General features: G+C 43.7%; 4 annotated features.

Annotated features, from left to right (window-relative positions):
* Positions 11,140-12,339: an enhancer, noted in NCBI's record as "BRD4-independent group 4 enhancer chr13:44805723-44806922 (GRCh37/hg19 assembly coordinates)". NCBI's record gives its function as "activates an origin of replication core promoter dependent on BRD2, P300/CBP, MED14 and CDK7 cofactors, and independent of BRD4, by STARR-seq in HCT116 cells {active_cell/tissue: HCT116}" and the evidence as "EXISTENCE:reporter gene assay evidence [ECO:0000049][PMID:35650434]".
* Positions 29,633-29,809: a silencer, noted in NCBI's record as "fragment chr13:44824216-44824392 (GRCh37/hg19 assembly coordinates)". NCBI's record gives its function as "represses an EF-1alpha promoter that drives an FKBP-Casp9 reporter gene in an ReSE screen in phorbol 12-myristate 13-acetate-treated (for megakaryocytic differentiation) K562 erythroleukemia cells {active_cell/tissue: K562(+PMA)}" and the evidence as "EXISTENCE:reporter gene assay evidence [ECO:0000049][PMID:32094911]".
* Positions 43,193-44,392: an enhancer, noted in NCBI's record as "BRD4-independent group 4 enhancer chr13:44837776-44838975 (GRCh37/hg19 assembly coordinates)". NCBI's record gives its function as "activates an origin of replication core promoter dependent on BRD2, P300/CBP, MED14 and CDK7 cofactors, and independent of BRD4, by STARR-seq in HCT116 cells {active_cell/tissue: HCT116}" and the evidence as "EXISTENCE:reporter gene assay evidence [ECO:0000049][PMID:35650434]".
* Positions 54,015-54,194: an enhancer, noted in NCBI's record as "active region_7672". NCBI's record gives its function as "activates an Ori minimal core promoter by ATAC-STARR-seq in GM12878 lymphoblastoid cells {active_cell/tissue: GM12878}" and the evidence as "EXISTENCE:reporter gene assay evidence [ECO:0000049][PMID:35858748]".

Below are 64,114 nucleotides of genomic sequence, written 5' to 3' on the forward strand. Positions count from 1 at the left end.
AATGTATAAATATGAGCAAGTCATTCCCCTTCTTAAGACTTTATGCATTGCCGGTTTCCTTTGGGTCACATCTGCTCTCCTGGGCTCAGCATTCGAGGCCCTCTGTTGCTGCCGCTGCCCTCCTCCTGTCCCTCGGCCTCTCTTCTTATGCCTACCCTGAGTAGGTGCACCCCTGTGCCTTTCCAAGAGAACTTCCCCTGCTTGTGGCCACCGGAGAGTTCAGGTTCCTCCTTTGGGATCGCTGGCATCCTACTTTTCTCCCTGAGACCTTTCCTGACTTCACCCATTGCAGTGAGTCTCCCATACCCACGGTGAGGCAAACTTGGCAGCTTGTCCTTCAACCAATTGCACTCACTACACCCCTCCTTAATCATTCATTTCTTTCATTCTCAAAGGAGTTGATATCCTCAAGGGAGCCAGAAGTGGTTCTTGGTCAAGGGAGGCTGGAAAAATTTTGTTCTTTTTATTATAAATCACAGATATGCATATAGTACACAAATACAGTATATCTGTGATATTAAAATTTCACAGGATAGAGAAGGGAAGATTATGAAAAAATGTCTACCAAGGCTCCTTAGAGGCCAATAATGAAAAAAAGATTGAGAAATACTAAACCGGTTTGTTTGTATGTCTTCCTCACCAACTGGACCGTGAGTCCTCTGTGAATCCCCAGAGCCAGTGGAGTGCCTGACACATGGAGTGCTTTTGAAGAAATGTTGGCTGTTGAAAGCTGAATGCATGCATGCATGCATGAATGAATCCTCCCAATACTCCCGAGGGGTGGCATTGCTGCCCCATTGGGAAAGATAAGAGAACAGATGCTAAATGCCCTCCTCCAACACCATCAAAGTCCCAGAGTTAGTAAGTGCTGCAGTAGAAACTTTAAATTCAGAACTTCTAGACTCTAAACCCAATACTTTCACACCTTACTTTGGTGTAATTGATAGAATTTACACAAAAATAGGATAATACATTTACCAACTTGCCTTTAACCTTCAAGAATGCTCTGGTTGGAATATCCTAAGCCAATTTGCATATCCAAGAAGAACCTTAGGAAATCATGCCTATGGTCATATAGACTCCAGCAAAAATGCCTCAGCACCACAATGAGTTTTGGTGGGAATGGTGGCCTAATGAGGTGAAGCTGTAGCCACCCACCTAACTTGTAACTGAGCCTTACAGTTAATCCAACTAAATTAAATTTTATAAAACTTCAGGCTTGAGCCTCTTCTATGTAGACAACTGAGCAGCAGAGGGCCACTTTGCCCTCAGGAGGTGGGGGTGGTAGAATAAGAAAAGAATATACGCAATTATAATGCAGGATTCAACAAGATCACAGTCATGAGACATGAAATTCTAAGCCAGGAGATGAGCCACAGTCGGGAGATAATGAGGACGGGAATGTTCTAATAAAGATACTCTCCCTGTTGAAAGCCAACAAAGTGACATCTATAAAATGGTTTTATGAGTAAATTTGTTGAAGCAGGAGGAGTTGAGTAGCTCAAACCAGTGTTTTATCCTTTCCAGGGTCATGACGAGGTTTAAAAACTGATTTATGAGTCTGTTTGTTTAATCAAACTTTCCTTATTTCCCACTCCTGAGCTTATGAGCAGAAGCGAAGCAGTGAGAAGAATCCCTGCTGAGCAGGAGTTCATCCTCCTAGGACACAGCCTTTTGCTTTTAAGCATAAACACTTCATATAAAGAAAAAGTGCACTAATCATAAGTGACCAATTCAATGCATTTTCACTAAAAGAACAAACCCTGTAACCACCACCCAGATGCAGAAATAAAATAGTACCATATCCACAAACTCTCCTGGTTATTCAATCTCTACCTCCCCTCACAGGTTACCTTAGACTTTTTGTGTTTCTTTTCTAACTTTAAAGAAATGGAACGATACACTAGATACTCTGACTCTAACCTCTTTTGCTCAGTAAATGTCTGTGAGATCCATCAAGGCTTACATGTAGCCATATTTTGTTCATTTTTGTTGCTGAAAGAAGTTCACTGTATGGACATACCACACTTATTTGTCCATTCTGCCGTCGAAATTTGGGTTGTTTCTGCTTTTTTATTATTATGCATAGTGCTGCTATGAATGTTCTTCCTCCGTGTCTTTTGATATGCATACGTACTCATGTATATCTAGGAGTGAAAGTGCTAGGTCATGTGGCACATGTATGTTCAGCCCTAAAGCTGAAGATCCTGCTGCGTAGATTTGAAAAGTGGTTGTAACAACTATATACTAACACCATATACTAACTGTGTGTAAGTGTTTAAGAGTTCCAAATACTACAAATCCTTGCCAACACTTGGTATTGAGTGTCTTTTTCTTTTTAGCCATTCTGGTGGGTGTGTTTTTGAAGTTCATGATTTTAATTGGCATTTTTCTGATGAGTAATGAAGTCAGAGGCAGCTTTTTATGCATTTATTGACCATTTAGAGTTCATCTTTTGTAAACTCTACAAGTCTTTTGTACATTTTTTCTGTTGGGATATCTTTCTTTTTCTTATTAATTTGTAGGAGAGCTTTATATATTTGGATACAAGGTTTTGTTTTTTTTCAGATATGTGATTCACAAATATCTTCTCCCAATCCATGGCCTTGTTTTCACTCTCTTAATGGTGTCTTCTGATAAACAAAGATTCTTATTTTTAATGCAGTCTAATTTATTTTATGTCTAATCAACTTTATGTTTAGTACATTTTATGTGCTACTTACGAAAGCTTTGTCTTTCCCACTATTGCGAAGATGTTCTTCTGCATCGTAACACTGAGTCCCATCCAAGAGCCCAATTTATACTTTTATTAACTTAAGCTTTTTTTTTTCTTTAGGAGGTATAATTGACAAATAAAAGTTGTACATATTCAAGGTGTACAATGTGATGTTTTGACATGTGTATACATTGTAAAATAATTGCCACAATCAAGCTAATTAACATATCCACTGCCTCACACAGTTACCTTTTTTGTGGGTGTGATGAAAATGCTTAAGATCTGCTCAGGCCTTCTTCAATTTATCTCAGTAACGTTCTCTAGATTTTAGTATAAAGATTTTGCACATCTTTTGTTGGATGTACATGAAACTTCGAGCAAATACCTATCTTTCAAAATTGCAAGAGATATAAAAAGAAATTTTGAAATACGTGCCCTGACTTCAAGATGCTTTGGTCCAATAGTAGAACTCAGTTGCAGAAAAATAGAAGCCTGAATATTAATGAAGCCATCATTGTGTGATAGTAGGCAATGAGAAAAGAAAGAAGCAAGCAATTGAAATGAGCTGAAATTGTTGACAGGGATGCCTCACAGAGGATCTTGAAGATTTGAGATGAGCTTGAGGGAGGAATAGAAGTTAGACAGTGGAATGGAGGGAAGCATTCCAAGAGGGGAAACTGGAATGAGTAAAATTTTGAGATTAGAATGAACTCAGCATGTTAAGGGATTAAGAAGACACTGGTTGACTAAAATGTACACTCTGATTCATGAGTTGGGGGAGATAAGCTAACATCTTGTGCTTAGAGGCACATAAACAAAAGAAGGAAGAGTTTCAAGTCCAGCTTGCTGGTGAAGGTTGGTATTCTGGCCCCTGGAAGGTAACTCAGCAGGTATTTACGTATCCTTGCTTGACACTAACTGGCAATCATATGGCTGCTTTTAACAACTTCCAGATAGGAGCTGATAAGGACTCTTACACTCACACTTGAACGAGAGTACCTATCCAAGAAGGCCTCTAATCTGAAAATGAAATATGTCTTATAGACTGTATAATCCAGAGAGCCTTTCATAGTAAGCCAGCATTCAAGGACCAGCCAAAAGGCTTAGATCCAGCAGCTACCACCAAGTGCTTCTGAGAGGGCTACAGTTGTAAAACCAAGTGGTGATAAATACTCAATGTCCCATCAGCAACAACTGGACTTCCTAGAAGCAATGGAGCTGGAGGATGGCCTTCAAATCTTAGATCACTTAATAGGTTTTTGTTGCCCTATTTCCATCCCAACTGGGACATAGTCTTGCCAATAGCAAAAAAGAAATCAGCAGTCCTGGGGCAGATCTGAAACACATGGAGGCAGGTCCTCAGGCCTCCTAGGAGCTACTGGAATGAGTAAGGAGTGGAATAGTCAGAACTGAGTTCAAATGATAAGATTCCTAATGGGACATGAGCATGCATTTTGCCAAGATTTTGTCTAATTTTGGAACTCAACTGGAAACTTCTGAACGTCATGTTCCATTTGGCTCTGGCAAAACACAGTTCTGCATTGCTTTGTGTTTATTTTATCCCTCAAGATCAGAGCATAATTTACTTGTAGCTAGAATTTTGTATTGAGTACAAACCTCCATTTAGAAAAACAAGCTGATATATATTTTTTCCTTGTGGGTCCCTAGGGGGGAAAATGATGTACACAATGGAGAAAGGTTCCACTAGAAAAAAACATGCATACCCAATATAGAAATTTTACGCAAACAGAAGCACCCAGAGGAGAAATATTTTATAAAGCCTAAAGTATGATGAGTCCTCAAACTTGGCATAAAGTAGTAGAGATTAGATCCAGAAAATCCTCAGGACTCTCCTACATTTAGCCAGAACAACATCTTCTCTAGCACCTCCTCCTTGTGAAAATTTCTTACCATATTTAAACAAATACTTTGAGAAGATATATTATAACTTCCCTTGGAACTATGTCCTCCAACACTTACAATAAGGATGCTTCCGTATAGGTACCATTCCCATTTTTATCTCATGTTTGGTTGACTCTCAAATGAACATCTTGGTCTTTATTGGTACAAAACCAAATTCTCCTATAGCTAAAGTACACTGGGGCCTACAATAAGACAAAACCTGAAAAGAACTGGGGATAAAATTGTATTTATCGGGACTCTTTCAGAACTCCAGATTAAAATAAGCAAAACAAAACCAAAAAAAGATGGTTTATTGACTCATGTAGCTAAACAGTCTTCTCTACCGCCTCCAGTTGGAAAGACCTCAGGGAATGACTCTGATTGGCCCAGCTGAACCATGTGCTAAAGTGTGGCCCAACCACTGTGGCTGGGCCCAGGTCACATGCCCACATGGCATGTGATCAGGCAAGTGGATATATTTCCAGAAGAAAATGGGATTGTAGATGGCCACCTAGGGAAACTTGAAAGAAGCAAAAAGAAATGCTCTTACAAAGCCTTGAAGCTAACATGTTAGGATTTCAGAGAAAGCATTATTTCTTTGAAAAAGACAAGGTGTCAACAAAAGAGGATACCATCATCATCAGTGGTGCACTAGCACTGACTATCCATGATATCTGTTCTAGAATGCCACAGCTACTTCCACTGTGGACATCTTAGGGGAACGAAAAAGGCAGCATACCATAATGACTAAGGGCACAAACTCGGATTCTAGCAGACTCAAGTTCATATCCTAGCAGTGTCACTTGTTGGCTTTGGTATATGGGCAAGTTACTAACCCTGTGTAAGCATCAGTATTCTTACTTCATCATCACCATCATTATCATCATCATCATCAAGAGTGCCTAGGAAATTCAAGGCGAGACAGTTTTGTGATGAATGATAGTGATGATGTTCCATTCTACCATCTTTATGGAATAAGAAACATTTCATTATATATCCTCTCCACTGATATGCAACCCTATCCCTTGAGTTAAATATGTTTCAAACCTCCCTCTTCCACTTTCCATAATTTCTCTTCTTATCCACTGAGGCATAAAATACTAATATATCTAGGTAGGAAAAGGAAGATAATGGTACCCTTGATACTTGATGTAGCCTTTCCAAAAGCGATTTCACAGGCAATTGAGGTCCAGGAAATTGCAGTCTTAGGAGGTGTCTATGCTATGAGCAACAAAGGATAACTCCTCAGAGGGTTATTAAAACAGTTGACCAACTTCTGGAACCAATTGGCAAAGTAATGTATAACCCCACCAGACTATGTTGCAAAGGATGCAACTGCAAGGACATATAGGAAAAGTTGGAGTCTTCAAAAAATGTGCTTCTACCTCATTAACTCTATTATATCTTACTTTTCATGAAACTTTCCAGTGAAGCCTCCAGAAAGGGGAACGTCTCAACCAAGACTGATTCCTTCACTTCCACTGTAGCTGTCAGGAATCCTGTAGCCTGTAGATTTCAGATGTAGAATTTTTTCAATTAAGAAAAAGAGTTGGGGACAGGAAAATAGGTTACTCTTTGAGTTTGTCCTCCATGCTGTAATCAATGTCTATGATACCAATGACTCAGGGTTCAAAGTCTTATGTTTTAAAAGAAAAATTTTCCTATTTTTTTTCTTTTAATTGTGAAAGGCAGATAGAATAACATCTTGTATCTATATAGAATAGGTCCTTGGAAAGTGCTACAAATAATGCCACTCTCTCCCCCCCCTCAAGAATTCCTAATGGAAGCAACATATTTTCCTCACACCACTTTTATAGATTATATAGTCTGTCAGAAGTGTTGTAGAAGCCAGAATCTGGGTTTTCTTTGGATTCAAAATGTAGTGTTAGGTTTCCTTTCTATTAGAAAAACAACATTTCTAAGCAAAAATGGGCTTTCATGCATGGTGTTCAACGTAATTGCCATGAGAAGGAACTCAGTTAAGACGTCTTGCTTTTCAAAACTGTAAAATCAACATTTTCCCATTTTCTTAAGCACTCTTTACACCCATAACTGTAATGGTGGTTTAGTATTCTGTCCATATCAAAGTTATGTGCTCACAGTAAGCATTGCTCTGTGAAACTCATGTGTATCTTCAGTCACAATCCATTTCTTCCTGTGTGTTGCAGTCTTTAATGCATGGAAGCCACATATTGAGTCCAACATTATCTTATCTTCAGATGAGAAATAAGCTAAGGCTCAGAGAAGCTAATGAAGTCAGTGATTTATATAGAGTTACACAGGTAATTAGTGGCATTTAAGTGACAAGAAGGTTCTAGTTTCTAGGTTTTTTTTTTTTTTGTCTTTGTTTATGGCATTATTACAGTGCTGGACTTCTCAGAGTAAAATAGCTGCTGTAACAAATGAGGCCCTTGATGCTTAATTGCTTAACACAATAAATGTTTATTTATCACGGATGTGACAATACAATGTGGGTTTTCAGCAGGTGATGGCTCTCCTCCATACAGTGTCTCAGGGACCCAAGTCCTTCCAGTTTGTGGCATCACCATCTGAGGGTAGTGGTTCCCAGCCAGGGGTGACTTTGCCCCCTGGGGCACATTTGGCAATGTCTGGAGGTATTTTGATTGTCGCTACTCAGCGAGATTCTCTTGGCATCTAATGGGTAGGGAGCAGGGATGCTGCTAAACATCCTATAGTACACAGGATGGCCCCTACGACAAAGTATTTTTTTGGTCCAAAATGTCATTGGTGCTAAGGTTGAGAAACGCTGCCCAAGGGATGTGTCATCTTCTGTACGTAGCCAGCTAAACTATAAGAGAGGGAATTGATAAGACTGAGCCACTTTGTAAATGTCTTGACCTGGATCAATATAGTCATGAAACTCCTGCCCAAATGCAAGAGGGGTTGAGAAATTAGTCTGAGGGGGCAGCTGTTTCCAGCAACAACTCTTCTTTAGGGAGCAAGAACTTCTGGTGAACATCTAGTCAGTCATCCTGTCATGGTGGCACTGGTAAAATTTGAACCATATATTTGCCTGCTTGCTCACGACATTGCTGAAGCATCAATGGGGCTAATAAAACTGAGAAAAAATAAACACAGCCCTAACCTCCTCCTTAGGCTCCAGATTCTTCTGTCCAGTGTCCTATTAAATACACCGTTAAGTGTCAAAAACAACACAGCCAAATAGAACTTTTTATCTTCCCACCAAAATTCTATTCCTCTCATCTTTCCTCTCTCAGCAAATGACAACATTAGTCTAATCTATTCCCTACTTTCCTACACCCTCATTCAGTTGTTTAGCAAGACTTCCTAGCTCTACCTGCAACATATGTCCCTGCAAGTATGACCATAGACCACCATCTCTGGCCTGAACTATTGCCATAACCTTCTAATTGGCCTCACTGCTACCTCTCTTATCCTACTTGTCTATTCATCCACAGGAACCAGGGAAGTCTTTATAACTGTAAAGAAGATTATTTCTTCATAGTTGGTGCCAGCCCACTGTCTTGGGTGGCTTGGCACATGCCCGAATAAGATTATGTGAGACCCATTCACTTCATCCATTCTTTCTTTAGGGATGGCAGACTCCCTCCATCATGCTTATAAGTCCCTAGACCTGCTTCTGGAACTGTTTTGGTGGTCTTTACATTCACCATGGTCACTTTCTGCGTACCTTTCTGGGTATGTGGAATGCATTGTGAAAGCAGAGAGTTAATTTGGCTAAACAGATAGGCTAATTTGTACAAATCTATCATCCTCACTATAATCTATGAAGCCCATCTCCTTCCAGCCTCTTTTACTTCACGGCAGACACACTGGCATGCTCTCTGTCCCTCTGCCGTGCCAGCTCCTCTTGGTCTCTGGCCTCCATGTCTGGTGTTGCTTTTCCTTTTGGAAAGGGACACTCCTGCCCAGATGCCCACACAGCTGCCTCCTTCTCACCACTCCAGCCCCAAGTGGCAGCTCCTTGAAAGGGAGGACACTCCTGAAGATGCACCTCCACAAACCCCCATCCCAGCCCTGTTTCATTGTCTCCATGGCATTTAACACCCTCTGGAACTGGAGTGCATTATTTGTTTGTTAATGCACTATTTCTTCCCTGACTAATAGAAGCTCCATGAGGGCAGGGCTTTGCTGGTCCTGTCCCCTGCTGTATCTCTGGCTCCAAAGGAGTGCCTGGCATGTAGTCGCTAACAATACACAGTCAATACACAGTTGTTGAATCAATGAATGAACAAGAGAATATCAGTGCCCTAGCGGACAAGGATATGGAGAATATGAGGTTTTGCCCTAGCTCTGCAACAGATCTCCTGAAGTTCACAAATCAGTCACACAGAACACACTCCATTCCTGCCCCCTACCAACGTGTTTTCTCATTCAGAAAAAGAGCTAACCATAGAAACGTCCTAGGAACACATAGACGAATCCTCAGATTATGCAATGAATTCTCCCTAGAGCCAGCAGATGGCTGTCACTGGTGGGTCACTTCAGAAACCTTTTGTGTTTTACGTGCCCACAAGTGACCTGTGACATGCTCTCCTAGGACCTGTGCATGGAATTGCCATTGCTTGGGGGAGAACTGATGGCTTCATTTGGAAGAAAAGTTGTTTTGATCCTTCCTGCCCCACTCCCTACCTAACCTCTCATTCTCTTTTTCTCTATCATATTCGGGCTGCCCTCTCATCTTCACTATCAGCCAAGATAATCTGTACTTCTAAAAACTGTCATAATCTGAAAAACAGGTCTCCCTGGAGGGCTTTGTGGCTGGCCAACCGGCTTCGTCCCTGGGGCCCCACTGGGGTGGAGATGCCGTCGGCACACACGCATGGCCGGCAGCAGCCTTGCCTTTGATGTGTCCATCCATCCATCTGCATTGTCTTTTACAGATTAATTTCTCCATTCCTTCAATTAACAATTATTGATTGAGAGCCAAACTAGGTTTGCAAATGGATACAAGCAGAGGAAAATTCACCTTGAAGTTAATGAAGTCTAAGCTCCAGAGCCCATGGTCACATGAGTTTTATGAACTTTGCAAAAGTTCGTAATATTTTAACTGTAATCAGCTAAGGCTGAAATATTTTAACTGTAATCAGCTAAGGCTATCTCTTCCACTGTGACGTCCTCTCCACACACTGGCAAGTCCCTTGCGTAGGGTTGCTTTGGAGTCGCCACTACAGCATTTTTGGAATTCTGCTGAGGCCAAGTTGAGATGGAGATATGTTTAGTTTGGGCTTAGAGGATAAACAGTGTTTACACGGTTCACAGTCACCTCTGTATATAGTTAAGTTATTGCTAACATGGTGGTGTAGGAATTGCTTCTAAAAATACTCCTATAACTCGTGTCAACTTAACCAGCATCACGATTTGGAGGCACATGGACAGAAGTCATATCATGATATAAATGTGTTGCTGTGCAGAATCTGGCCCTGAAAATATGTGGGAAATGGAGGATCAAGGTTCAAGATTTTGGAGGCAGGTACTGGTCTGTGGGAATTTCTCCAGTCATCAAAATTACAAGCAGAGATTTGAATTTTCAGGAACATGTATTCAAAAGGATAATTCTCTCTGTCTCTTCAGGGCACAAAAATATAGTGGCACTAGCGATAGCAGATTGGCCTTATGTCAGTCACATGTTTATGTATTGAATTTAAAATGTAAAAGAATTTCTTTGGATCAGCCATGTTAGACGGGCTGATCAGAGAAGACTGCATTATCTTTCTATCATTTCTTCTTTAAAATTGTCGTCCTATGAAGAGGCCATTAAAGAGTGTGTAGCCAAAACGGTGTGAAGAGAACAATGGAAGCATGTCATACAGAGGTATGTCAGGAAGTTAATAAAAACAGTATGCTATGTTTCCAGATTTTTGTGATGTTTGTGGTATTTGTCAGCATTTTAAAATCTGTAATTTATTTTGGTTTCTTTCCTTATTCTGAATAAATATTTACTTTTCTTAAGCGAGGTCCCCACAGTTGATCAGCCGCATGCCCCAGGAGACCGGGCTGGCTCCTGAATATAGATACAAATGATGTGCTTCTGGTCATTAAAGAGCTTGCAATAAACATTCAACAAGTCCCACATAGAAAAAGCATAGAAAAAAGCAAGAAAAGATTAGAGCGCATTTGACTTCCTATCTTCCAATCCCCCATTCCCTTCATCCCTCCTAAAAAATTCTCCAACAAATTGGACTTTTTGTTTGTTTGTTTGTTTGAGACAGAGTCTCGCTCTGCAGCCCAGGCTGGAGTGCCGTGACAAGATCTTGGCTCACTGCAAGCTCTGCCTCCCTGGTTCATGCCATTCTCCTGCCTCAGCCTCCCAAGTAGCTGGAACTACAGGCGCCCACCACCACGCCCGGCTAATTTTTTATATTTTTAGTAGAGACTGGGTTTCACTGTGTTAGCCAGGATGGTCTCGATCTCTGGATCTCATGAACCGCTCGCCTTGGCCTCCCATAAATTGGACTTTTAACATTTATCCTCAAGAGGAAAATGAATGGGCTAAATTATAATGTCGAAGTATAGGTCAAATTTGGCAACTCTCCTCTTCCCTCTTAGCCATGACCATAATGAAAAAAGCCAGCAAGTGTGACCAGGCTGAGAGACGCTTGACCAAGGTGTCTTCTCGGGGCGCATGCTGACAGGTCGTAAGGGGGCTCCCAGCTGATCTCCCCGGGTCAGTCACTCTGAAGGCTGACAACAAGTTGGAAGCTGGAAGACACTGAATGCAGTTGCGGCATGGCGCACGTGGATCTCTCTAGAAGCCGAGTGTCCAGGACCTTTCTTCCTTCCCTGCTCAGACCACAGTAATTTTTCTCCTGGTTTCCAATCACTCTGTGAGCCTTCAACTTGGGAAACTCGAACTGCACATTGAGGGCCACACTGCCTACCCCACCCTTTAAGCTGCCACCGAGTTGTTTGCATACCATCGAATGTAGCCAGCTCGCCAACTGACCGCCGACTGTGGCTACCACCCTGGGAAACAAAATGAAGCATGTCATAGTTTTCCGATGAAAGACAATCAAAGATGCAAAAGGATCACAATTGCAACAGTGTGAGAAGCAGCCAGCAAATAACCATTCACTATGGAGTGGGTGACCTTTTCATTGAAAGCAACAGCTATGACTAAACAGCCTCTTACAAGAGGGTGTTGCAACTGAAATTCTCTAGGCCTGACTCATGGCTTTTCAACCTTGGTCCAGGCTCCTCTCCACCTGGTGGGAGAGCAGGTTGTCTCTCACAACAAACTCTGGGAAAGCCCCGCCCCAGGCCTGCCTCAGAACACAGGAACATGCTGCCAGTGTTTTCCTTTATCATTTAAAGTTTGTTTGTGTGCTGGGCAAGGAGACGCTTGCAAGCAGGTTCTTGAACTGGGTGTAATGAAAGCTGTAGGGATCGCATGGCGCCCTAGACCCACTGCCAAGGCCAAGGGGAGGGACAAAGGCTTAATGGAAGAAAGTGGCTGCAGCTGCTCTCCAAAGCTGTCATTACTTTCTTGCTGGAAACTTTGAAATATTATTTGTTTCCTGTTTCAAACTTCTGGAGATATACCATCCCAGTACCATGATTAAGGGCAATAGTGTCACAGGGAGGTGGGCTGGCCTCTGCGTTTTTCATGTGGGCTTTTCCATCTTTAATACTATATTGCTTTATAAATGTCTTTTTGTCTGTAGATATCTTCTGATCCCTGCCCCCGCCACTCCCAACTCCTGGCTTCTGATGTGAAATGAGAGACTTAAAGTTGATCAAGTTCATGCCGATGTTTAATTCAGACTCAATGTTTTTCTGAAGTCTAAAATCCTTTGAATCCGATGGGAGAGAAGAAGGAAGTGAAACTGGATAGTGTAAATAATTTGTAGTTAGAGCTGAGATTTATGAGGGGAATTGCCGCACAGAGCTTGGTGTTGAATGTCTCTTTGGGCCCTGGGAGACAAATTCTCCACTTGACTGCACGTAGGTCTCCCACCCTTCTGCTGGCACCAGGAGGCGGAGGGGTCTCTACCCTTCCAGGGTGTGGGAACATGTATGAGGGCCCCAAGAGCCTGGACCCTGGAGAGCTAGAGGAGGATGGGGTGTTGCTGTATAAAGTAATTGGCATGTGGCTCTTCACGATGAAAAAAAGAGATTTTGTGGCAGGAAGAAAGCAAAAGAGGAGGGAGGAGAGAAGGAACCATAGATTCTGAGAAACACACCAGGATGACTAGGCCTGGAGGAGTCCAGGGTGGGCCTCAGACCCTCACTTCTTGTCTGGCACCTCCCATTGCCAAAAATGCAGACTTCAGAGTAGGACCATTTTTGGAGCCATGTATAAGAAACAGATTTCTATATAGGTCAGGCCTTGCTAAAATTCATTTTGAGAAGTTCAGAGATGGAATGGAGCAAGACAAAATTGAAATTCTAGCATCCTTTTCCTCATACAATTCACCCCTTGTTTTATGAAGATGTGGGACAAACTGAATGAATGTAACTTGCTTAAAAGAGCACCTGACACACATGGATGCTATGGAAGCACCATTCGATTCCATGCTTTAACTATAAATGATTATTGTTATTATTACTATTATTGTATCTTGACTCTGCTTTCAAAGAGCTGATTTGAACATAACAAGTAGGTAAGGAAATTGCAACCCATCTTCTTGCTTTTCACAGTTATTGCACATAAATAGCCAAAACAATAAGCTAAATGAGACTGTGTTGCTGAGATTAGACCTTTCAGGGAAGTAGGAGGCCCACTGAAAACAAGGACAAACCTTGTTGGGTGCTTGCGGGTGAGAGTTGCTGTTTGCCTAGACTCCCTGCCACACACACTGTAGGGGTCTGAACCCCAGATCTGAACTCTGCACCCATGAATTATCTAGCTGTAGAAATTACTGAGGACCTCTGAGCCACCATTTCCCCTTTTACAAATGGATATGATTAAACCACCACCTCCCAGGAAAGAGGAGAAGACTGAGTGACCAGCTAACTCCCACCTCTCACAGGATCGTATGAGGTTCTAGCAACCCGAGTTTATAATGGAACAAAAAAGAATAGGAAAGGCAAAATACACACCAAGGAATGACATACAACCAATTTACTCACAGTTAACTTCAGCATAAATGTATACACATAATCAGTTACAATTAATATCCACATCGAACTAGGGAGTACATGATTCTGGTGTTCTTTCCAATTCCTTCTCAGTGAGGGATCTCAGGAGAGCTTGGTCTATGTGTGCCTAATCCTACAGGAACACCTCTGCCCTGGCCCTTTTAAAACCCTCTTTCTTCTACATTCATCACGTGGTTCTCTGTGGCCTCTGGTCCTCCCTATATCCCCCACTAGTATCTGGCTCATGATGGGCCACTTGGGACCATCTAGGACCAGTTTTCTATTGCAGCCAATTCTTAATGCTTGAAGTTCAGAGTTTAAGAATCATCACCATTTTCTCTCACCATTGCTGGCCCCAAATCCGTTTTCTCTCAGTACAATGAGAATAGTCTCATAGGGTTGTTAAAAAATAATATTTAATCCAGTTAGCACAATGCCTGCCACCTATATAGTAAGCATTTTTTATGTCAGCGATCATCATCCTCCTCTTCCTTATTCAGCTACTTGTTAAGGTGGTTCCCAAAGATGCCCTTCAAAACAACCTCCAGCAATTTCTCTTCACATTAAGAGAAGATGGTTTTATGAATCACCCTGAATTTGGCAGGAAAAAGACAACTTTCAAGTGGAGAGTTACAAACAAAGCAAAAAATCAATTCCCTGATGATGCAAAAGTCATCTACTTTTTGTCTACTTTTTCAGTCCCACTTTAAACCCATCCAAGTGTAGTTTTGTTGTTTGATTACTTAATGCCACACAAGCAGGTGCTTCTGAGGAGTTAATTTACCTTCAAAGGGCCAGCCTAGCATCTTTATCCTAAATTTGTAAGGGAACGAACATAATCTCATTTTAACACATTAACATTCTGCTCATCAGAGCTACTTAAATGCTAAGTTTAGGGAGCACATGGTGGCCCAGATTCAGTTCACACTTTGAAGTGGAAACCAGAAGAAAACGACAGGTTTTCTATGGATGTGGCATCCTCAGAGTTGGTTTGTAAACCAGCTACTGCTGGGATCATGATGTTTGGGATCACACCCCAGACCAGAGCACAGCAACATTAAGAAGGGGGCAGCATATTCAGTTGTGCTGTAACTGACTTGACATGAGGTGGTGGGGATGACTCCTGCAAAGGAGAACTAAACACCATGCATGAATTAAGACCCTGTATTTAGCAGACAAGAGTACTTCATCCACCAGGAAGAAAAGTATTAAGCACAGGGATGATTTCTCAGACTCTATCTGTTTGGTCAGCATCTCCCCTGAGATTTTGCAATTCGCTTTGTTTTGATTCTGTGATCACTGAGCAAGCTTCTGACTGTTACTTCAGTCACCCCAGGCACCTTAATACTCAAAAGGGGTATCTTGGGTCATAGAAATAAATATCTCAGTTACTGGGACGGTAGTGCCTCTCATTTTATAGGAATAAATTTGTTTTGTTGCATATACATCAATTTTCTGTGAGTTTAGCATGATTCAGTCCCTCATGGTCTAGTAAGCTCCAAGTTCACTTCAACAATAGAGGGTTTCTATTAGAAAGTTGAGAACCAAACTTTAAATCAGCATTTCATTTAACTCTATTGTGCCTCGGTTTCCTTACCTATAAAAGCATAGAAAAACAACAGCACCCACTTTAAATGGTTGTTGTGAGGATTCACGATTTAATAGATACACATTATTCATGTGTATGTATGTATATGAAATGATTTAACATATGGAAAGTACTTTGGATGGCGCCTGTTTTTCATAGTGACCCACAGGTGCTACCCACTTACAAAGAATGTCCTGCTAAAAGCAGCCAGCTGTCATCTCTCCTTCCTAAACTTTCTTGCACAACCCTCAAAGAACTTACCTCTTTTAGCCACTCCACTGTGAAAACTAGAGGCTTCAAATAAAAGCTATGCTGAGAATGGCTTTGGCTTCATAAGCACATGACTTGTATGATTGTATAGGGCCTGAGTTTGGTTTGATGCTCACCTGTTGCCATTTAGAAATTATTAATAATTTTTCAACAGAGGCCTGACATTTTTATTTTGCACTGCACCCTACATATTACGCAGCCAATCCTAGCTACACAGGACCAAAAGACTAGCCTAGTGACCTTGGATAAACTACAGTACCCATGCTTCCTTCTGGGTGACTCTGTCCTAGTTCCACGGTATGAGGACAATGATGAGAAAGGTGGATTGATATAGCCATAGATGTAGCCTTGCCAATGAGCAGAGTGGCAGCTTCTTGGATACACAGCAACATTTCCAAGCTACAGGCAGTAAGTTTTCTTTCAGGGGTCTCAGTAGACTCAGGGAAAACTAAAAGAAACTCTGAAAGTGCTTCCCATCCCTCCTCCTCCGCACTGCAATAACAAACTCACTTGCTAATTCATTGTAAAATGATCTGAATTACTCAGAGATGTGGAGAAATCAGCTTGGCTTTCAGCACAGGGAGTGACACCAGAACATCAGCCATTGAAGGGAAATAGAGCACAAGGTCACTCTGGCTGAGGTCTCACAATGGAGACTACTGCAGGGGAATGGGGAGGGTGCAGTGGCTTCAGAAAAGCAGCTGGTACCAGCAACCCTTACAGGTGACAGCCATGGAAGCAAGAGCTTTGGCTCTGGAAAATCTTTCACCAGTGAATGAGGAGGCTGTCCTGTCTAAGTGTCCCTCTGAGACACTCACAAGGAACTGTCTGTTTGGGTGGGAGGAACTGTGGTTGGACTTCCACTAAATTCAGTACTGGGAGTTAGAGGTAGAGTGTGTGGAACACTACTGTAAAGTGTTCCTCCTTTGAGTTTCCAAGATGGAGTGGCCCAAGGAGGAACGGACTTTACCAATGTTCAGTCCCATGGTTCTCATATGTGTGAATGTCTGTGTTTATACAGTGGGTCTGACTTTGACACTGGCAGCCATAACATCACTTCTCCATTCCCAAGTGAGTTCCTGTCATCTTCTGATTCTCCTCTCTGTGGCCCTAAAGTCACCATGTAATTTCCCAATGGTTACTCGCCGTCAGGATGTGTGGATGAAACTTTGGAAAGACTGCTGCAAAGCCGCTTGTCGAGAAACCCATCTATGTGTCCTGGCTCTCAAAATTTCAGTTCCTTTGAACATGCTGGTTCACTTTGTTCTGATTTTAGAATCTGGAAATGCAGAGCAAGACATTTCTAAGCTGGGAATTTGCCATCCTGTTGCAGGAGCACAGCAGCAGCCCCAGAAAAATATTTTTCAAGGCTGCAGAGAAAACAAGGGCTGGAAAAATGTTTGTTTATTGCCAGCTCTCCCCACAGCCGCTTATATAACAGCCTGTGCTGAGACAGGCTGTCCTGCCCAGGCTCAGAATCAAGAGTCACACTCCTTGGGATGATGACAGAGACAATGTGGGAACTACAGGGCTATGGCCTATGACGTCCAGGAAGGAAAACCAAGTGGTGTGTGGTGATTAGTCATTTCACAATGAGGGGATGGCTTCCTGGGGTGTTTTCAAGCTTTTGGGTGGCGGCACAGTCTGCAAGAGGGGGAAAGGCTCTGAGAACAAGATATGACTAAAGAATAGTTTCTCATTTACCATTTTTAAAAATAAAACAATGCACAGCCAATCACGTGTGAGCTGAAGGGTAGAGTCAAATGTTTAGGTATTTTCTGACCTTTCAGATCCATTCAGACTTTCTAAAAGCCACAGACATAAACACCATATCCAAATCTGGAAGCTTAAAAAGTTTGGACAAAATAGTATACATTTTGTTCAACACTTTATTGCAAAGGAAAAAAAAGGAAAGAAGTATACAAAGTTTTTCTTCACAAAACAAACACGAAAAACTAACTCTGCCAGGAAAAAATGTGAAACCCATAGACAGATCATGCTAAGGGTCTAAGGGGACAGCTTGCCTCCCCTACGGCATTACTGAAAAGCAGATGTGATGGGCAGCGTCACAGAGGCCTGTAATCCAGTTAGGTGCAGCAGCCACAGGCAGCCTACACTCTTCCTAAAAGCCTCCCTCTCAGGGAAACCCAGGGCCTCTTGGACTGTTCCAGGCTTTAAGTGCATATCAGAAAAACATTTGCCATATGTTTTAACTTAATTTCTAAGTCAGCGTGGGCCCATTCATTCTCATTCCTTCCATAACAGCCTTCCTGAGTAATTGCCTATTGACTTTGCTGCTTGCTGGTCATACCTGGGTGTGCATCTGTCTTACACCAGACACACCTAACTCTCAGCCTCTGTAGTCACAAATAAGGGTTCTATTTGTTGATTTAGAATGGCAAGTTGAAACTAGCACAGTCTTACACGTAGAAGATACTCAATCAGTATTTTGTTGATGGAGTCACATCTCTATCTCTCTCCTTATTCTTCTAGCTTACTTCCCCCACCCCTACTTTTATTTCTTTCTTCCCCCTCTTTTGTCAAAAGGTTGGGCTTACCAGCAAATCCACTGAATACTTGCTAACCCTCTGATTTACACCACACAAGTAGCACCAGTTTCACAAGACAGAAAAAAACTCACCTTGGGGCCCCAAGGTTGGCCTGGATCTTTGAAAGTGTAGGGTCATGATTTATTTTAGGCAAGTGGAGATCTAAAAAGGAGCAAAGATAACAGGACCCTGCAATTCACCAACTGGATCCTGTATATAAGAACCTTTGTGATTTCTCACCTTGCTAATTTCCTGCCCTCTCTTTCTGCAGGTTCTTCCCCAAACCATCATGGACCAGTTGGACTCTGAGAAGAAAAGTTTCTGATCTTTAGTTCATTCTTCCAACTCTCTAGAAAGCAGGAAAACTGAGAATGAAAAATTCTAAATTACTCAGGACTCATGGGTTGCCAATAGAAGAAATACATCTTAAACTAGCTTAAGCCTGAAAGGGAAATGTATTTGTTCATGTAACTGAACCATAACGAAGGATGGTGGACTGAGGGACCTGAAAACACCCTCAGGACTCCCTCCCTCTCCTTTGTGCTCCTGTCTGATGCCGTCTTCCCAGACCTGCTCACTCTCCATAAGGTGGGGATGTGGCCATCAGCAACGTGTACTTCCCCGAAGCTTGTGACCTGAGTAGATAGGCATCTCCCAACCCACAAGGATTGAAAAGTTCCTCTAGGAATTATGTGGATTGGCCCATTCACTATGACATGTTCCCCCTAAGCAGCTAAAGGAACTGGGTCTGTTACCAGAAGAGGTGGGAGAGGGGTGCTAGGCAGATTGAACAACAGCCACTACAACATCTGAGGAGGAGACCTCCGTGAAGGCCACCAAGTCTGCTAGCAGATATTTCCTCCCTCGGATCTCTCTCCCTGTCCTCACAGTCTCATAAGTGAGGATTAAATACTACATGTGGCCTAGGAGATCTTAGACCCTCCACACGAAGATATAGTAACAATCAACATCCTAGTGTTCTGGCAGAGAAAAAATCAGAAAGAATCGTTTGCCTGATTTTTCCATCAATACCAATAATTAATTAGAGATGAAATTTGTGATGGACTCAGAGAATTAGAGAAGATCTAAGGGAATCTAGATGATTTCCTACCCCTAACCAGAGCCTCACAAAAAAGGGTGAAGATCTATGGCCGTCTTGCGTTTGGTGTGAGGCTGGACAAGGAAGTTCCTAAGGTCCTTTAGACTCTGTGAGATCATGAGTCCGTAAAACCCTTCCAACTTGAAATTAGTTGATTCCTTCCTTAAATTTTCTGGGACATTCCCCCACTCCCTCCACTCTTATTAGCTGATTTTACTGACCAATAGGCCTTGAAGTTGGGCGTTCCATCTAGATGTCTCACATCAACTCACCTTTTGCAAATTAAGCCCATACCCTTAAAGAGGGGAATTCTCAAGCCATTAGAAACTAGAGAGTCAGCTGGGCATGGTGGCTCACGCCTGTAATCCCAGAACTTTGGGAGGCCAAGGTGGGTGGATCACTTGAGGTCAGGAGTTCGAGTCCAGCCTGACCAACATGGCGAAACCCCGTCTCTACTAAAAATACAAAAATTAGCCAGGGGTGATGGCATGCACCTGTAATCCCAGCTACTCAGGAGGCTGAGGCAGGAGAATTGCTTGAACCTGGGAGGCGGAGGTTGCAGTGAGCCAAGTTTGCACCACAGCACTCCAGCCTGGGCAACAGAGTGAGACTCAGTTTCAAAAAACAAAAGAACAAACAAACAAAAACTAGAGGGTCTCCTCTTAGTTCTTAAACCCTCTTAGTCAACATTTGTGAGCCTCTTTTCTGTATGTTTTGGCATCTTTATTCCTTTCCTTCGTGTCTTGACCAAATTCACCAGATCATGACTCAGAACAAAATCCTGAGGTTGAATATAGAGGTCTAGAACATCTTCAAATTAACTGTTTCTCCTCATAGAGAATTAAAGAAATTGAGAAAGCAAGAGAGAGTGTGTGGAGTTTTTGTCCTCATTTTCCTCTTTCCTGTAGTAGGTAGAATAATGGCTGCCCAGAGATACTCACATCCTAATCCCTGGAACCCATGAATATGTAATGTTGTATGGCCAAAGGGGAATTGAGATTGCTATTACAATGACTTAAAATGGGAGATTATCCTGGATTATCCAGATGGGCCCAATGTAATCACAAGGGTCTTTAAAAATAGAAGGAGGAGGCAGAAGATTAGGTCAGTCCATGAGACAATGTGAGAAAAGCTCAGCCTGACATTGCTGGCCTGGGAGATGGAAGAAGGAGCCACAAGGGGTACCAGCAGCCTGTAGAAAGTAGAGAAGGTAGAAACACAGATTCTTCCCTGGGGCCCCCAGAAAGGAACACAGCACTGTCAACACTTTGAATTCAGCCTGGTAAGACCCATGTTAGACTTCTGACCTACAGACTGCAAGATAATAAATCTGTCTTGTGTAAGCCACTAAATCTATGGTTATCTGTCACAAGCACAATAGGAAATTAATACACTTTCTATTTGTTTTACGTGTGTCCTGAAATGTTAGGTTCCTTAGGATTCCAACTGCTGAACTATATGGAGACAGGATAGTTTAGTTAAAAGAAAAATCTTAGACAAATTAAATTTAACAGAGTTTACTTGAGCAAAGAATAATTCATGACTTGGTAGCCCCAGAACCAGAATAGGTTCAGAGGGACTCTGTTGCTGCCACGGTGACAAAGAAGATTTATGGACAGAAAAAGGAAAGTGATGCACAGAAAACAGAATTGAGGTACAGAAACAGCCAGATTGATCACAGCTCAGTGTTTACCTTATTGAACACCATTTAAACAGTTGGACGGCCTTGACTGGCCAAAACTTGATGATTGGCACAACAGCAAGTTACAGTCTGTTCACACATCCATTAGGTTACAGCTCACTATGTATGAAGAAACCTTTAGGATGAACTTAAAATATATAAGGAGGGAGCTTTAGGCTAAACTTAACAGTGGACAAGATTTGACTCTGCTACTACGTCACCTTGTGGTTTTGGGTAAATCAGTTTCTCTGGTTCTCAGTTTCCATATCTGCAAAACAAGGTCGTTTTATTAAATGATCCCCAAAGCCTCTCCCCCTTTAAGTTTAGACATTCAGTATACTCTCCGTCTTCTTAATGGTGTCAAATGCTCTGGAAGCCCCAGCAAACACCTGAGCTGCCCCTGTCATCATCCACAGCAGAGCACGGACAGGGAAAGAATGTCCACAGGTTCCAGCTCTCTCAGGACTTGTCCACGGCGAGTGAGGCCACAGGAGGTCAGGGCAGGCACAGCAGCTGCCAGTTCTCTCCACTCAGGAAGAACATACCCAGTGCTAAGGAAGAAACACTGTGGGGACAGAGGTGCTAGAGAATTCTAAAACCCAAGCGGCCATGGAAATCCTCCTAAAGGCAAGGAGACTTGTGTTAGCTTCACAGGAGAGATGGGCTCCGAATAAGGATAGTCTATCCAGAAGTTGGGGTGACAAGAAAGACACCAGGTGGGTTATCATGGTGAATGGGCTAGGCTGGAAGAAAAGGTTTTGTGTGGGCAAAAGGTCAGAAAGATCTGTTAAAAGCAGATGATGAGGCCTTAAAAGGTTCCAGGACAAGGACAGGAAGGCTGAGTGAATGCCTTGATGAGGCCCTACTACACTTTGTGCCATGTTGTATGCCCGGGAGTAAGCAGCAGGCACATAATCGGTGCTCAAGACAATAGGTGCTCAGTATTTGTTGGATGAATAAATAAATAGGCATCAACATATTTTTAGCAGGACATTGCCATTATCCAAGATGAATTTAAGGAAGATAAGTGGGACCTCCATAGGCAGAGTGGACTGAAGGAGGCAGAGATGGAACATCTGTATACTAGTCAAGAGGCTGCTAAACTGATTCAGACATAAGGGTCAAGCTGGGATGTTGGGCAGTGCAAACTGAAGGGAAGAAACATATGTGTCGTGAAGACTTTCCCTAAACCATTCCATCTGGGAGGATGTCATTTCCATTCATGCAAATCTCCAAGGAAGGAGACCCACCACCTCATGAATAAGAATAATGCAATAACCCAGACAGGCCAGCACACTGGAGCAAAATCCTCGGGCAGCCATGGAAGCAAGAATCCAACCCACACCATATTTTCAGTAGAAATGACCACTAATTTATGCACAGTTTTTCTGCCTATAATCAAAGCTAATTCTTAGTTCACTCTTGCCTCCTCTAGACTCAACAACTCAAATTCTCCTAACTGCTTTCAGAGATCCATTCACTGAGTCTTCTCATTATTTCCGTTTTTCTTCCCTGATCCCGCTCCAAGTCCCCTCTGCCTTATGTCATTTAGCTGAATCGGAAGACCAGGTTTGCTCCAGTCACACTCATCTGACAGGCCTGCTCTTTTCCTCTAAGTAGCTGGCAGGAGCATAGCTCTGTTCCAGGAGGGGGACCTGTCCTCATGGGAACATGGCAGTTATGGTCCAAGTCCAGCTGGCCAAGAACTCAGACTGTCCTCTCCTGAAGGTTCCCCCACAGAAATCAATAAGAGCCCACCTCCAGACAGTGGCTGGCCTCAGATCTCAGAGGAACTCACCATCCTCTTCCTCTCCATCATCCTCTCTAAGCTTCCCTGTCTTTGCCTCAGCCAAAGTCCAACCCATCAGGGACAGAAGAGTAATTGATGAAGGCCTTAAGGGATATCAAAGCGCTATTGAGCAAAACCACAACTCAACAGCCGTGCAGGTGCTTCCTGCGGCAGGGAGGGAAAGAAGTGTCTTTAGAAAGCCCTAAATAACTCTAGGCAGGGATGTCAGCTTGACAAATGACTGGTGAGAAATAGCCCTGTTGTTCTCTGGTGTGTGATTCATCCAAGGCTGTGCTGGGGTGGGGGGACAAGGCCCAGCCGTGAGTCCCACCGTTGGTCACTTGGGGCCGCTCTTCAGCTTGGCTCCAAGATGGATAAGAAGGCACTTTTGTTGGTGCTCTTGGCCTCTGTCACTTTGACCTTGTTTTCCAGTGGTTTTATTTAGCGGATTTGTGCTGATTTGGTTTGAGCCGCATTCAGAGGAGGATAGCAACTGTGGGGAGACTCTTTCTAAGCATCCGAAGGCCTCTCTCCCTTTGATGTTAGCTCCCAGTGCTTCTTGCCATCATAACATCAAAGACCAGGGGCTGCTCAGGGCAGAGGCCCATTTCATCTCCCTGTTCCCAGCTCCTCAAAGAGCTGGCTTATTGAAATGCTTGTCACGTGTTGAATGGATAAGTGAAAATATCCCGAGACCAAGGGATATGACATGACAGCTAGTTTCTAGACTTAGCGCTGGGACCTTGACAAGGTGCACAGAGTCTCTGGGCCTCTGTATCCCCATCTGTAAAATAAGAAGGCAAGCTCTTGGGTCCCCTCAAACTCAGACCATGAGGTTCAGAGAGGCCTGCAGAGGCTGATTGGGGCCTACACCCAACTCGCAAGGAGGGGAACAAAGGTAAGGAGAACATGAGGGATCAGCAGTTGTTTTGAATGCCCAGCAGCAGGAGTAAACACCAGCACGTTGAACACTTGCGTGAAAGGTCTATGATGTTTTCAGTTAGGAGGTCGGCCTGGAGGCCCCCTGAAGTAACACTAGATGAATGTATTGTGAACAGCCAGTGGGCTGGTGTGGGCCACATGAGACACAAACAGCACCACTAGCCTCCCTGAGTTTACTGGGTCCTCTTCACCAAGGTGTCCCAGCCACCAGCTGGACATTAAGTCTTTGGTTTATGGTGTGTTTTTTGTTGTTGTTGTTGTTGTTTTCCATGAAACAGCACAGCAAATCCATCGTTAGAGGCCGGCCATCCCACCAGCAGGGATGATTTTGTGAGTGAGTCATGCTGAGGAGGCGCTGTGTGAGGTGGGGCTGCGGTTTATAATGAAGTCCTGCCTGGGACTGTACTGAGGAGACAGCCCAGTGTGTCCCAGCACAGAGCCCATTTCTCAAAGCGGTCATCGTCTGATTCATTTTCTCATGCTGGGGGATGTGCTCTGGGTTTTAATGCCTTTAGTTTCCATCAATGGTAGCTTTGTTAGTGTTAACTGAAAGGAAGACAAATTTGTTTGAAATCAAGGTCTTGTGGATGCCTCAGTGTGTACCCTTCTCTGTGCAGAAAATGGCTGTAATCTTGAGATTGAAGAGTTGAATGAAGTTGTCTTCTTTATGGAAAGGCATTTCAGCAACTGTAATTAATGGTCACAAAAGTCATCAAAAGTTTTAACAATCCCAACAATCCCAGTTTCCCCTTTGCGAATCATTTTAGGTTTTTATATAAAGATCGCTGATGCCCCTATTAAGGCTCTTACTGCTGTAAAAGTCAGGTAGGTGAGACTCCAGCTTGGCCTTCATTTGTCCTTTTGTTTACGTAAAGCATCCAGTTACTCTTACACCTTGACATGGCTTAAGCAGGTCTGACGGGAAACAGCCTTGTTTCAGCTGATAATCTCCATGGAATGGACAGACTTCCCACTGCAGAATTGAGGCAGATAAAAGGAAAAAGAAGTGCTCTCACAGCAAGACAGCAATACCTTCATATACCTGCACACACACACACACACACACACACACACACACACACACACACGCCATTTGGGTGCAGAGTAAATACCTATTTGACATATCTTTTCTGAAATACAGATTTTGAAACCACACAAACCTGGTTTTGATCCCTCTCTACCACTTGTTAGCATGTGAGCCTGGATAAGTTGATTAACCTTTCTGACCTTTGGTTTACTTGTTTATAAAATGAGGAAAATTAAAGTACCAAACCACAGTATTGTTGAAACATCAAAGGAAATAATATACATAAAGCATTTAGCACAGTGCCTGGAATATTCCAAGTTGTCCAATAAATGATTGATAATCATAACAATAACAATAATAGAATTTTCCTCTTTCCTGACAGAGAGACCTCTCAGCTCCTTGGCGCTCTATAGGAAGTCAGGGTTGATTCTGTTTGTGGTTTACCATTTAGGATTCACTATGAGGCAGAAGTACAATGTAAGTTACAAGCTATTATTATTACAAATAAGAATTCCTGGAGCAGAGACAATATGCAGTGGTCTGAGTTTGAAGGGACCTGCGATTTTACTTTCTCATCTCAAAAACAAGGATATGGAGGCCCAGAAACCCTGAGTGCTGACCAAGTTTCCAGCTACTTATTCTTAGAGTTAAGACCAGAAACTAGTTATCATGAGTCTTGGTCTTGGGATGTTTTCACTTATCCATTCTACATTTGGCAAGCCTTTAAGTAAGCCAGTTATTTCAGAAGTTGGGCATAAGAAAAGGTGCCCATGGACCGGGTGCGGTGGCTCACGCCTGTAATCCCAGCACTTTGGGAGGCCAAGGCAGCAGATCACTTAAAGTCGGGAGTTTGAGACCAGCCTGGCCAACATGGTGAAACCCCATCTCTACTAAACACACAAAAATTAGCTAGATGTGGTAGTGGGCACGTGTAATTCTAGCTACTTGGGAGGCTGAGGCAGGAGAATCGCTTGAACCCAGGAGACAGAGGTTGTGGTGAGCCGAGATCGTGCCACGGCACTCCATCCAGGCAACAGAGGGAGACTCCGCCTCAAAAAAAAAAAAAAGAAAGAAAGAAAGAAAAGAAAAGGAGCCCATGGTCTTTGCTGCTATGATGGCAAGAAGTGCTGGGAGCTAACATCAAAGGGGGAGAGGTGTTTGGATGCTTAGAGAGCCAGCCTCCGCACGTTTCTCATCCTCCATTGAATGCAGCTCATACCTAAGCAGCACAAATCCAAGAGAAGCAAAGCAGCCTGCAGTGTGGACAGAAGGACTGAACCAAAAAGTCCACACTGAGAGCTCAGCTTCCGGCTTTCTTCCTTGCTGAGACCCTCCCCTGCCCCAAATGAAATACAGTTTTTGCCCCATTAGGCAAAACGTCTTAATTAGCAAGGGACCGATCGTTTCATAATCTTTAAAAAGAACCCACAGTTCTCAAACACCCCCTCACATGGATGCACGTGAGGTATAAGACAGCAACCCAATGTCTGTTACTATGGAACTCAATGGTGTAAAATTAACTCACTAAAGCACACACCCACTGCAAAAAAAAAAAAAAAAAAACAACAAAAAACAGCCTTTGCCAGCTAGGTGCTTCAGAAGGTGATATAGTTTAGATGTGTGTCTCCCTCCAAGTTTCATACTGAAATGTAATTCCAAATGTTGGAGGTGGGGCCTAGTAGGAGGTGTTCGGGTCATGGGGGCAGATCCATCATGAATGGCTTGGTGCCATCCCCTTGGTGATAAGTGAGTTCTCTATTAGTTCATGTCAGAGTTGGTTGTTTAAAGTGCTTGACATCTCCTCCTCTTCTCTCTTGCTCCCTCCTTCGCCATGTGACATGCCCGCTCCCCCTTCACCTTCTGCCATGAGTAAAAGCTCCCTGAGACCTCACCAGAAGCCAAGCAGATTGGGGTGCCATGCTTGTACAGCCTGCAGAACCATAAGCCAAATAAGCCTCTTTTCTTTATAAATTGCCCAGTCTCAGGTATTTCTTTATAGTAATGCAAAAGGGACTGATAGAGAAGGCATTGATGTCACGCTACATATAAAATTTGCATTCTGAGAGTCGCCTCCCACTCAAACGTAAGCTCCATGTGTTCAGGGATTTGCCATAGGTCTGTTCACTGCTGCACAGCCAGTGCCTAGAACAGCACCTAGACAGAGCAGCCAATAAATATTTATTGAACCAATAAATGAATCATACATGAACCAAGTATGAACAGTGGAGGCTGTGAACTGTCTCATGTGTGAGTTATTTACCATCTCTTTGCTGAGTTTCCTCATCCTGAAAAGGCTATATTAATAGGATTGTCGTAAGAATTGTTGGTTTGTGTAAATGTCTTTAAAGCAGTGCTAGTTAATGTTACCTATTTTGGGCTCCATAGAGATTGTGCTTTTTCTATGTCCTCACAGAGGATTGGCAGATAGATATTCAGCGATGTAACATATATACCTGAAAATTATTTCACTCAAATAATCATGTTAGAAAAGTCCTGAAAGAGGCCAGGCACGGTGGCTCATGCCTGTAATCCCAGCACTTTGGGAGGCCAAGGTGGGTGGATTGCCTGAGGTCAGGAGTTCGAGGCCAGCCTTGGCAACATGGTGAAACCCCATCTCTACTAAAATACAAAAAATTAGCCATGCATGGCAGCATGCGCCTATAGTCCCAGCTACTTGGGAGGCTGAGGCAGGAGAATTCCTTGAACCTGGGAGGCAGAGGTTGCAGTGAGCCGAGATCACGCCACTGCTCTCCAGCCAGAGCGTGATTCCATCTCCAAAAAAAAAAAAAAAAAAAGTCCTGAAAGGATTTTTGGTGGTTGGTTGTTGCTTGGTTTGACTTGTTTTCTTAAAAGGCCAGATGTGTATAAGGTGCTTGGTTTTATTATCACGGTTTTATATGAAGTGTTCAGACTCATCCGTGATACCAAAAGAGCCACATTATATTTGGACACTTTCCCTGGTTGATCTCCTTCCTACAAGAATGGAACATGTAACGTCCTAGACACCCTGATGATTCTGTAGTATCAAGCCCCTTCTTGGAAGAAGGCCTCCAAGAGGTTTCCAGGTGGTGAGCCAGGCCAACCTCTTCAGGCGGTGAATCACACCATCCCTAAAGCTCATACCGGCTCACAGATAAGGCCTCTCACCTAGACCCCTCCAAAAGCTTCAGCTCAATGAAAAACAAAGTACATATGGTCTAGCTTTAATCAAAAACTGAGCAAACAATCAAAACAACAACTAGCAAAATGTGTGAATACCTGTTTCTAAGGTATCAGAAACAACTTACAGACATGGATTCACCAAGTCTTATAAAATAGGATGTAAGGGCACATAGCCTCATATTTATTTTACCAAAGAGAACAGAAAAAGTCATTAAGAACCAGCAATGGAATCCATTCTCTCTCTCCTGGATGCACTGTTTAAGTAACTGCACACCCACCTAAAGTTCTCTATTAAAAACCAATACATTGAGAAAACAGTCATTCTCATATTCTACTGCTGAATCTGGCTTGGGACATTGCATTTGTAATAAAAAATATTTGCATATAGAGAAGAGCTGCAGAAATAGCATGGATTTTGGAATCTGAAAGATGAAGTCAAATTCCAGCCGCATGACCTTCAACAAGTTACTTATGTAATCTGAACACAACTTTGTTCTGTAAAATGTGGGCAAGGATAGCAACCCAGCAATGCTGGTATAAAAATTATGGATACTATCTGTAAGCTTCCAGTAGATTGCCTCATTTATAAATGATACTTAGTAAAGGATGATGATGATAATGCTGGCCTTCCCTATTCAAAAAGCACATTCTCAGCTGGCCACAGTGGCTCACACCTGTAATCCCAGAACTTTGAGAGGCCTAGGTAGAAGAATTGCTTGAGCCCAGCAGTTCAAGACCAGCCTGGGTAACACAGTGAGATCCCTTCTCTACAAAAAGAAATTATTTTTAAATTAGCTGGACGTGGTGATGCAAGCCTGCAGTCCCAGCTACTCAGGAGGCTGAGACAGAAGGATCACTTGAGCCCAGGAGGTCGAGACTGCAGTGGGCCATGATCATGCCACTGCACTCCAGCCTGGGTGACAGAGCAAGAACTTGTTTCAATAAATAAATAAATGTAAACAAAACAAAACAAAACAAAAATTCTCAGGATGAACGAACACTTTGTCTTTCCCCCCAGTAATGTTATACTTACGAAAACATCAGGTGCTAAGATTTAATAGCTTATTAGGTCAATTTTTTCGGGGGATCCATTTGCAGAAATTAGATTTGCTGTATTGATTTGACAACTTTGCATAATCCCAACTGAACATTCCCAGCTAAAACAGGGTTTTTCTTTCCGGTTAACTTTAAGACTCTCTCTCTTTCTTACTCCAGAAATTCATTTCTCATTTGGTTTGGGACAGAGCCAGCTGGTAAAAGGTTTCAGCATGTGTTTATTGCCTCTTTGTTCTCAAGCATTTTCTGGGGCCTCCTGGCAGCTCTGGTCTGGAGAAAGCAGCAAAACCCTCTGGGGTTGCAAAGCCCAGACAAATCCCAGGCTCTGACCATGGCCTAGGGGTGGTGAAGAACAGCTAGAAGCCTCCCCTCCCACCCCAAACTCCTGCTCAGAACTCTCAGTAAACACAGGGCAGGAGCCCAGCATTTGGCCCCAGGGGCTTCCTCCTACTGGTGTTGTTTTGGAGTCAGCTGTGCTGCCTCTTGTCAGGCCCTACCCAGGACCTTTCCCCTTGATACTTGCCTGGTCTCCAACAAGCAATTGTTTGGGGAAATGTGTGTGTGTGTGTATGTGTGTGTGTGTGTGTGTGTAGCCCATCAAAACTGTCTTCAACAATGACACTGCTGCTTGTAGACATTACAGATACCCTTGTCCTGGGAGGTCCTTGGGTGTCTTTCCAAATAGATTGCCTGAACACTCAACCCCGGTCCATGCCTCCAAGCCTGAACCCATTTAGGAGTCTTACTCTAAGCCTGGAGGTGAAAACAAGGCTTAGCCCCAGCAGAGTCACCACTGCCCAGCCTTCTCCACCTGCCATCTCCATACCACTTATGGTGTGCCATGGTGGATGCATTAAAGGGCAGTACAACTCAACAGTCAATAGCACCACTGTAGCCTTCAGTTGACCAAGAGCCATATCTAGCTTTGCCATTTTGGGGAGCCTGTGTACAAATATTTATTACTATAAATATGGCCGGGCGCGGTGGCTCATGCCTGTAATCCCAGCACTTTGGGAGGCCGAGGTGGGTGGATCAGAAGGTCAGGAGATCGAGACCATCCTGGCTAACACGGTGAAACCCCATCTCCACTAAAAAATACAAAAAATAAATAAATAAATACGATGTCCCAGGCCAGATCCATATTCAGCAGTAGGATTCAGGAGCTCTATGACATACCTGAGCCAAGTTCATTATCTCACTTTCCCTCAGTTCCTCAAATGTAAAGGAAGGAGAGTAGCACCTATTTCACAGTGCTGTTGTGACAGTTCAATGAGATGGTGGCTGGGAAGGGCTGGTACATGTTGATAGTCAATACAGTACAATCTGAACATAAAATTCCAGCCACCTGAGCTCTCCTCAAGCACACTCAGCAGCTTCGGGTTTGCTTGAGTGAACTCCTTGCAACCCTCTCAAGAGGCTAAGCATGAGAGTGAATTGATCCAGGTTTCTCTGGGAGTTGTTATGCCACTGGTGCTTTTTCCCAGCTTTGGGAATGGCGGGATTGAGTGATGGAATAATGAATCCAACAAACATTTTTGGTGTCAGGCACTTTTGAGGCACAAGTCTACAGAGAGGAAAAGGCCCAGGTCACTATCCTCAGGCTGTGCACATAGGACAGGGAGAGATGGAGACACCCGATCAGATATTGGCAATTCTCAGGGTGGTGAACTCTGTGGGGCTATGATGAAGACATTGGGAAGTGGCTAAGGCATCAACAAAGGCTCCCTACATGGGGTGTCCTCTGACAAGGGTCTCGAATAGGGGCTTACCCAGAGGAGAAAATGAGGAAGGGAATTGCAGGCAGAGAGAATAAGCAAAGGCACAAAAACAGCAAAGAAAATGCCCTATTTGGAGAATGATATAATAAATAGTTCATGTGGTTGGAATGGGAAGAAATTCATCTGGAAAAATTGGACTGTTAGGGACATCTATTCTGCTACAGTGACAGTTTGGCCTAGGCCACTCACTGAGACACCAAAATGAGACAATCAGCCTGGCTCTGTCACCCACCCTCAAGGTCCCCCCACCCCCAGCCACTGAGGGAGGAGAACAATAATTGTCTTAACATGATTTAAGTGGTTCTCTCAGCTCTTGTTCTGTTGTATAAACAAATGTCTTCTTTTTTATATTTTTTATTTTTTCAAGATGGAGTCTCGCCCTGTCATGGAGGCTGGAGCACAGTAGTGAGATCATAGCTGACTGCAACCTCTGCTTCCTGGGTTCAAGTGATCCTTCCACCTCAGCCTCTCAAGTAGCTGGGACTACAGGTGCATACCACCATGCCCAGCATGTGTGTGTGTATCTGTGTGTGTGTGTGTGTATGTGTGTGTGTGTGTAGAGAGAGAGATGGAGTCTCACCATGTTGCCAAGGCCGGTCTTGAGCTCCAGTCCTCAAGCAATCCTCTGCCTTGGCCTCCCAAACTGCTGGGATTACTTGTGTGAGCCACCATGCTCAACACAAATGTCTTCTTAAACTTCAGTTTCTTCATCAGAAAATAGGTTTGGGGTAGGTTCTTTCTTTAGAGGAAGAATGTCATGCAAAGCTCAGTTTCTCATCACCCACTGATGGAAATTATTTGGGGGCATTATTTGAATAAAGCAGTTGTTTAACATACCCTTCAAGAAGATCATGCAAAGCAACTTTCTGGAAATCAGTTCCACACATGGTAATAAACATCTTGAATAAATCTCTTCTCATCTCCTCATGGCCCAACTTGATTTCTCCCTGTCGCCTCTGCTCCCACCTGCAGAGTGATGAGCTATCAAACCTAACTATTGCTTCCACTTCTGATTCCTCCAAGGAGGGGGTCTTACATTTCAGCACAGAAGGAGGAAACATTAACACAGGTGAAAGTACTTAAGCTCCTCCCAGCCATCCTCCCTCATCCTTTGCCCTGACAAAGAAATACAGCTAAAATCTATGAGGGCCTTCAGTGATGAGCTGATAGATCTATTAAATAATCTGACCCATCACCTAGAGTGGTCTGACACAAGTTCCTTTCCCATTCTGGTCCTAGAAAGATATTTTCTCTATTCCATCAGCAGTGAAATTATCTCCGTGTTCGATCTGATCACAGCATCTTTGGAAATCACAGCCAGGCTTCCTGAGGCCATTGCCAGGCCATGTTTCCTACACAAACTGCCTGAAAATTGACCATCAGAGAGTCTTCAGGGCATTAAGCCATCGGAATATTGACAATTCCACTCTTCACCGAAGGAAACTGAGCCACAGTAAGGATATGGGGACGCTCTGGACCCAGAGAAATTCCTCACTGGAAAAGAAAAAAACATTCAATGTCCTTACTTATGGCCTAAGATCCTGGAACTGCTTTCTCCAAGGCAAACTCAGGAATGCAGCACAAAGAGCCTGCGAAGAATACTGGTAGGTGGCTGGGGTGGTAGGAAGAGATAAGTTACAGGCAAACGTTTAAATACATATATATATGTATATATATGCACACAGAGAGCAAAATCCCACTGACCCATGGGAGGTGACTAGAGTTCCACAGTGAAAACTATTCCCTTCACCAAGATAACAATAAGAAACATTTTCACATGAGAAAGTGAAAGCTTCAAGAAGAAAATGCCATTTTAAACCCTGGTTTACCAAAAGAGGTTGTTCTTCGTATTCCCCAAACTTTCTCAAAAGGTCTCAAATATTTGAGTGGTTGCTTCCAGACTGAAGAGCGTCCTCCTTGTTCTTACCTAATTTATTAAACACCCACTCTGCTCTGAGAACTCAGCATCACACAATGACACAGAGTCTTTGTAAAATGGAGTCAGCCTGCCCAGAAAGGGAAAATACAATTAAAAGATCTAACTACACTATCGAAAGAACAATGGTGCATCCGGTTTGCTTTCCTCCATTGAATTTACCTTGACTTTGATGTCAGCTGGCCCAGCCCTAGACTCATTTCTTAGTAAAATGCACATACCCAGAACTTGGAGAGAGGTTGGTGGAAATTTAAAAAAAACAACCCTGAGATCCATGTCTGGGCCAACTGGGGGAAAACAGGGACTGAACTCACAGGCAGCCCAAATGGAACTGCATGCTGGAGTGGCTATGAGAACACAAACCTCCTTCTTCTATGAAGACATTCTGGAGACAGCTTTAAGAGCACCAAGAAATAAAGACTTGAGCTCATTTTATCTGGTTCTTAAGGAGTAGGAAACCCCCGGGGTGATATTTGGGTGGTAGTAGAAAATTTTGTATTTCAGGAAAGTTTTTATATTTCAATAACCATGACCTCATTTTCTCTTCCCCAAAGCCTTAACTTGCTCCCAGAGAAAGACTATTACTGTTATTCCACAGGTGGTCCTGGGAAATGAAGACAGAATGGTCAGGTGGAAGGAAGAATCCCGTCAGGCTTTTAGGAACTCAATCCTGCGCCTCTCACTACCATCCCGCCTCTCTGGATTACCTTTTCCAACATATAGGGCTAAGCTATGGACTACAGCCCATCCTCCTACTTCCTGAAGTTCAGAGCGTGATCTGAGGCAGACACTTGGCTGACCCCTATACGATGGGTTCCAACTCCTTCTACTCCATTGCTGCCTACTACAGAGGCCTGAGTTTAATGGTGCATTTTCCCTTGCAGCTAAGCAAGGTGTAGTCACCTAACAGCAATAATTTAAGCACATTCTTGGAATGACCCCATTTGGCAGATGCATCTGAATGTGTGTTTTGTGCTAGGGAATCTGGGAGTGGCCAACCCAGAGATTCATTCCTTGTCTATGATAAACTTCTGAGCCCTCGGCCTGTCCCGTGGAACATGGGCCATGCAGGTGATTGAGGTCCTGCATTTTGGGCTAAGTGAAGGTTACCAGGTGGAGGTCATTGGTGGGAGGGTGTTAACTGAAAATGCCATGTGAACCATATGCTGTTTGCAAGTGGTTGCAGTTTTCCTGCCCAGACTGCCACCACTGGGCTGTGCAGTTATGCTGTCCAGTCCACTGCCACTGGACTCTTCCAATACGGAAGGTGGTTCTCCCCTCCAGCCTGCTGCCACTGGATTCCCTCCCCTGTATGTGAGCCCTTAATCAAACCCTATGTCTCGTCTGCTGGCTCTAGGTCTCTTCTTCGGCCTTCTTGAAACTGGTGCCTTCCCTATTGAGGTTAACAGGGGTTCAGCACAACGCAAGGGCAGTGTACCCCATTCTGGAATATAAGCAGAAGACTCCTGTGTGCAGCTTCCAGAATGAATTTTCCCTTCTTGAGGAAAAAGGACAGTGTTGGCTGGCCTGACTCTACCACTCCCGCTTCTTCCTGCCTTCAACATGCCACTTGGTCCACAGCGATTGTACAACTGAGACAGAATGCAAATTTGGGTCTTGCCTACTCCAAAGGCCATGCTCCTAACCACCATGTCCTATTGCCTCCTTTCAATCATTTCATTGGCCCACAAATGACAGCCAGCAGAAAGAAACCAATACATGAGGCAGTGAGGAATAGAGAAAAGTGCCCTGGACCAGGCACCTGAAGATTTATCTGAGCTCAGCTCAGGTGCTCGCTCTATACTAGCTGTGTGGCCTTGGGTCAGTCAATTAACCTCTGAGTCTCATTTCCTGCCTTTGTGATAGCTAGCCTGGGAAACGTCTGAAGTTCCTTCCAGTTTTCAAATTCTATGGCTATGATTCTAGAATATGAACCTACTCCAACCCTCCTAATAAGCTACCATATTCCCAAACCCCAGTGAATCTAAGGGCAACCCGGACCCTATGGAGGCAGCAAGTTTGTGACTCAAACCATTCACGTCTCCATCCTTGTTCCTGCTGGACAACACCTTCCTGATACATTGGGAATGCACACGTCCCTACATCTTTGACAGGCTGAAGGAGAGTTTCCAATCATGAATAGAAATGCACTGTGGTCTGGTAGGATTTGCATTCCAGAGACAGGAGGCAGAATCCTACCCCTACCACAAGTCATTTAGTTGTTCTGAGCCCAGGTTTTTCCTGTAAAATTGGGATAACAATGAAGTCTTCCTTACCCTAGTTCCATCCAAAGTTATTGTGAAGTCATGCAAGATAAATCACTTTTAAAATGGAAAACTTGCCATTAACTAGAGTTCAGCAATGCTCAGATAGGCCTAAGTAAGCACCTGATTCAATGCCTGGCATATAAAAATTCCACATGCCGTTCATATATGCAATGCAGAGCCTATATTTCGAGGCAGGCCGATGGCCACTGAGCTGTCTAAACTTTCTGGTCTGTTTTTGCGGGTGCGCATCTTTAACTCAATGAGGGAGAAAGTCTTCTTGTAGTACCCAATTTTATGTTATTGACAAAATCCAGAGGCAGCAAAACAACAAAAGGGGTGAGGGAGTGTGCCGAGGAGTTTCTCCCTTCCAAGTACCGTTGTTAAATTACCTGCACCATCCCACCATCCCCCATCCTACCTCATGGGTTCTGGCGTAATCCCATTAAAGAATTTAAAAATTTAAAGAATGTTAAATGCTCATACAATACCTTTCCAGCCTGGTTGTGATTGATTTGTCTCTTTTCACAGCATGTATATTAATGTAGGCGCTGGTGTTCGGAATGCATGGTTTCTTTAGGAAAGAAATAGCACCATCCAAAATCCAAACTGAAATTCCTGAAACTTAGGACAGCCAGCAAAGCAGGGAATTCATTTTCCATCCTGTTACTTCCTCTCACTGGCTTTCTGGGATGTCAGAGCAAAAGGTGCTTCAGCCTACGAGCTCCATGGGGCACCACAGTTTTGAAACTGCTGCCTGTGTCCTTTGGTTGGAATCAGTGAATATGCCCTGTGTAGGCTTTTCAGAAGCAAGAGGAAGAGTGGCCTAAGCTCCATGAAATACCATTTTGTCTCATATCCATCAGAAAAACTGTACTCCAGGGAGAATATCAAATGATGTCATGCTGCTGCAGTCTAACACTGATGATTTTGATATGTCAGTGGTTCCCACTGGAAAATAATGTACTTCTCAGGATCTTTGTTGGGAGCCGGAGGCTTCTGATTGCTGATTCTCTGAAGCCAGCAGCCTCCTTGCATAAGGAGCCCGATACTCTAAGGCACCATGAGAGTGGCCAACCTCACAGTGGGTGGTTAGCCCTGCAGTGGGGCTAACTAGCCCCACAGAAGGAAGTCCTGCCATGGGGTAAAGACTGGGGTGCTGAGCACTGCTGCCCCTTATTCCCCGCGGGACCCTGTTCTCCTGCTGGGTCCCCTTCTCAGACAGGACACAGCCCTCACCCCCTTGAGGAGCTTACCCTTCTCCACGTCCACACAGCTTGTGGTTCATTCAGGCTGCCTGCTGTCTAATGTCTACTGCCCAATGGGAAGCTTTGTCCTAGCTGGGCATGTGCCCATTTCCAGGGGGGGAAATATCACGTGTGGGAGGAAGTATCACACCGTGGTTAAGTGCCAGGCTTTGAACCACCAGCCTGGATTCTATCTTAATTCTGCTTCTGACACTCTCTGGAATCTTGGAGAAATTTACTTTTCATTCCTTCAGCTGTGAAGGGCCTCACTGAGTTGTTTTGAAGATTAAATGAGTTACTTTGTATGAAACACCTAGTGTTGTGCCAGGCATATAATAAGTGCTCAACAAATATCAGCTACAAGAGAAAACTGCCATTCATTGAGCACCCCTCTGGGTCAGGCACAGTGCTAAGCAGTTTACATTCATTATTTAATCCTCACAATAACTCAATGAGATCCAAACTATTATGTGCATTTTTACTGCCTGAGCAGGTAAGTAGCTTGCCCAAGGCCACAGTGCTAATGAGTGGTAAGTCTGGGGCAAGACTGGAACCCAGGTCTGTCTAATCTGAAATCTTACGTGGAGGCTTGTGTGGAGGAAGCAATACTGTGTCAAGGGACCTGCCGTTGAAGGATTCTCGTGGTGACCCACTGCAAAGCCAGTGGCTGTGAAGGGCACTTATGAGAGGAGCATCTGCTGGGGGTGGGGGTGGAGAGTGTAGACCAGCAGCTGATGGGAGACAAATACCCGCTTTCTCAAACATGCTCGTGGAAGTGTGACAGGCGCCATTGGTTGGCCAACTCAACTGCCATTCCCAGTCTCCTTCCCCCTTTCTCACAGAATCTCAATTTTTTTTTACTTTTGTTCGTTTATTTGTCCCACCACCCATCTCTAGAACTCAATTTGAGTCTCACAAAACTGAAACCTTGTGTTCATTAAACAATAACTCCTCATTTCCCCTATATCTCCAGCCCCTGGAATGCACCATTTTACTTTCTGTCTCTATGAGTGTGACTATGTACCTCATGTAAGCGGAATCGTACAGCATTTTTCTTTTTGTAACAGACTGATTTCACTTAGTATAATGTCCTTAAAATTTATTCATGTTGTAGCATGTGTCAGAATTCCCTCCCTTTCTAAGGTTTAATAATGTTTCATTGTATGTATAGACCATATTTTGCTTATCTGCTCCTTCCTTTATGGGCACCTGGCTTGCTTCCACTTTTTGGCTATTGTGAATAATGCTTCTATGAGCATGGGTATACAGTAGTCTCCCTTTATTCTTGCATGTTAGTTACCCATGGTCAACTATGGTCCAAATATATTAAATGAAAAATTCCAGAAATAAATAACTCATAAGTTTTAAATCGCATGACACTCTGAGTGTCGTGATGAAATCTCACACCATCCTGCTCCATCCCCCCAGGAACGTGAATCACTATTTTGTCCAGGGTGTATCCACACTATGTATGCTGCCCACCCATTAGTCACTCAGTTATCAGATCCAATGTCACATCACCGTGCTTGTATTCAAGTAACTTTTATTTTACTTAATAATGGCCCCAAAGTACAAGAATAGTGAGGCTGGCATATTGTTGTAACTGTTCTATTTTATTATTAGTTGTTGTTAATCTCTTCCTGTGTCTAATTTATAAACTAAACTATATTCTAGGTATATATGTATGTATAGGACAAAACATGATATATATGGGAGAATCTTAATTTTAATAGGGTGACAATGCAACCATCCCTAAGAAAGGAATCATGGCTCTCTTTCATTCCCCTTTGCTAGATACTTACTGCTATGAACTGAAAGTTTTTGTCCAAACCAAAATTCATATGTTGAAATCTTATCACCAAGGTGGTGGTATTAGAAGGTGAGGCCTTTGGGAGGTGATTAGGTCATAAGCGTGGAACCCTCATGAATGAGATTAGTGTCCTTACAAAAGAGGCCCCAGAGAGCCACCTTGCCCCTTCCACCATGTAACGGCACAGCAAGATGGCGCCATCTATGAACCTGGAAACGCACCCTCACCACACACCAAATCTGCTGGTTCCTTGATCTTAGATTTCCCAGCCTCCCTTCTTACCAATACATTTCTGTTGTTTATAAATTACCCACTCTACAGTATTTTGTTATAGTAGACCAAATGGACTGAGAAGGAAATATAAAAAAAAAGTATTGAGGGCTTTAGAAAAGACTTTTGTTTCTTAAAAAATAAAAATCTAGAGCCTAATAAAGAGAAGATTTGCCCTTATGATGCTCATGCAAGGACGGAAACCACCAATAAGCACCCTAAAACCAAGAAGCATGAGGACAAAAGCCAGCAGCATGGAGCATGGCAATGGAGAGGCTGGGAAAGCCTGGAAAGATAACCAAGTCAGCCAACAAACTCCGGGGCCACTTACATCCAGACTTTTTAAGGAAATAAAAAGTGCATTTACGAGTTTATTTACTTATAGTCCTTAGTCAAGTGTTCTGTTCCTAAGTGAAACAGAAAGCGGCCTTGAAGGAAAGGAGCTTAATGACGCTAGATCCAGATCTTGTAGTCAACATTAAAACCCCTCTCTCTGCAGTCTCATGGCGACTGTACCTCATTCTGCCTGATGTTTCCAAGACAGCTGTTTACATAACTTTCTTCTTCCCCTTTTCATAACCACTGCCCCCGCCCCCATGTCACCAATGATAAGAAGGCAGAGAGTTTGTCTGAATCATTTTTGTACCCACCACTTTCCCCCACCCCTGCCTGCTATAGATGACTCATTATACCATTTCTATCTTGAATTGTCATTCCCATTACAGGCAGAGAGGACAAAACACAACCACATGCACACACTTTTACACACACAGAACCATATATGTTTATCGACCTGATACAGGGAAATCAGTGGGCTACGGGTGCTGTCCCCCCATTTGAAATCTAAGCATGCCAAGAAGAAGGCAGAGAGGTGAAAGAAAGTGGAGAGAGATTGAATGAAAGAAACTGAGGAGCAAAGGAAGAGAGAGAGAGAAAGAGAGAAAATAACACCACACAGCAGCAGCTCCAGGGCTTGACATCAGCGAGATTTACTGCACTAATATGCCTAGCTGCCTGCCATAATTAGTTTCTGTAAAAACCCTATCTTCTCGCTCAGATTCAATTAAATCATACGGTGTTTATTCGCAAGATTTCTTATTCCACGATGGGAGGGCTGGCAGGACCCCAAGCTCAGCTCACCCACCTGTTCCTTGCCTGGCACTATTTCTGTATCAGTCACGTTTTCAGGTGGTCAGGCAGCCAGGGGATGAATGGGTGAGTGTTTGTGCTCGGAGATACAGGAAGACACCACACACAGCAGCCAGGGCCCTGAATGATGTCATTTTCTTCATGGCTTAAAAGGAAAACATGCACCAGAAATGGGTACCAGAGTGATAGTGAACCTGGTGTCTGATCCTAACACTGGTTATTTTTAAACCCCCTTGTGTCAAGGAGGCAAAACCAGAGTGATGGTTATTAAAAGTCATTTTAAGAACAGGCTCTAGGCTTGTTAGAGAAAATCCTAACAAACCTAGGCTATAAGATAGCAAAACATCTGATTCAGGGAATTGCTCTGTGTGGGATTTCCTGGTCACTCTCCAGGGGTGACTTGGACGGAATGCACTATATGTGCTGCCCTCCATTGCCCTTGGGGTGAAAAAACAGCCCCTCAAAATGCCACCAGTGTAAGAGATATGCATGTGGGGAGGCTATGGGGAGGAGAAGAGAGTCCTGCTCCTAATGAAAAAACAGATTTCTGCATGACACCACGCTCAGCTGCAAGAGCAGTTTTTTCCTCCTGAAGCTGAAATCAATATTAAATTAAATCTGTGTGCTTTGTCTCCATGAATAACTTTCTAACATTCTACATTGGCCAATCAGAATCCCTTCACCCTTGTCAATTCCACTTGGGTAACTTTTTTTTTTTTTTTACTCTGTTTCTTTGCCACCAAACTGCGTGTTCCCATAGGAAAGACACAGCATAACGCATCAGTTGCTCCTTGCTACTAAACAGTTGGTGGGAAAACTAAAATCTGCAGGGAAGAAGAGTAAGATAATTTTTTAACTCTTCAAGGGCACATTTCCTGTTAACCAGCTCTGTCCCCTGGGACAAGTGTGTTAAATGAATATTGACTTGGGGAAGAATCTGGGATCAAATAGGATTCTGAGCCTGTGAAGATGCTTCTCTCTCCTCATCCCCATGCTGGTGGGTGATTTTTTTAAGGTCTTCATCTTCTAATTCCCCTATTTCAACTGTTTGAATCTTTCTGGGAGACTGATTCTTCATTGAGGCTGCACTTGAGAACATGACATAAAACCATAATTTTAAAAGCACTCTAAGACTTGATACAATGAAATCAACTTAAATGTAATTATTTCTTTCCAGGATATTCTTTTTTTTTTTTTTTTTTTGCCTTTTTAAATCATTGCAGTTCTTTTCTGCTAATCTCTAACATCCCTATTCCATGACCCCCCACCAATAAATCCTAGTTTTGCTTCCTCCTTGGCCTGACTTTTGCTTGTTACCCGGAAGCATAAAAGCATCTCAAGTTTAAAAGACGTGTGGTCAGAAGCAAAGAAAAGACCCACCAAAGATGATGTCAATTAAGTCTAGCAGAAGCATTTCTTTCCATGAAAGCACACAGCCCCTAGCATCTGGGGGGAGAAGCTAACATGGTTGAGTCCCTACTGTATGGCAAGCATCTTCAATTAATCGAGACAACAACTTGCAATGCAGTGGTTATACTTGGTAAGTGAGGAAGCTGATGTTTGGAAAGGTGAAGCAACTTTTAGCCCGGTGACAAGCAAAGACTCAACCCTTGCCAGTAGAATTCCCAAATCTGATATACTGCTTGTATATTGGCAGTGAAACATATTCCCTACTCTCCCTACACATCTCCACTATTCACAACCCTCAATCCCTTCCTGAGGTGCTGAGCACAGTGAGTGCACCATCCAACCAGAAGCAACAGCTGTGGAAAGAGCCTTTGGAGGGGCTGGCATCAATCAAAGTCCAGGCATAAACCTCAACAACACAGGACAGCATATCTAGGCTGTAGGACACCCAGATTGCTGAATCTCCTTGGTGACTATTGAATAAATGTCCATCAAGAAGAGGAAGGGGAGATTATCACCCCCTAGAGGATAGACCAGCAGTCACTGTTTAATACCAAAATGACCCCCTGCTCCATGTGGTCCTGGCCAATGGCACCAAAAGGTCTTAACAGGCCTTGCATTATCCCTTGGTCCTGTGATTCTAAACCAAGAGACCCTTGATCTCTGTCCAACTAGAAAACAAGAAATTCATAATATGCCAAGAATACGACTGTCTACTTCATTATTTGACATTAGGAGAGACAGAAGATTCAATTCTATGCCTGTCTTCAACTTGGCAAACACCCATTATTTGCTTATGCTTACAACTTTTCACAAAATCAGCCCCATGTGCTGGCCTGAGCCCTGACCAGGGGATGGTAGGTGTATTCCAGTGCACCCAGCTCAGGGGAGGGCTGACCCTCACCCACCTCCTGATTGTGTTGTTGACCATCCCATCCCTAAGGTGGTACTGATTAAGAGCATAAACTCGGGAGCCAGACAGCCCGGGTGAGTCCCCAGCTGTGCCACTTATAGCTGTGTGACCTTGCATGATGCCTCTGTACTCGCTCTGTAAAGTAGAAAAGAGAGAATACGTTTCCCTAGAATCATTGTGAGGGGCAAATGAAATATTATATGTGAACTTAGAACGGCACTGACTTGAGTCAGGGGTCTATAAATGAGGGCTGTGTCTAATATAATTATTAATATTGCTCCTGATAATGTTTGGGAAAGGCAGCCTCCTTTTCCAATACTTTCTTAAACCCACCCAGCTCTCACAAGGACAAAAGAGACTAAGGAGGCAGGACCCAGGGTGGTTCTGGAGGTCAAAGCTGTGCATTAGAAGGCAAGGAGCCCTGGATTAGATGCTATCAGACCTAGGAACAAGTCCCCCTCTGCTTAGATGAGCCACAGGATCTCCGTAGATCTCAGCTTCCACATCTGCTGTGCACTGAATTATGTTCCCCCAAAATTCATATGTTGAAGCCCCAACCCCCAATGGGATGGTATTTGGAGACAGGGCCTTTGGAAGTTCCTTTGGTTTAGATAAGGTCCTTGTGATGAAGTTCGTGCCCTTATAAGAAGAGACGCGAGAGAGCTTGCTGTCTCTCTCTCTCTACCTGACATGTGAGGATGCAGACAGGAGGCCATCTATGAGCCAGGAAGTGGGCCCTCACCAGAAACCATGCTGGCACCTTGATCTTGGAATTCTAGCCTCCAGAACTATGAGAAATAAATTTCTATTGTTTAAGCTATCCACTCTGTGGCACTTAGTTACAGCAGCCTGAGCTAACGAATACAACACTCGAACCTGGAACCACCATTCTTACAGCTCCTTCCCCACAAGAGAGAGAAGGGTTTTCACATATAGATGGGGTTCCTGCACAAGATCCTATTGTAAAAAGGGTTCTAAGGCTGATAATTATTTTTAAACCGCCATAACAGAGGATTGAAAAATCCCTCCCACTCTAGCAGTGTTTCTGTGAAATCCATGCATAAGAACTCTTAATTCTTATGACATTGTACTAGAAAGTCATAGTTCACAGAACTTCATTTTCCACAAAATTGATGTTTTCCCCTGTTTTATGTTATCAAGTCAGTAGGAAATCTTCCTGAAATATTACTATACACTCATCACCTTAGAATCTATATATATGTGTGTGCATGCATGTATATATGCATACATATCTAGCTTTTCTTGGTGACGTATTGGTATTGTTTTGATCACCAATATTTGTACCTCTGGAAACAGAACAAGGCCTTCGGTGGCTATTGAGATATGCAATACTCTTTGCCTCCAGAATCATTTTGGGGGTGCTAAATGATCCCAGAATACCCTCTGAGTAGATGTTGCTCTCTGTGTTAAATGTGATCAGTTGCCTCCAAATCTGCATGATGCTTTATTTCACATACTGTTCATGGTGAGGCCCTGAGAATGGCTTCACATGGCATACATGCTGTAAAATGCACGTGCCCTGTGGGCTATTTTCCCCAGTGGCTTGTACACTAGTGCCATAAGCATGCACCTGTTTACACCCACTACATGACTTGGGGTGCTGGCCATTCAACTGCTAGGCTTGGCGCTGTGGACACTCCTGCAGATGGCACTGCCCAGAGGGCTCAAGGCAATTGGAGAGCTCACGATGGATGCCATCAGCAGTAAGGAGAAGCTCACATCTTCCACATTCTAAACATGAAATGCTGGAAACAGAAACAACCACTGTGGTCTGTTGTGGGAATGTACTGACCAAGCGTGGGGAGCCTGGACACTGCAAGAGGATCCTGAGAGTCCAGGAAGTCAGAGACATCGCTGTTGAAGTCGCACATCATGGGCACACATATGAAGCAATGCACACTGTATTCTGAGTAGATGGAGAGAAAAAAGAATGAATGGATAAGGCCGGACTCAGGAAGCCTTGTGACAACCCACCATGGCTACCGCCCACGCACACAGTGACAGCTTTCCCACCCCGGAGGCGCTTGCAAGCCGAAGTGGATACTTCTCTCAGTCCTCTTCTGCCCACTTAACGAGGCCCTGTGCAGACAAATTGTCTAAATGTTGTCCCCATGACAACGAACTAATTTGCAGAATGCCGGAACCAGGAGGGAATCAACCCCACTGAAAAACAGACTTGAAACTTTTTCCTGATGGAGATGACGTGAGAACACTCCAGGCCAGAGAACGATAGCAAGAGGTGAGGGGCAGTCCTCCCGGCCAGCCTTTTTCAGGGAAATCCCCTAATCATATTCCTTCATACACCACGTGGGGCTGGTTGTGTTTCCCACTTGGCCTTGGGAGGTGGTTCACACTTACAGTTCCTTCTGACTTGCAATTTCTTCCTTGCTGTCAGCATCACAAGATCTGCATTGCTGTGCCTCGACAAAGCTGATGCTCATAAAATTTCCATTGTTTCGCCATCTTAGCCTCCACCACAGAAGATTTTGTATCGGGAATCTGCCTCATTTCCTTTTATTTGGGTTTTGATACCTACCCTTGTGGTTTTGGAACATTTGTTTTGTTCTGTTTTGTTCTTTAAATGACTTTTGGTTGGAACACTGAATTTGCGTTGTGAGACTCTTGTCTTAATTTCTCCCCTTCTCTCCATAAAATTATTCACTCTGTTGCCCCGGAGATGAGATAAAATTCACAGCTCTCTCATAGCAACACTTTTGTTTTCCCTCTGTGAGTCAAATAGCATCAGATTTTTAAAATTTTAAACATGGAGACAATTACATTTCTTAAATCCAATATTTTGTCTCTCATCTTTTGTTTACTCAGCCTAGAGCCTCAAGGTCAGGTTACAATGAAAATCATACTAAACCAGCTCTTGCTTGTTTTCCCAGTCCCAAAAATATCTTCTTAGCCAATTCTTCACCAGGATTTTGTATTTTGTATTTGTAAAATACATAAAAATGATCATGCATTTATTCATTCATTTAGTGCATTTTATTGAACAGTTAGTATGTGTGGATAGTATTGTAGGTGCTGAATGCAAAGATGAACCAGAGGCTATCTTTGCCCTCTCAAGAATTGTAAGGTCACACTTTGGGAGGCCGATGCGAGTGGATCACTTGAGGTCAGGAATTCGAGACCAGCCTGGCCAACGTGGCAAAACCTCACCTCTACTAAAAATACAAAAATTAGCCAGGCATGGTGGCACGTGCCTATAATCTCAGCTACTCAGGAGGCTGAGGCAGGAGAATTGCTTGAACTCAGGAGGCGGAGGTTGCAGTGAGCCGAGATCACACCACTGCACTCCAGCCTGGGCAGTACAGCGAGACTCTGTCTCAAAAAATAAATAGATAAATAAATAAATAAATAAATAAATAATAATAAATCATAAGGTCGGAAAGGAAACTGGTCCAGGAAGCAACTGCAATACCTGGGGTAACTGCTGTGAGAAGAATTTGCAACAGGTTCTAAGCCATCAGAGGAGGAGCCTCTAATTCAGGGTTGGGAGAAAAAGGAAAAGGATGGAAAAGGGAGAGAAAAGTAATCAAAGTAGATGGAATTAAATGATGGGCAAGGCCCAAAGGACAAATGGGACCTAAACCAGGTTTGGTGCCCAGAGAAGTGCCAAGCTAGTTGGGTGAATGTGTGTTGAATCAAAGACTACAAGTAGAAAGTGTTCTAAGAGGGAATAAATATATACAAAGACAGAGGCAAGACAGTACGGAATGGCTGAATTCTGAGGCCATAAAGATGAGAAACTTAGGAAGTGCTCCCTCAGTATGGCTGGGAGGAGTGCCACTATGTCAGACAGATGGTTGTAGCCACAATCCAGGGCCAAATGTTGAAGCTCTTCAGGTAGCCTTGTTGTCTACACCCTTAGGAAACAAGCATCAAGCTGTCTAAGTTTAAGAGAGTGCCTGCACTTGACAAAAGAGTCTAAATTTAGGGAGGGTCCCCCTCCCAGAGGATTCCCTAGTCTGCCAGCCTCACAGATGGTCATACCCCAGGGCTGCTGCTTCAGGACAGACCTGAGGCCAAATTTCCTAGGGGCAGTGGGAGAGAGATGATGCAGTGTGATGGCCAAGCCCAGCACAGAGCTTCCCATGCACTCAGGTCTAGGGCTGTGGGCAGGGATTCCCAGATCAAGAACTTCCATTCAAGTTTTGATGTCAGAATCTGAATGCAATATAAAAAGAAAGCAGCTTCCCATGTCCCATGAAAAAGAGCACCACTGCAGGACAGTCTGTGGAAGATAAATCCACATGCAGGTGGGCTCACACACAGTCAGGGGTGCTTTGAACTCTCACCTGCTGTGTCTTCCCAGAGGCCCTTTGTTGACCCTACTCATCTGCCAGCAACACTGGAGGGTGCTGCTGAGACTCGCAGCCCCAGGAAGGGGACGTGCTAACTGGAGGAAAGACACCATTGTTATGCTGTGAATTTCAAATTGTTCTTCACCCTAAAGGCGATAGACTTTGTAAGTCTACTCAAAAGGTTGAGGTGGGAGGATGCTTGGGCCCAGAAGTTTGAGACCAGCCCAGGCAACATAGCAAGACCCCATCTCAAAAAAAAAAGAAAGAAGTAAGAACAACTGGTAAGAGAAAGGATTTTATCAGGGTTTCTAAAGCTTTAAAAACAAAACAAAACAATGTATAAAGACTCAAAGCTTTTCCAGCTGACCATGCATAGCAGGGCATAAAAGAAGGTATGCAAGGGAGCTCACACCACACAGAAAGAAGTGGAGCCTTCTGTCCCCCAAACTTCCCCTCCTCCCACTCCAGCATGTGGGCTTAGACCCAATCACAGAGGGGTGTGCTGGATGGGAACTGCCAACCAGCCACCCCAGCACAACAGTGGACTCAGACTGGCCAGGAGGGGGCTCCTGGAAGGTGAGCCTGAGGATGGCCTCACAGTGCCCTGCATACCCCTGTGTGATGAGAGAAGGAGCCACTGGAAGTCCACAGGCCCCGCAAGGACAGCCAATGCAGGAGGGTCTGGGGCACTGAAGAAGGACTAGTGTGGAGAAGGCAGGGAATAGATAATACCTGAGGAGGAGAATGAATGGGCACATGGATAGATGGCTGGCTGGGTAGCTGGCTGGCTGGCTGGCTGGATGAATGGATGAATGGATGACTGGATGGATGGATGGCTGGATGGATGGATGGCTGGCTGGCTGGATGGATGGATGGTTGGCTGGCTGGATGAATGAATGGGTGGGTGGGTGGATGGATGCATGGATGCATGGACGCATGGATGGATGGATGGGAGCCTGGCTGGATGGATGGATGAATAGATGGTTGGATGGATGGATGGATGGTTGGCTGGATGGATGGCTGGCTGGATGGATGGATAGATGGATGGATGGACAGATGGATGGATGGATGGATGGACAGATGGCTTTGGAGCAGAGAGTCAGAAATCTCAGTCCAAGGGGAAAGCTGGATCAGAAATGAAAAGTAGTATAAGGGCACTAAGGACAAAATGGCTGGGAGGGGCCTCCCAGATGACTTGCATTCAATGATTTGCTCTTTGCTGAGCCTTATTTTGATTGCAGCAAAAAGCCCTGTGGTAGATTCCCTGGGCAGGGAGAAAGAGGGGAGGAATGGAGCAGTTTCAAGGCTTCTAACAAGGGAAGCTTCTAGTCACTTGGATGTTACTCTCTCTTAGTATTAAGGATAAAATTAAAACCTACATAGAGCACAAATATACCTGTCTTTATATGAATCCTCTGCTATATAACTATGAGTTGAAAGTACCATAAGAAATGTCATCTTCATATCCAGAAATTAGTGCTATGTGCGAAGTACCCACATATAAAATAAAGCCCTGATTTAAAAGCTACTCTTGCTGTATCTTTTAAACCCTCACCTGTGATGATCTTTTGGGTATTTACCTATAAACAAATACTAAGCTCTATTTACATCCACACAGGAATTCCCCAAGGTAGTCATAATACTCTTCAAATCCCTAGTCAAATTTCATTTTAATGGAACGGTTCAGATAAAACCAACCACTCTGTGTTTGCCACATCCGCTCAGTAAGAATTCAACATTCTTGCCAGAAAGCAAAGAGAATGTTGTGATTTCACCCTGCCACTCCCTATATCTCAGCATTTCCAAAGACAAGCCCCACAGACCAGACCAGATTTGGTTTAGTTATGGAGTAGCACAGGAGGAATTTGCTCTAATCCGCTTCAAGATTGCCTCAGTTACTGAAAGTTATTTGTTGACGCAAAATCTAGATTAAGCAAAATGTGCTAGGAGGAGAATTGCTTTGTACTGCTGACATGAAACAACCAAGAGTTATCCAGAGATCCCCTTTTGTTTTAGGACTTCTACAGATTTGTCCTAAAAAAAATAAGTACTCTACCTCTTAATTACCACAAAAGAATATGCAAATGACACCTAACAACCCAGCTTAGATGAGTCAAGATGGACGGGCAGAAGAATGCAGTTTCTAAGGGCATGAACTCTGAAGATGGGCTACCTGGTTCACTCCTGGCTCAATCTCTGACTAGCTCTGTGATCTTGCACATCTCTGTACCTCTGTACAGTTTCTTTATCTCTACAATGGGAAGCTCCCAAAGTTGCTATGGGTATTGACATCAACAATGAGTTGATGTGTGTTACGTTCTTAGCATGGTACCTGGTTAGTGGTTTGCCATTGTCACAACTTCCACGGCTTTGAAAGATTCTCAATGGGAAGAGAAGTGAAAGACACCTGAACTCCCAGCTCAGGTGAATGGCAGTCTCCACTACACCCCGCCAGTCTGACTTCTGAAACCTGGCTGTCAGCTTTTCCTCTTGCTCCACTGCCAACACTTCGAACCCCTACATTCCTGAAGATGTAGATGCTAGAAACTGGACTGGATATCAACTGACCCCATAGAGCCCCATGGGAGTCAAATTTCTAAAATAAATAGTGCCAACAAAGTGAGAGTAAGTTTGCTCATATTCAGCCACCCAAGAAATGTCACATTTATTTATTTTAATCAAATCCAACTCTGAGCAATGGTTTCAAGATCCTGTCTCAGTACCTACTGGGGTTTTCTGACCTACCAGGGTCAAACAAAGAGCTGACATGATCTCTTGAAGTCTGAGTGCCTGGTACTTCCCAGCCTGTGTAAGGGGCAGAGGAATCCAATTGGTGCTGGAGCCAGTAGCCTCATTCCCTGGGGTTCAGTCCTTCTGGGAACTCTACACAACCATTTCTGCCCATGTCTTATTGCTAACCTGGGGTGTGGACAGAGAAGGGTGAAAATGCTGTCACTTGGTGGGTTCACCAATCTCTAACAGCCCCCCAGGCTTGGGATATCGTCTGCTCCCTCTCAGCTTCCACTTGACACCCCAAGATCCCTCATGTCTCTCTTCTCTGGGAGTTCACAATCTAAAAGACCTGTTGGAAAGAGAAACTTGGGATAAAATGAATAAAGTACAACAGAGTCTCACCCAACTGTATTCCTCTACCAGAGGACAGACCACAGATTACTGTCTTAACATATACCCTGACACACCAGCTGTGTGCCTTGGCTTGCTAATGTTTCTTGTAAATACTAATGTAGCAACATAATTTTGGTGAATCTAGGGTCCTGGTTATCTACTTAATCAGGCTTCAAAGTGCTTTATTTTCAGTGCACAGGGAAGAACCCTAACTGCTTACATTGTCTTGCTGACAGAAAAAGCTGATCTTATTTAAGAGTGGCAAGCATTACCTGGGCCCAGTTGGATACAGATATATCAGAAATGTATGTGTCTGTTTGTACACCTGAAAGCATCTCCCCAAAAGGGGGCTTTCAGCACAGGTGGCTTCCACTGCCCTCCTCCATCCCATCCTCATAGCAGACTGCCAAGAACCCTCTGGGTTACATGCACGTACATAGGCCCAGAATTGGTGGTGTGGAGGCAGGGACAGACAAGAGGACAGCAAAGAAAATAGACAAAAGGAAGACCCTGGACAAACTCATCCCCCCTTTATCAAATAATCTTAAACTATATTCACGTGTGTTATCTCTTTTGATCCTCACGACGACCCTGGGAAATAGAACTGACAATTTCCTTAGAGATGAAGAATCCACAACAGGCAAGAAGTAATTTACGTGCCCAAGATCATCCAAAGAGCATGTGAGGAAACTACACAGCAGTGTGATTGTCCCAATCCCTGGCTACAGTTGCTTCTTTTCATTAATGATGATGCTTCTCCTCCATAAAACTCAGCCCAGTCGCAAAGTCATTTTCATATCTATTGCATCATTTAATTCTCTCCCAAAAATCTAGAAGGAAAGCACTATTATCACTGCATGGGAGACAAAAGGTCAAACTGATGGTTGGCCCATAGTGACAGGAACATCTAATAAATAAAAAAGGAATTCTGGTCTCCAAATTCTCTGCTCCTTCCTCTACCTCCGAACTGTCTTTCCATGGGGCTCTATTCCATTGTCATTTGACTACCAAAAACATCATCCTCCAGAATCAGGATGACCGCACAGCATCAAATATGTGCCTACTGTGTCCCAGGCACTGTCCTCACATTGAGAATACAAAAGGCAATGAAAGAACCCCTTATGGGGGTCAAAGATCAGTGGGGGAGGCAGACTCGTGAACAGATAATTTGCTGTAAGCAACTAGTGCTGTAATCGAGGCATGCACGAGTACTCTGGAAATTCAAAGTCAGGGAGATTCACTCCACCTGCCCGGGAAGAGGGTGGAGGTGATGGGGCTCCAGGAGGCTTCAGTGGTGGTACTGACGCTTTCCACAATATTACCCAAACTTGGGAATCAGCTTACACACGACGCAAAAGCCCAGAGAACAAAAATAGTTTTACCTCCCGCAGTTTAGTGAGAGTCATGGAAATTACAAGTGCAAAAAAGCACAAAAGAGAGTGATCAGCTATACTGCTGACTTTTTCCTACTTTTGACAACTTAAATGAAATTGTCCTGAGTCATACTTACTACAACCTTTGACATTTCTTAGACTTTTAACAGGTACAAATCCTCAGCAGCCATGTTGTTTATCTAAATTCAGCCCAGAGTCTGTGTCATGGTTGCCATTATATCCTGTGCAAGGAACATGAAAGGGCCAAATTTAGTAGCAGATGATGAGTGTCAGGTCCAGGAGTTTCCGAGAAGCTTATGAAATCCTCTGTCTTGTTTACACTACATTAAAATCTCCCTTCCCCAAGCCCGTCCTTCTCCGAAGGCTGAGGTGCTTATCCTGGAGCCACTACTTCCTGCAGCTTGAAGATGAGTAAACCATACCCGCCTGCCCCAGGGGTACCCTCTGGGATTCTGGGCAGCTCAGGGAATCTGCCCTGCTGGCATCATCATTTCCCTGAACCAAGTTCCCAAAACAACACAGTAATGACAGAAGAAAACCAAAGTGGCATAGATGGTACAGGTATACATAGCACCTGGCCCTGGGTTATCTTAAGCAGGTGGTCTTCCACGTAAATCCAGGGGACAGACAGACACAAGAGAGTTACAGACTAGCCCTTGTCTAAGGTTGGGTGCATTTTCCTAATGGGATACCACATGCCTGGTTACAGCAACCTAAGGAGAATGACTGAATTGTTCTGAGCTCAGGAAGAAACATTAAAAAGCTGGCTGCAGTTTGTTACATCCCTAACTTGTCCAGATATTAATATTTTAAACAGCAGGACTGACAATCCTCTTGATCTCTTGATACTCATCTATTAACAAAGTAATTTTTCCCCTGTGGCACTCAAAAAAATCTTTGCGTTTGAATTTTTTTAAAAGTCATGGCTCACAAATATTTTGTAACATTTGCACCCCGTTCTCTAGAAGGGATCACTCCCTTGTTCTCACTGTTTTACTGGCCTCCTGAGTGCTATGCCCACATACAGCAGTAATCTAATTTCCATCTGGTCAACCTCCAGGAGCTATTTTGAGTCTGGCCTGAATTTAGTCCACTTTTCCTGCCAGTGCAGACTCAGGCCCTCTACTCTCCTGGGGCTCTTTTCTCTAAAGAAGCTTTTGAAAAATACAGGCTTCCTACAGGGCCAGGGTCACTGCCCATCTCAGCTTGGAGTGGTGCCAGGAGATGCTAAGTACTACCCTACTTGCCACTGGGGAAAGACAGGAAAGGCAGGAGCTGGCCTTCCCATCCTCAGCTCTCACGGTTCTTGTCTCTCTCCCTGGCTCTGCCCCCAGCCATTTGCTCAATCCTGCAGGATGCTGAGTGCACCCTGCTAAGTGTCTGATCCTTTGCTCCCATTTGACCCTGTGCCTGGAGTGTACTTGCAGTTGTCTAGCTAACTCCTGCTGGCCTCTTCCTCATCCCCAAGATGGCTCAGGTACTCCTCATTGGTTTTTCTTTAGCCTCTGCCACATCAGGGCATCCACCTCACCATCTAGAACCAGCCCTTTTACTTGTCTGTCTCCCACCCCTTCATGCTAGACTGTGATCTCCCTGAAAGTGACACTGTGCTCTGTTATCCCTCGCATCCTAAGTACCAGACACATAGAAGACGTCCCATATACTTTTGCTGAATTGAATTCAATTGCCCTAGAAAAGAAAAGTGCCTAGAGGAAATGATTAAAAAAAAAAAAAAAAAAAAAGGAGGATTGGAAGAAGTGAAAAGAAAAAAAAAAGCATTTGGTGGAAAGTCAGAGGGCACCTCCAAACACTGCCTCAACTGTCATGCTTGACTTTGTAAGTGGACTAACACCAAGCTGATGATGAATCAGTCGGAAACGATGATGCTATCTCCAACCCCTACTGCCTAGAGAAAGGGTTTCCAAGTCCAGTACCTCCAGGGGCAAGTAGGCAACCTCACTGTGAGGAAGTCAGCCAGATATGAAACAGCAGGGAGTGATGGAATCATGGAAACCCTGTGCAGAGAGCCTCCTAGACCAAAACATTCAAATTCAAATCCAAATGCAGGCAAAGCCAGCCTGAGGTCCCGATTCATGCTCTGCTGGCCAGATCTAGAAGGATAGTGCTCTGCATTGCAAAAAGTACCTCTAGCCTGGAACAGGACCTGTCCTCTTTGATTTTTCTACATTTCACAGGTTTAAATTAAGTACACTCAAAGGTGTTATTTGTAGCAATATCCTAACTACATTGAACTACCATTTAACATGCTGTTTCTACGGGAAACATGTATTGCAAGTTCTAACTCTAAGTGCTAGGAGTGTCCCAGCATCCATCCCATCTTTGGTGATGACAGCATCCATGGAATCAACATCTGAGGTACAGAACGTCACTGGGGAGGCCAGGAGAAAGCTCCTGGGTGCAGATAGCTTGTGATGGCTCCATATCTCTGTATATATCTCAACACGACCCTCACACTCGATACTCCAGGCATGTCCACCTATCTACAGAGGGCCCGCCATCCTCATTTCTTCACCACTGCTGTGTGCCATGCTACATCCTCTGCCTCACCTTCACCCAGCTGCTTGTTTTTATCCTGTGGGCCACTTCTTTTCCTAACCTCTTCCCCGCTCTGTTGTCTGACACTCCAAAGCCACCAGAGCATGTTGTACTTTCCCCAGTGTGGTGCTTCTCCACACTGGATTGTGACTGTCATTTGTGGTCAGCATCTCCCCCAGACTGGTAGGAGGAGGAGAGGGTCGGACTCTTCACAGCAGTATCCCCAACACCTGACTGGTGTCACATGCTTCGTGGCCAGCATTGAATGAATGAGCAAATGTATTAACAAAAAATTGAAGGAATGAAGAGATAAAGCAACTTTTTGCGCTAAATCACTGGTATTCTCAAATGGGTCACATGACACACTGTCCTCTCAAGGGACAGAGACAAAGCTTGCATCTGAAACTCCCCATACCTGCACATTCATTGCTCAGTTAACCTTCACAATAACCAACATGAGGTATTTCTTTTACAACAATAAAAAAGTAAATTGATGACTAGAGATATTGAATAAATTGCCCAGCACCATAAAGCTAGTAAATGGCTGAACCCTGAACTCCAACCCAGCTCCCCTGACTGCAAAACCTGTGCTTTCCCACCACACCGGGCTGGCCAGGGGTTAGGAGCTCACTGATGCCTGATGGCAAACATACTCCTGCTGTCGCTGCTGCTGCTCCCACTCCTGACTTCAGTATTCCAGGCTCACACAGCCAAATCAGCTCTCAGAAGAAGTCAACCCCAGAGTAGATTCTGGGTCACAGCTGTTACAATCAGGAAGTTGGTCTTTAACCCCAGGTAGAAGCTTCACTTCACTAGGGTGGGATCTTTGAACACAGAGCATCCCTTCCATCTGCTGTCCCACACCTGCCTCCCTATGCCTATTCTCATCAACACATATTTAAAACCTTTGAAGGACAACCTCAAGCCACATGCAAAAAACTTCCTAATTATTAGGGAGCGAATTTGCAATATTTTAGTATATATAAGTAAGAGTGAATGAAAGAGACATAGAGGCCGAGGGAGAGGCAGAGAGAGAGGGAAACAGAAAGTGAAAGCAGAGGCAGAGTTATGCATAACAGGTTCTAAAATACACTATTTGGTAGGGGTGTAATGATGACGCACATTGCTAGAGAAAAGAACAAAATGGAGGAAGCTCTCTGGCGTCTATGTGCCTTATAAAATTATTAATTTAACCAATCCCTAAAGTCATGAAGTATTAAGTGACAAGTTGTCTAGCTACAATAGTATGAGTCAACTACTGCATATTCCACTCTATTTTAACATTGAAGCCTAAGATGATTTAGGCTAACAAAGTCATTTTCCAAACAAATCTAAAAATCAAATCTTCATACAAGAAAAGAGGGAGAAGCACCAGACTTTAACCCCAAATGGCAGCCAGTCTTTATGAGATTCTGTTACAGGGTCTGTAAAACTCTGAGCCAGCTGCATGGAAAGGACCCAGGACCACTCACACTGACTGATGTGGTCTTTGAAAATGTGCCAGCAAGGCTTACAGAGAAGGAAACCAGAGCTTTTCAGAACTCAGCTCCTCTGCACAGCGACACAGTGAGATGGACAAGGGCTGCTCTACTGAATTTGCAAATGTGAATTTAACCCACTTATGAAAACAGTACCGGGCATGGCTATATCACTTATCAGCTCATCAAGTTTGTTCTGGAGGGGAAGCAGTTTTGTGTGGCCCCACTATCAGGCACCAGCCTCATAAAGAAGCAAGCAGCACAAATCCTAAATTCTGTGGTGTTTAATGGAGGCCATGTCAACACAACAGCGGGAAAGAGAGGGACTCTCTACCAACCGGTATACTAAGACATAATCTAGAGGCCAAAGGACTCCAGATAAATTACCCATTGCCCAAAACAAAAGGAAGTCTTTTGATAAGAGAAATATTTACACCTGGGGAGTAAGCCATGGTCCCAGGAAGAAAATGTCTTAAAATGAACTTTGCATCTATTTAGTTTTGCATTTTCAGTCCCCAAATACCCCATCACTGTTTTCCTGTTTTCTTTTTCTCTCCCATGAGCTCACTATCCCTTTGCAAATTTAGGGGAAATAGGACTGCTGTTGACTCTGCAGCTGCAAAAAAAAAAAAAAAAAAACTTGCTAAGTGGAAGAAACCATTTAAAAAGGGCCACATACTGTATGATTCCATCTACATGTTACATATTTATAGCTGTCCCTCAGTTCTTGGATTTTCTGGTCTAATTTTTTCCATCTTTTTCTTTCCAGTTTGGAAGTTTCTGTTGAGATATCCTCAAGCAATTCTTTCCTCAGCCTTATCTAGTCTACCAATGAGCCCATCAAAGACATTTGTTATTTCTGTTGAAGTGTTTTTGAAGCATTTTCTCTTGTTTCTTGGAATTCCCATCTCCTGGGTTACATTGCCTTATCTGTTCTTGCTCTCTGTCTACTTATCCAGTAGAGTCAAATATTAATCATATTTGTTTTAAATTCCTGATCTAATAATTCCAACATCTCTGCCACATGTGAGTCTGGTTCTGAGGCTTGCTCTGGCTCTTCAAACTGTGTTTTTTTCAGTTTTAGTATGCCTGGTAATATTTTTTTTTTAACTTAATTTTCTTGATAGCTGGGTATGATATACTGGGTAAAAGGAACTGCTGTAAACAGGCCTTTAATAATGTGGTGGCGAGGTGTGGGGAGGGGAAGTAATCTGTAGTCCTATAATTAGGTCTTAATTTAGTGAGCCTCTGCCTGCGAACTGTGAACTTCACAGGTGTTCTCAGCCCAGCCCCCTTTAGGCGGGACAAGATGGCTACAGTGGGCTGGAGTTGGGTGTTTCCCATCCTCTAAGTCAGTTAGGGTCTGATAAACCCCAATAGTTTATGCTCTGGTAAAACAGTTTCTCCTGAGTGCAGACCTTGTTAAGAACAGAATGTTCTGTTGTATTTTAAAATGGTTCCTTTTCCCAATCTCCTGCTGAATGAATGAGAAGATTTTTCTCTGATAGTCACTGTGAGAACCTGGTTGAGCCCCAGAAGTTAAAACTCACAGAAGTATGCAGAACCCCTATGACCCAGTCGTCCTGGAGTTTTTCACTCTGAGACTTGTCCATACTGAGCCGCCAGCAATTTGTTGGTTATAGTTCCAGTTTTAACTACTTCAGCGCTGTTCCCTGTGGAGGGTTCTTCTCCTGGTTTCAGCTTCTGTAAGTTGTGATTCTCCGTGTCTACCTGTCTGCCTCTACAATTTAGAGGACAGCAGTTTGCCCTGTGATCTCAATTCTCTGATGGATCTAAAGAGTTGTGGATGTTTCCGTTTGTTCAGCTTTTTATTCCTTAGGATGGAGTGGTGACTTCCAAACTCCTTACATGCCTAACCAGAAACTGTAAGTCCCAATTCCATCTCTAAGAAATGTCCAGAATAGGTAAATCCACAGAGACAAAAAAAAATTTGGTTGTTTAGGGCTGGAAGGATAGGAGGTTGAGGGATAATAGCTAAAGGGTACAAGGTTTCTTCTGGAAGTGATAAAAATATAATAAAATTTATTATGATGATGGTTGCCCAACTTTGTGAATATAAATCCATCAAATTGTACACTTTAAATGGGTAAAATGTATGGTATGTGAATTATAATGCTGAACAAAGGAAGGAAGAAAGAAAGGAAAAGACGGAGGGAAAGGAAGAAAGAGAGATGGAAGGGAAGGAAAGAAGGGGAAGGGAAAGAGGGAGGGAAAGGAAGAAAGAGAGAAGGAAGGGAAGGGAAGAAGGGGTAGGGAAGGGGAAGGAAAAGGAAGGGAAGAGGAGGAGAGGCGAGAGGAGGGAAAGGGGAGGGAGGGGAAGGGAGGGTAACGGAAGGGAAGGGGAGAGGAGGGGAAAGGGAGGGGAAGGGAAGGGAGGGGAAGGGATGGAAAGGGAGGAAAGGGAGGAAAGGGGAAGGAAGTGAAGGGGAGAGGAGGGGAAAGGGAGGGGAAGGGAAGGGAGGGGAAGGGAAGGGAGGGGAAGGGAGGGGAAGGGAGGGAAGGGGAGGAAAGGGGAAGGAAGTGAAGGGGAGGGAAGGGGAGGGAAGTGAAGGGGAGGGAAGGGAAAGGGAAGGGAGGGAAGAGGAAAGAAGGGGAGAGGAGGGGAGGGGAGGGGAAAGGAAATGGGGAAGCAAAGCACCATAGCCCAAAGATAGAAGGAGTGGTATACAGTTGTGTCTGCATGGCCTGAAGTCTCTGAGCCTCTTCAGGATCTTCAGCCTCCTTCCCTCTAGTGTGAGATTCCACCACCCTCCCCCTCCCATAACATACACATACACGCACCAAAACCTTTGTTCCAGGCATCTCAAACAATTTGTATTTCCACCCAAACTCTATGCAGTTCCATTCCTCTGAGCTTTTACACAAACTCTTCTCTCTACCTTGAATGCCTACCCTACCCCATTTCCTACCAAGAGAATTCTCACTCAACTTTCAAGACCCAGTTTAAATGTCACACCCTTCAGGATGTCTATCCCTACCTCCTCAGATAGTTAGGGGGCTCCTCCTCGTCACCTGCAGAAGGCTTTACTGTACAGTATGTCACCATATGAGAAGGTAGAACATCTGTCACAATGCACTTAGGCCTATTTAGATGCATATCATCCCCAACAATACCACAGGCTCATGAAGGACAAATGCTGTATTTTATTCATCTTGGTGTTGAAAAAACTTGGAACTGTGGCTGTCGTATAAAAGATATCTAGTAAATATTTGCCAAATGAACAAATAGCAGACAGGCATCATGCCTCTGTGACACAGGTCATGGAAAGTTAACAGAAATTGTTCCTGTTTGCAGAAATATTTGCAAGTAGAAACATCAATGGTTTCACAAAATGTCTGTGTACCCAAGTTTCTGCCCCAAATCGGAAGCCATTTCAACTTGGCTCCTGCACAGGATGTGACTTCCTGCCCAGAGAGCTCCAAAGGCCCCTCGTGCTGCTTGGGCAGGATCCAAATCTCAACAGAGAATGCAACACGAAAGGCAGAGTATATATGTTACAGAGAGACAAACAGCAGATGTGCAGAGCAAGCCTTGGGGTCATGAGCAAAATAGGAAGACAGCAGTTTGCAGCATGTTTTCTAGGGATGCCAAACTCCGTAGAAACTACTGATCAGAATTGTGTTTGAAGTTAAATATGAGCATTTCCTGATGTCAAGTCTAGAAGTTTCTGTACACAAAACAAGCATCCTGCATGAAAGAGTCTGTCAACCCTAGCTCTGACCAGAAGGGACAAGGAGAGTATGAAGCACAGAAGATGATCCACCAAGCCTGGGAGAAGAGGCTAAGAAGTTGAGGAGTGCCAGTTTCTCCATGAACAGGAACAGGAGCTATTATTTATTTTTGCATATTTTTATGAATTTATGTTGAAGACAATGGGTAGAATTCCTGAATGTAGTTCCTGTCATTTGCAATAAGTCATTTTTTTGGGCCTTGTAAAGTCCAAAAGTAAAGATCTCCTCCAGGTCAGATCAAATATAGATAGAGCCTGTTGACCCCCCTGTGATGGTTAGGGCTTCTCACACTGAAAGCTGTGGGAGCTATAAAGAGAAAAAAGGCATCCCTGACCTTCAGTGTTAATGTGAATTAACCTTACTATACTGCTACTTAAAAATATACCAACATAAATCTGGGTATAAACTCTTCATGCTGACAGCTCTGATATAACTTGAAAAGTAACACAAACTCACAAATTAAATGAAAAACAAACCTTCAAAGGTCAATAAAATTCAAATCAACCACATTAAGCTAATAACACCAGTAATGTTATTTTGTTGAAACTAATTTGCAACACACATACCATGCTGACATTGTTAAGATGTTGGCATTTTTGAGTGTGGCATGCCTATGCTACCCCGTGCTGTGGGATGACTCAATTCTCCCACCACTTTCCTCAGTTTAATTTGGTGCTACACCTCCCTCCATTCATGCCAAGCTTCAAGATGTCACTTGCCCTTCATTGGAGGGAATACAACCATACATGTGAGCACTGAAATTGTACCTGCATACTAGCGATAACTTGGTCACCCCGTTGCTTCAATTATTGCATTAAATATATAATTTTAAGTCATATTTATAAGGTTAAGCTAAAATAAGATTATAAAATTTGCATCGAGATTCTGTGGATCCCAGTTTGAGAAACATGCTGTTAGACCAGCCATCACCCCTGAGAGCATTCCCCTATCTCTTTAACCAGTTTAATCAACGTTTGTGCCAAAGGAAAGAAAAACTCACCCCAGGACAATGCCAGTATTTAAAACACAGAGATAGATACTTTCACAACGGGTTGTCCTCTGTAAGTCATAGATGGAGGGAAGAATTCCCAGGAAGGCGAAGGTCAGAAGAAGACCCAACTCCCTCCTCAATAAGCCCTCCCCAGGGCAACTGATCTTCCTGGCTTGAAACCCCCTCACCTGATCCCGCTCTGGCTGGCCATGTGTGGCTGTGTCTCCAGGAAGTCCAAGCTACCAGTTAACAAAGCTCTGTCAATCCGTGAATTGTTTTACCAAGGGCTTGTTTTGCCTTATTTTGTGTTTTTGTTTTTTAATAGTGGTAAAATACACATAACATAAAATTGACCATCTTAATCATTTTTCACTCTTCATTTCCCCCTCCATCGTGGCAACCACCATACTTATTTTTGTCTCGATGAATTTGACTACTCTAGGTGCCTCATATACGTGAAATCATGTGGTATTTGTCCTTTTATGACTGGCTTATTTCCTTTAGCATAGTGTCCTCATGGTTAATCCAAATAATAGCATGTCAGACTTCCTTCTTTTTGAAAACTGAATAATATTACGTTGTATGTATACAACTTATTTTGCTTATCCATTCATTGATTGATGAACATGTGGGCTGCTTCTACCTTTTGGTTATTGTGTATAAAGCTGCTATGAACATGAATGTACCTTATTTTGTTTTTCACTGAATTGGCTGGTTCTTTTGGTTCTACCATATTAACACCTGCATTTTCCAGATTTCCCATCTCCATTTAAGCCTGGAAAGATGTGCCTTTAGGATCTGGTGCTTTTTTCTCCAGTGTATAACTTTATATGCCCTCTGACTACAGACATGGGCGCAAAGCTGCATGGGTGATGAACTGTAACGGGCTGGACTCCAGCACATCCCGCAGGAATGTGTAACATGACTTAGACAACAATGTTTGATTCTACTTCCCAGCAGAGGAAAACTAAGTGGGGCGGGTTCTATAGGATCATTCTTAGCCACCAAGTCAGGGTTTCACCTCAGTGTGAACCATCCTGTTGTGCTCTCAGGAGGAGACTGCCATGAAGCTACTGGAAGCACCTTCCCTTACCAGCTCCCCTTCCAGGGATCTCAAAAATGCTGCCGTGGAAGCTGCCTCTCTTACAAGTGAGGAAGGCACCCCAAAATTAGCTGTCATTCCCTTGTGGTACCTTTACTGTGAGTGACGCACTGACGTGTGCTATACCTTTTATGGAGGCTCATGCAGAGTACTGCCACCTAATAGCAGGTGCACACACACCAACATGCACACACACACACCCCAACATGCACACACACACACACACATGCCCCACAGAAATCTAGCAGCCTGCTGACCTGAAACCCATCCTCCGAGACTCAGGGCCATGCAAAAGCTCCCTTAACACGACTCTATTTTCTATCAGTCAAAGAAAATAAACTCTCCTGGGGCATATTTCTTCCTCCCAGGTGGTTTCATGAAAAGAGAGGGTGAATCTCTCCCAAACCACACAAGAACTTGTGTTTTCACAAGAAGGGGAAACCGCAGGGGGGTCTTCTCTCTGGGTCCCTAGCGGCCCCGGGAGACCCAGGTTTTCCCAAGAGCCAACAGCTCTTCCCTGCATGCAGAGCTGGTCCTGGGCAGATGAAGAACTCAAAGGAGGCAGACGGGCGAAAGTCAGCTCTCATAGCAAGCATCTTAGGGAGTGCCCATGTGCTGCAAGGAGAAGCCGGGGAGCAGAGGAAGGGACACTGGACTGAGAGCCCTGATGGGGATCCTGGATCCCAGGGTGGCTGGCCTCCTCTTTTACCTACCTTATGAGGTGAATGTGAAGGCCAAACATGAGTTGTGAGCATGTTTTTTGTAAATGGTAAAATGTCCTACAAGTGGGAGGCATCATTGTTTTATTTTTTTAAAAAATGAATAAAAATAAGTTTCTGCTTTGAAACATTCTGTTCACTATGTCATGCCTGCAAGGTAGGATTTGGTCTTTGGCATGAGCAAATGATTAAACCAAACCACCAGTGACATTCCTCCTGGCCTGAATCAAGTCCAGGATCAAAGCGCTGCCTCAAGATCAAAAGGCTCTGCAATCCAGATGCCAAGCCTGGATCTGCCTCACTGAGTGCTCCTGAAGGCGACCAGTCCCACAAAACAGTAGAAATCCCCTCTTTGTTCCAAAGAGAGTAGCACTTTGAGAAACTTCCTTCCATTCCTGGGAAGCAATGAGTGCTCACAGTGTTAGTGGGCAAAGTCAGGAGAGAAGCGGGCACACACTCCCACATACTACTCAAAATGACCAACGGAAATTTCAGAAACAAGAACTCTCTCCTTTAGAAGGAAATACAAGTGCTTGCCTTTTCTGTTTTATCATGGACCTCTAATGATAAAAATTCAAAAAGTAAGTTTACATAAGATCCCTGACTATAGTAGCTTTTCAATTCCTCTCTTCCAGTTTGAGAGAATTCCAAACTGCCCATTTTCATCTTCCCCTCCTTCCACCCCAATGGCTTCTACTTCAATCAAGGAAAGAAAAATCAGTATTTTCTTTCAATTATTCATTCATTTCCCACCTGCTAAGCAGTACCTTCTCCTCCTCTCCAGATCGTAAGCCCTGATATTCATCTAACTATTGGAATTCTACCCCACTGTCAGGGTTTAATCAGGCAAAGATTATCAACAATACAGGAACCTTCATCTTAGAGAATACCAGCACCCTCATGTCTGCCCCAAAACACACACATACACATGGGTGGTGACAGGTGAGATTTCCTTGGCTCTGTGGCACCTACAGGGATAACTGAAGGAACCTTTCCATTCCTACCCAGCAAGTCCCTCCCAAGTATTTCTGGAACCCATAGACGAGCCCTACACATCCACAGGCACATCCCCTTTGAGGATATTGCTGCTCTGGCCAAGCCCCCACCACTCTTCTGTGCCTCTTGCCGGGTTCCTATGAGTCCCTGACAGCTGCTCCAGGCCTCTGTCTCCAAGTCTTCTCTGTGCCGCTGACCTGATCATCTCTCCACTGCAATGCCCTGGAATTGGCACAGCACACTGACCCCACATAGTCCTTCACATGCCGGAGCCAGGCTGAGATGTGCTGTCCACAGAGGCTCCCCTGTCCAGGGCAGGGTCCCCATTCCGCAGCTCTTCCAGTTCTGCCTTGAACCCTCACTCTGAAGGCTCAAAATCTAGTCTCACCCAATGTCTAATCTGAATCTAACCCCAAGGAAACAACCAGAAAAATCCAAACTGAGGATTTGTGAAATAACTGTCCCAGACTCTTCAAAAATCTTAATGTTATAGAAAGACCACAACAAATCTGAGGATTGTTCTCTAGACTAAAGGGGACTCCCCAAAACTCCCCACTCCCCAACAGGCCCCAGTGTGTAATGTTCCCCTCCCTGCGTCCATGTGTTCTCATTGTTCATCTCCCACTTATGAGTGAGAACATGCGGTGTTTGGTTTTCTGTTCCTTTGTTAGTTTGCTGAGAATGATAGTTTCCAGCTTCATCCATGTCCCTGCAAAGGATGACACCAGAGAAATGACAACTAAATACAGTGAATGGTCCCGCATTAGATCCTAAAATTTTCTTAAATGCCATAAAAGATATTAGTGGGAACATTGAGGAAATTTGAATAGGATGCATATTAGATAATATTGTTGTATAAACACTCAACTTTGAATGTAAAAATTATATTGTAGTTACATAGAATAATGCCCCTTTTGCTAGGATAGAAATGATGAAGTATTTTGGGATAAAGGCTCATGATGCTTGCAACTAACTCTCAAGTGGTTCAGCAAGAAATAAACGCCTATGTACACATGTGTACATGGAGGAAAAGGAAGCAAATACTACGAAGTGTTAATATTGGTGAATCCAGGTGAAGGGTATTCAATGCACTATTCTTGCAACCTTTTGAAGATTTCAAATTTTTCCAAATAAAAAGTTGAGATTCACAACACAAAGCAGAGGAGATATACACTGTTGGAATTCTTACCATTCCTATTTCTCTCATGACTCTCCAAGATCCCTACTCACTAAACTACCTCCACCACCCTTCAGGAAAGAAAAAAACTCATGCAGAACAATTCAAGAAACAGATGTGAGGGGGACGGGGAAGCTAGCTAGTCAATAGCTCATTTACTTGCAGATAAACATACTCTGAATTCCAGTTTAGATATAACTGAGACCCCATTACACTTGTAAACACTGGAGTTCATTCATCGTATACATTTAGGTATATGCCCATTGGTTGACACAGGGTAGGAAAAGATGACACTAGTACAAATTACTAGGTCTCAGAAGTCCAAAAGAGGACCTGGGGCCCCAAGACACATCCCCTCTAAAATCCTTTAGCCAGGGTGAGATTATTGCAGGACTCACAATTTTTTCACCAGTGCCAACCCTATTCTTGGCTGCAGGTTGACACAATATACAACAAAGATAGTATTAAGTACAGGTAGAGTTGAAGCTTTCTAAGCCCACTTTCAGGAATCAACTCAAATTCCTCTCTCTCCACAAATTTCTTCTTATTCATTGCTTTAAAAACACTTTACTTGTACCTCTATTAGAACTCAGCCAAATGGATTTCTGATACAATTCTCCTTCAACAATTTTGTCTGTGACCAAACCTTGGTGAGACCACATGATCCAATATTTGACCAGAAAAATGCAGTTGCTATAATTATAGAGATTATTGTATGGTTCCTTTATTACAGTTATTTGGGTACATATCTCTCTCCTGCATAGAGTATATATTCCCTCAAGGGAGGGAGGATTGTTATTCTTCTTTCTGTCTCCTGTTTTGCCCTTCATGAGTAAGTGACTCCAGCCCCTG

The sequence above is a fragment of the Homo sapiens genome, chromosome 13 (assembly GCF_000001405.40).
Source record: "Homo sapiens chromosome 13, GRCh38.p14 Primary Assembly".
Taxonomy (NCBI): domain Eukaryota; kingdom Metazoa; phylum Chordata; class Mammalia; order Primates; family Hominidae; genus Homo; species Homo sapiens.